The 72,089-nt window shown below is 36.8% G+C and overlaps 1 long non-coding RNA gene across 3 annotated transcripts; it reads left to right on the top strand.

Moving 5' to 3' along the window:
* Window positions 1-24,612: 24,612 nt before the first annotated feature.
* On the top strand, window positions 24,613-57,647 carry LOC103103614 (uncharacterized). Of its 3 annotated transcripts, XR_008917526.1 has the most exons (4): window positions 24,613-24,746; window positions 26,144-26,240; window positions 50,318-50,524; window positions 54,452-55,878. It is a non-coding gene; the product is annotated as an uncharacterized LOC103103614 (long non-coding RNA). The 3 variants fall into 3 exon arrangements; XR_001629135.2 differs by lacking the exons at window positions 50,318-50,524; window positions 54,452-55,878 and adding an exon at window positions 57,328-57,647; XR_465340.3 differs by lacking the exon at window positions 50,318-50,524.
* The last annotated feature ends 14,442 nt before the right edge of the window (window positions 57,648-72,089 follow it).

The raw sequence follows: 72,089 nt of genomic DNA, 5'->3' as shown, positions 1-72,089 counted from the left end.
TTCTAATTCCAAGTCTGATGATCTTTTTACTCTTTCCCATGATCCAGTCATGAAAATGGCTAAAATTATCAAAGAAACCACTCCATTTATCAATACTATTAATTATCCAGCATTTAACCTACTCAAAAAGGTCATCTATTCTTTCATTGAGTTTTTATTAAGTTTTTGCTGAGTGCCAAGTACTGTGTTAGGCACAAGTGATGCAAAGTCAAAAACTATTTAACACCAACATGTGTTAAAATCAATACAAAGTACTCACCAAATAATTGGGGTCAGGGAGAGGACAGAGCATTAACAGCTGGGAATATCAAGATAGTTTTCATGTTGAAGACATCATTTGAACTGAGACTTCATTGGCATTCCAAGAGGCAGAAGTGAGGAGAGAAAGAGGTGCTGGAGTAAGACCATGACAAAGGCTACAGGGAACAGAGAAAAATGTCAGAGGATGAAGTGAAAATTAATAGTCCCAAGAATGGAAAAAGAACAAAACTCTAGAAATCTCCCAAATAGTGTTGATTCTAGAAAAAGCAAGAATATTGCTCTGTAAACATAGCTGAATTTTAGCATGTAGTTGAGGTCCTGGAATACCTTTTGGTTCAGACAGCCTCGGGTGAATGGGATGGACCAGTTTTATAGGAATGTCCTCATTATATCTAGACATGGCCTCAATCAACAGGAACTAATAAAATGGATCAAGTGGTCTAATGATAGTGATCAGGGTCGATCTTTCCATCCAGGAAGCATCAAAGCACACCCACAATAAAACTTCATTGATTCTGACTGAGACGAGAGGTGGGGCAGGAATGAGGTCTGAATGAATAAGTACAAATTACTAAATACTTTTGAAGAAATTCAGCTTGATTATTTTCAAGTACAGACTAGATGGAAACAAGAGACTAAAAGTCCTGAATGATATGTTTGAAGCATCACCAATCCTTAAATTTTGGCAATCCAAATTCATAAAATTTTGCTATAATTTTGAAAGAAAGTATTTTATGGAAAGAAAAATCAAAAGACAATAGCTGTCCTTAAGATAGACATTTTGAAATGAGTAAAGTAATATACCACTACAACCAAAGATATCAACTCCTCTCTCTTTTTTCTTACAACGGTCAATTGATGTTTCCTAGGCAAAGCTACTTTGCTAAGAAATTTCTTGGTATTTTTCTTAATTTATCAGATTTGCAAAGCATTAAAAATGCACCTCTTTAAAACATCCAACACTGAAAACTTTGATTCTATATTTATTCAACAACCTTCTGTAGTCTAATAGAGTCCATGAATGGATGTATACACCAAGAAGATCTTTGAAACCAGACTCTTACTGCCTGAAATACAAATTAAAAATCATCTTATTCATCCTCTTCCTTTTGCAGATGGGAAAAACTAGGGTTCTGAGAGAAGTAAATTCTCCAATATTGCCAAGTACAAGCAAAGTCCAAACCACCCCTCTACTACTAATTGACAACTCCCAAGCACTTTCCATTATGTTGAATGTTCCTCTTGAGGCAGTCCTCAATTTGCATATCCATTTGTAAATTAATAAATAATAAATCTGAGTTTGAACTAAGCCTAATCATTCTAGGAAGAACTGATCTGGAAACCTTATGAGTCTGGACTCGCAGAACTGAGGCCAGACACTACATTCAAATTGATCCTGCCAAAGTGCAGCAACTCTTGGGTTCAACCAAATCAGTCTTGTACTGTATATGGGGGATAAAGTGCCCAATTTAATTAGTGAATAAAGTAAATCAATTAATACTCACAGTAGTGTAATTAATATCTGACAAAGGTATGCTTATATTTTAATAAATACAATAAGAAAGAAACCACAGTAATGAAAAAGAATTTATCTCTTGTGCACTTTCATAGCTTGCCTATGGGGCTTTCTTGAAAAGATGCTTTTAGAGTTCTTAACGAATTATCAACATGTTTTATGCCTTATAGTCACAGGACAGCTTTTGATCACATAAGTGGGTCAAATGAAAAATACTGTACAGGGATCTCAACAAAGTTGCTTTATAGAACAGACTAACAGTTTAGGTCAAAATAGCTTTTTCCCTCCTTTGATTTTTGCTCTAAATAAAGCAATGTTTATTAACTTTTGCAAGAGTGAGTTGTGGTACTACAGGAAAGTTGGCATTCCATGTGGGCATTCTATGCCGCAGCATATTTGTGGTCTCCATGGACTTATGGTATGATGTGATAAGTCAAATAAGGATTGGAACCCCACACACATTTGCTCACTTAATAAAATTGTTAACTATGGAGCTAGAAGGGACCTAATAAGCCATTTAGTCACAGAATTGCAGGGACTATCTTGTCCATTCTTGAAAGGCATTCCTATGAATGGCATCCCTTTTCTTTAAACAGACAATATTCTAACTAGGTAATAGAGACATAATTACAAAATAAGAATAACATTAAGAAACAGCATTTAAAAACACAAAATAAGTTGTTTTTATTATATTTATTAATTATTTGTATGTTTAAATATTATTTATTTATTATATGTTTATATATAATTATTAAATACAACATAGACATGGGACCTGGCATCAGGCTTTTAAGGAGATTTTATTGTATCTTTATCCCTAGTGCCAAGCATAGTGCCTGACACTTAGTAGGGACTTAATGTTATTGACAGGTTTAGAATTAAAAGAAAACTTAGAGATTATCTGGTCTAGCCCCTTCATTTTACATGTGAGGAAACTGAGGCTGAGGGAAGTGAAGGGATTTGCCCATGGTCATGTAGGTCACAAGTAGCAGCATTAGCATATGAGTTTAGCTTCTCTGATTCTAAATCCAGCTCTCTTTACCCCAAATCATGCAACTTTAGAGATGATATAACTTCTCAGTTTTGTCATCTGCGAAGTAGACATAATTATAGCCGAAAAACCTACCACATAGGATTACTAAAAATCAAATGAGATAATGTATGGTAATTGTTCTGCAAACCTAAAAGTGTTTTTTACTACTGATTAAGAGCATATATTTAAACTGAGAAATAAAATCTAATCTCATGTCTTCTTTCTGAAGACAATAAAAAAAAAACTAAGGACTTAGAGTAGTATTAACAACTTTGGGGACATAATTCCAAAGTGCCTGACAAGATCCTGGGATCGAGATGCAGAATGAGTCATAAATTTTTATATGGACAATGTGTGAATTTATTTTGCTTGACTGTGCATATTTATTCAACCATAACTACTCCCTCCCTGCACCCAACAAAAAAATGAAAGTAAGGAGAACAAAATAATTACTTAGGGGAAAAAATTTTTTTAAGAGGAAGAAAAGAAACTGAGGCCCAAAGTGTCTATATGACTTGCTCACAGTCTGACAACTAGTATGTTTTGGAGCCAGAATACAAAAGCCAAATTTATCCCTCCTTTCAGAGCACCACACTGCCTCCGAGTATCATCCTTGATAATAGTTTATATCTGTAGCCTAATAAAGCAATTTCCTCACATCTGCCCTGGGATATATTATATGTGCAATTTTTATTATCCCCATTTTGCATATGGGGAAATTGAAGTGAGAAAAATATATAGATGAGATTTTCACATCATACAGCTAGTAAGAGTCAAAGTCTGAACTCAGAGTAGTATTCTGGCCCCATGTCCCTCCTACTCTTACATCTAATTCAAGGAATCATATATTCCAAGTAGGAAAGAACTTGAAAGGTCAACTTGCCCAAATCCCCCAAATCTTAAGAAGTTCAGAGAGGCAAAGGAAGTTGTCCATAGTCCCAATGGTAGAAATGGGGTGAAACTTGAACATGTACCATCAATCTCCAAATCCATTGCACCATACTGCCTCTCAATTAAAATTAATTCAATTTAAGTATTCATCAACTATCATGTACCACAATTGTGCTAGTTGCTAGAGCTACAAAGAAATTCTCTGCCCTCAAGGAGTATACCTTCTACGGGGAAGCATTATCCCACTACCTACCTTACCACACTGCCTCTCAAACTAAATGGTACCAACAAATTGATTGATTCATTTCTTGGAACACCTAGACCCATAAAGTACTCACTAAAAAAGAAATCCTGATACAATATCTGTGACATTATTTTTGTCCTTCTGTTAAGGACCTTCCACTGTCAAAACAATGCCAAAAAATAAAATAAAATAAAAAATAGATTCCCTCCACAGCACAAAGAATTCATTTCCACTCAGCTCAGCAAAGGCAGCAGCTTGGACCTTGGAGTCGCCAACATCAAGGAGAGAGCCCAGCTAGTGGCCGCCTGCCAGCTCTTGGCCAATCAGTCCTCACCAAGAAGATTGCGTCAGAGGCTCCCAGTTGGCTGGAAGCTGGGCTGCCTGCTCTGCAGGCCTCGACCACCCAAGCAGGAATGGTGCTAGGGAGAGATGAGGTTGAACAATGGAGAGCAGCTTGGACCCAAGTTTTCCAAAGACCTCTTCCCAATCTACTTTTACCTTGGACTTTGGGAACGCCAATGGAGCTGTTCCATTCCTCATGGCCCAAGTCTCTGAGTGAAGTATAAAAGTAGAAAGTGCTAAATGCCTGTACTGTTAAAATATTGTCACAGGTCTGAAGTATAACACCCAGATAGCAAAAATATTATTCTAGTGGAAAATCACCAGTCGCAGTATTTATGGATTGGCCTTTCAACTGGTCCCGGGCTCCCACCCAGCATAATTAATTTCTTACCTGTGGGTGGCTGGTGGGATTGCTTTACACCTCTCTCATCATACCTGCACCTAATACTTCCTGAGATGCTTTGTACAAACAAACAGTGAGTGATGTTTCTGAAGATATCCCATTCGGTCATGCTTCTCTGCTAGCTCCTCTGCTTGGCTTTCAGCAAATTTATTTTATTTATTTAAATGTATGAAAACAGGTACCCGTCACTCAAAGCCTTGCTCAAACACTAGCAAATGCCAGATAGCTATAATTACATTGAGCTACAATACCAGACTTGGGGAAAAGCCTAATTAAAGAGTTGGTCTCAAATAGAGAATAAAAGGCTAGGTTTATAGAATTTTTTCAGGTTGAAATAGAAACTGAGATCTGACTATATACAATATTATTATTTTAAATATTATATTCTGTATTGTATATATGTCATTACTTTTAATATAATATATCTTTATATAATTATATATTAATAGAATTTTTATTATAAGTAACTGCATCAAATATCAAATAAACTGAAGGAGGGAGTCCTTTTCTCTGGAACTTGAGCTCAAACAAGATAACATTTTAAAACTGAATCCTAAGTCAGTCATATCATCCAAATGTGTTTGCCTTCCTTTATATCTCTAGCACTTAACAGAGTGCCTGGAATATAGTAAGTACTTAGTACTTAATAAAATGCTTGTTGACTTCACTAATGTAAAGGAGTGATAAAGAGTAAGCCTGTGCAACTTAACAAATTTAAAAGACATAGCTAAAAATAAAAATAAAATAAATAATAAAATAAAAGACAAAGCTATTCCCGAGGACTTTAATCATTCAATTCTATCAAATTCAAAAAGCCTTATAAGTCAATGTCCTATGAGTCAAATTTTGAAGTTCATTTTTAGAGATCAAGTATAGATAACTGGTCTAAAAAGTCTGTGCCACAGAATGACCCCAGTGCTAGGTAGTTAACCAGTTGGAAGGTGGGAAGATGGATCACATGCTCCCTGGTTGCCAATCACAAAGCTTGTCTCCAATGCACTATTCCCATTATATCCCTTTCTACCACGATGCCACTCCTGAATTTGGGATCAATCCCTCAAAGTAGTTTTAGCCCAGTATTTAACCCTCACTCAGGTGCTCACATCAACAGCTGCAACAGCTATGCAGATACCATTGGAAAATTCCCCTGTGCTAAATTGCTACATACTTACAGTGAAGAAAAAAATAGTTACCAATAGTGATATGAAATTTTAAAAGGATGGAGACCACAATGTTGGAGTATCATTCAGACAAGTCATTTAACCTCTTTCTACTTCCATTTCCTTATCAACAAAATGGCAATAATAATGGCACCTCTCTCACAGGACTAAGGTTCAAATGTGATCATTTAAGTAATGCATTTTACAAACCTTAAAGTACCATATCCAATTGAGCTATTATTACTTTTATTATTATCATTGTTATATATTCACACACACACACACACACACACACACACACATATATATAGTACAATTAGGCAGATTTATACATGCTTGAATTGCCAGACACCCAAAAAGTAAACATTTATTGGTCTGCTGTCAACTTGGCCATTAGTGGAGTTCTCCTGGAGAATCTCTGCTTGGCCCTGGCTATTTGACATTTTGGCCAATGACTTGGCTAACAGCATAGATGGTCATCTCTCCAAATATGCAGATGACACAAACCTGAGAGTAATAGCTAATACACTAAATGATCAATAGCCAAAGGAATCAACAGACTGTCAGTTTCTTATAACTATTTCCACATCAATCTGCACAAATTTTATGGAACTCAAGATAATCACAAAATATAGTAGGTCATTATTGATATTCAATTCATTTTCAGCCTTGTCCAACTTTTCATGACCCCATTTGGGGTTTTCTTGAAGTGGTTTGTTATTTTCTTCTCTAGTTCATTTTACCAATGAGGAAACTGAGGCAAAGTTAAGTGATTTGCCCAAGGTGACAGAGCTAGTAAATGTCTCAGACCAAATTTGAACTCAGGGAGACTCATCTTTCTGACTCCAGGTCTGGCATTCTATCCCCTGTACTAGCTGATAGCAGATCATAGGATCAAATATTTAGAAATATCAGGATCTTATGGATCATGGAATCCAGCCACCTCATTTCATATGTGAGAAAACTTGAGTCCATAGAAATTAAGAGACTTGTCCAACATCATACAAGGAATAAATGATGGAGATGGATTCCTTCAAGGCTCAACTCAGCCCTCTAGGAAGCCTGTTTCTCACTCACTTCTCAAATTTTGTCTACTTTATATTTTATCTCCTTGTAGAATATAAGCTCTCTGGTGGTATAGACCATTTTTATTACTGCCTTTGCATCCTCAACTATAGTACAGTACCTGGCAGTATCTTGAAGAAATGTTAGTAGGTTTAATTTCCTCTCAACAAAATTGTTTCTCCTTATGTCTTCAGAATTTTATTTCTGAGAGTTTCCTATACCTCCTGGATTGACTTTCCCTGTAAATTTTAGCTCAAGGAGTCCTTACTATCTTTTTTTTTTCTAAACCCTTTAAAATGTGTTCTCAAAAAAATATAGGATGCATGTCAGAGAAGGCATGGCATTCCTCTCTTGCTGTCATAAACTCTTAGATGAAATGGTTTCTTCTCCCCAGTGGTCCCATTATTTTTACCTTCACAACCATTTCCTTTTTTATTTATTTGGTGAGAGCCAAGATAAAAGCATCCTTTCCTCCCTAATTGTATCCTCCAGCTTTTGGGGACAAAATCATTATCAAGGTAAAGCCAATACATTTGTAGAAACCCTGGGCACCAAAAAAGTTCCAGTAAAAAAAATAATGTATGATGATCAACTATGAATGACTTAGCTGTTATCAACAAGGCAAGGATCCAAGACAAATATAAGAGACTCATGATGAAAAAAGCTATCCACCAACATATAGCCTGAAACATACCATTCTCCTCTTTGTTTCCCCTATGAACTTTTCTCTTGTTTAAGCAATGTGTCTTGTTTCACAACATGACAAACAGGAAAATATGCATTATATGATAATATATGTACAACCTTTATTACCTGCCTTCTTCAGGAGGAAAAAGGAATGGGAGGGAAGGGGGAAAAAAGAATGCAACATAGATTGTTGGACATAATTAATGTGAGAATTTTTTCTCTTGGATAAACATTTATTATAATTTATTGCATATTTATTACAACTTATATATTACATTGTTATATTACATATTATATCATTACATATTAAAAATAAATTGTGCCTTGATTATTGAAAGTCCTCATCATTATTATGCTACTGCAGGCTTACAATGAATCCCAATCTCCTTGTTTATTTCCTCTTTCTGTCCTTGAAACTTGTAGTATATTCTGCGATTTCTCTCTTTCCCCTGCTGTTGATCATCACCAAAAGTTCTTACCTCCCTTTATTAAATAATTCTGATTTTTCCCTACATTTCACTTGTTTGCTATATAGTTATTTGCATCTTGATTACTGCTTAGACTATGAGCTCTTTCAGAACCAACTATCCTATTATATTTTCTTTGTATATCCAGCACTAAGCACATAGTAGGTGCTTAATAAAACTTTCTTTCCCTGGTTCCTGTATTTCTTTTTTTTTATGTATTAAAACCCTTACCATTCGTCTTAGAATCAATACTGTGTATTGGTTCCAAGACAGAAGAGTGGTAAGGGCTAGGCAATGGGGATTAAGTGAACTTACCCAGAGTTACACAGCTGGGAAGTAGCTGAGGTCAGATTTGAACCTAGGACCTCCCAACTCTAAGCCTGGCTCACAATCCACTGAACTACCCAGCTGCCCCCAGTTCCTGTGTTTCTTGATGAGAGTATCTTTTTAACTTTTAGTACTACTCCATTTACCTTACCTAACCACCTGTTTGCCTATCCCATTCCTTCTAAATAAAGTAAATATTTCCATCATGATTCCAGTATGAGTTCCATTCTACCATGCCTCAGTGATATTCATGGGGTTGAATTTACCTCCTTACTCTTTGATCTTTAATTCACCTTGATTATTACCTACATAAATCATAAACTAATAAGGCTCATTGATTTAAAGCTGGAAAGAATCTTAGAGGCCATATAAAATGCCCCCCTCATTTTATAGATTAGGAAATTGAAGAATGGAGAGGTCAAGTGACTTGCTCAGATTCATATAGTTAGCAAATATTTTATATAAGATTTAAAATCAGATTTTCTTAAGTCTGTATTGCATGGTCCTTTCTTGAATTAAGTCTGTGATTATAGGTGTCTCTACTGTTGTTTTTTTTTTTCATTTTAAATATTCCTTCTCACCTAGCTTCATAAATATATGTAGGCAGTTTTATCCCTCTCCTTCTGATTCAGTTTAAAAACTTTAAAATTAGATTTATTTAAGTACAAGCAAATGTATTTTTATCAAGCCTTATTAGATGCATTTCATCTATAATCAAGAGACCATCATTACTATATTTTTAAATGGCTCAGAATTCAGACATTTATTATGAGTCAAGTAAGTTGATGTAATGCATAGAGCACTTGATTTGGAGTCAGGAACTCTGAGTTCAAAACCTGTTGCTCTATGACCCCAGGTAGGTTCATAATAAGTTTTAGCTATTATTAGTATTTTTATCATTATCCATATTCCTTCTCCCACACATACCTTCTTTCACCATCTCAACACCTAGCCAAAAAAAAATACTTTAAGGAAAGGAGGTCATGGATAGGTAGAAGTTAGTAAAGTGATAAAAAAGCCAAATGGAGAAGGGAAGAACAGGTGGAGAGTCAGACACAGAAGTGTACTGTAGCTGATTCAAACTAAATAATGAGAGTCATTTGTTATATTTCTGATGTAAAACATTACCTCTCAGAAGTAGCAAATGCCAACAATAAGATCTTGATTTTTTAAAATTATCTCTATTTAAGAAAGGGGTTAATAATGCAGATTAAACCAAAAAGGGATGCTACAATTCATTTATTTAAGAGACCATTGTTTCTGAATCTCTTTGAATCCTTACTTCCTTGTTTAGATCCCTCCTCACCAGAATACTTCAATTGTTGCTCTTTATATAGTGGCTATAGGTTCTGTCAATCAACGTTTATTTGGCCAACATGTGCTAATAAATATTTAAGAAACAGCAACTAGCTTTCCTTCCTTTACATCTTTTTTTCATAGCCATGCCATTATTGTTTCCTAAGATGATCAGGGGAGTGCTTGTTTCAGCAGCACATATTCTAAAATTGGAACTAAGATGATCAGGGGAAAAGGAAAAGAACCTATATGTTCTAAAATAGTTATAGCAACTCTCTTTGTGGTGGCAAAGAACAGGAAAATGAAGGGAGGCCTATCAATTGGGGAATCAATTGATAGAATATTACCTCACTGTAAGGAGTGATGAGTAGATTCATTTTTTTAGAAAACATGGAAATAGTCATAAAATTGGGAAGAGTGAGAACAAGCAAAGCAAGAGATCATTATATACAGCAACAGAAATATTGTTTGAAGAAGAAATTGTGTATGCTCAACTCCATAGAAAGAATTGATAAATAGAAAACAAGCAAGACACAGTTTTATATATACACATATATCTCTGTGTTTATATATACATATCTTTATATATATATATATATATATATATATATAAATTCTTTCTTAGTAACGACTCTAAGACAGAAGGAGAAAGGGCTAGGTAAATGAGCTCAAATAACTTGTAGATCATGAAGCTGGGAAATGTCTGAAGCCATCTTTGAACCCAGGTCCTCCCAACTCCAGGTCTGGTATTCTATCCACTGTGCCACATAGCTGCCCCTTATACAGATATCTTTTTGTAAAATAATGTTTTTCTCTTGTGCAGGGAGGAGAGGAATGGAGGGAGATAACTGGGAATTTTAATATAACATACATTTTAAAAGATAATAATAAAATTTGAAAACAATAGCGGCTAAGTGATGTAGTAGATTGAGCCCTGGTCCTGGAGTAAAAAAGATCTCAGTTGAAATCCAATCTCATATACTTACTAGCTTTGTGACCCTGAACAAGTCATTTAATTTCTGTTAGCTTCAGTTTCCTCAACTGTAAAATGGGGATCATCACAGTGTTGTCAAGATGGGTACCCTTTGCAAGAATTCCAGACTTCATAACTTAGCCTAAAAATAAAAAGAGAAATTTATTAATTTAGAATTCATGTTGAATTTGGCTGGGAAGATAGCATTGATGGAAAGCCTCCTCAAGGAGGTCAGTTTTGGGGTTTTTATACTCTTTTCAGTAGGTGATATGTGAATTGATGAGGATATGAACTCAGGCACAATGAGGTTGGGGGGGGGGGGGGACACCTGGCCAGGGTCCGAGCTGTGTCTTACATCCTAAAGAATATCTTAGGTACAACCCAGTGGTATCAAAGCATAGCCTGGTGGTGTATCTCTGTGTCCATCTTGAAACCTGGGGGAAAGTCCAAGGAGGATAATTCTTTCAAGGGTCTTTCTTATCATTAGCCTTTGAAGTTCCAGGGTTACCCTCTCTTTAGCCTGAACAAGAATGCAAGGAAGCAAAGGAATTTCCCTGCTTAAAGTCTGACCTGAAGTCAAACCTAGAGTCCCAGAGCAACAGCACTGATCTCACCCAATGAGAGAATGCTTGTAAAGCATTTAGCACAAAACCTGGCACAGAGTAAGTGTTTATAAACGCTTATTCCCTTCCTTCTCTCCTCCAAAAAAATTTAATGTTAATTTTAAACTGCATTGCTAACATTTCATCCATCACTTTCTTAGATCTAAAAAATCAGTAAAAAATCAAATATTGATTTGTAGAATTTGCCAATTTCCAAAATATTTCACAATTGATTCTTAAGAGAACCAATTACAGCTAGATCCAGTTCACCCCTGCCTCAGTTCTTATTAATATGACTTTCTGGTCACCTCAGGGCATTCACCTGCCCACATGTAGTTGTGGCTCTTCATATTTAACAAATATCCCAAGATCCTTCATTCCCTATCTATCTAATCTAGGGCTATTGTATCTTTGTACAATATCCATTCCATATTTCTACTAGGTAAACCTCTTTTAGTAACTTTTGAATGAACTACAGGTTCCTCATTTTGTTCTTACTCTTAAGCTAAATAAATAGGAGAGAGTCACACTTGCCCAAAGGATAATTCTGCCATTCCTAGGAAATGGATTTGCTCATAACCAAAGCTATTAAAGTAGATCCCAAAGTATCTAAAATCATCTTACTACTTTATAGAATCTTGGAAGTGAAAGTGACTTTAATCTAGTCCACACACAGACAGAAATTTATTCTATAATATACACAAGTGGTAAATTTTGTCTCTTCTTGGTATCTCCAGTAATGAGGAACTCACTGTCTATTGAGGCAGTTTATTCCACCTGGCAATAACTAATCTTTATGAAGGTATTTCCTTAAATTGAACTAAAATATACTCCTCATTCCTTCCAGTTTTTTAACTAAAGCATTCATTGAGAACCTACTATGTGTAAGAAGAGAGGCACTGTGGAAAAGTGGGTATAGAACTGGCCTTGGAATCAGGAAAATTAGGCTTCAGATCTGACACATACTGTGACCTTTCAAAAGTCACATAATTTCTTGATGCTCCAGATTCTAGGAAACTCTAAGACAATAAGGCACAGAAAAGGTGTCACATTCACTGGTAAATTGAGTTTCACCCTTGGCTTTTCCCTATAACAATCCCTAGCTAAGTCTACTAGGAATGTTATCACAATCTTCCCACTCTAGGTCCTTCCTCAGACCCCCTCGCAGAGTTAATTGTACAATTCTTTCTTCTCCTATTAGAAAAACAAAAAAACAGAAACCAAACAATCCTACCTCTCATTGGTCCCCCCTCCCAGGTTATACATGTATTATCATGCAAAACATATTTCCATATTATTAATTTTTATGAGTCATCTTATAAGTCCCAAACACCAAAATATAAACCCAAATAAACAATTAAAAAATCATGTTAAGCTTACCTTCTTGCAATACCAATAAATTTCACATTCAGTGGCATCAAAGGCAACCTGACTTCTTAAATAGTCAACCATGAAACCAGTGACTCTTATTAATTAGGGGATAAAAGGTAGGAACTACCCAAATTGGCACTTGACTGGCATAGTGAAATCCTGGGTAAGAAAATTCCCTTTAACAAAATATGTTGGCATCTTCTTTGCCACTTATTGTCTTAGAGAGTTGTCAAAGGCAGAAAGAATTTAAGTGACTTGCCCAGGGTCACACAGTCAAGAATAGAACCTAGATCTTCCTGGCTTTGAAACCTACTCTCTATCCAATATATTATCCCTCAATGCCTTTCTAACCCAAGTTAATCAGACATTGCCAGTCATCCAAAATGTACATAACTTCTATTTCAAACTTAATGGTCCTTCTTAATCTACTTGAAAAGATGGAAGAGAGGTATGTGGAAAGAGTTAAAATACTTTTTCCTTCCTACTTCTGTCCTCAATTATTTTCCAGTGATGTCAGATCTAGTGTAATGATTAGAATGGATGGTTGCCAAAAAATTGTAATCAACCCTTAATTCACAAGACTGTTAATAGTTAGATTTATTCATATGAAAAAGAAGATGAGAGAAATATAATCCAGAGCCTAACAACTCAGTGTCTGTCTCTCTGAATCTCAGCCTCAGAAAAATAACCCCTTCAACTTCCTGCTGGGTCTCATCTTATAAATCCTTACTACACCCACTAGCTCTCTTACATCACTCCCCAGGAACCAATCGCAGTTCCACAATTAGCCTGGCACCACCCAGGGGGGCAGTGCCTGTGGGATCAATTTCATGGTTGCTGATTGATCCAAATTCAAAACAAATGGAAAGGAAGTTTAAATCTCTGATTGATCAAATCAAAATACAAATTCCCTTCTCACAATAGCAAAGAACTAAATGAAGGAGAGAATGGAAAGAATGGAAAATAACAGTTTACTGAGTGCAGGAGGAACAAAAAAGGATGAAATCCTGAGAGGTCAGGGAAAAGAGAAGAAAAAAAAACACCTTTCTTGTCTGGTTCCATCACTTCTAAGAATCAAGTGGTCTTCCTCCTAACCACCCTGAATCATAGTATTTTTAGTAAGACAGTATTTCTCCATTGGACTACTCTGAGAATCTTGGAAATATTAGGAAAATTAGAGATTATCTGGCTCAACCACTGCTTTAAAAATGTGAAAAGAGAGACCAAAGGAACAGCTTTGAGATTTGCTCATGTTAGTACTAGTAGCTGCAATGTGGAGAGTAGAACCCCTGTCTCTTAGCTTCATACCTGGTGCTCTTTTCACCACACCATTAGTCCTTTCAATGTTAGGTCTAAAGTCATACTGATAGGATCCTTTGAGGGTCTACTAGCTCTACCTTAAAGATTGTGAAGAACTTTTCAAGATCAACTATGGCAATATAATAATTTCTCTCCCCTACTAAAAAGAGAACAAAGCCCAAAAAATGCCTAAGGAAGAACTCCCACAAGGAACTTCTACTAGGAGGCATGAGAGACAACATAATAAAGTAGAAATAGTTCTGAACTTTGAATCACAAGACCTGAGTTCCAATCTTTGATTTTTTTTCATTATGTGTGACCTTGAACAATTCAACCCCTCTTGGCCTCAGCTTTCTCATCTGTACCATGAGGAGATGGTACATTATGCTCATTAGCATCAAACTCAGAAACAAGGGCTCTAAACTGTACATAAGGATCTCTTGGGGCCACATATTGACTTAGTTTTAACATGTAATAAGTACTCTATTGTATTGTAATTTATCATGGTAAATATTTCTCTATTACATTTTAATCTGCTTTGGGCCACACTCAAGGATATTATGGGCAATGTGTTGGATACTTCTGAACTAGATAAACTCTATGGCCCCTTTCAACTCTAAATCCTCAAGACAATGAGTCTATTATCATCAAATATCTGAAAAATTCTCATGTGAAAGAGAAATTAAGTTTGTTTTGCTGTGTAGTCCTAGAGCAAGTGTTCTTAACCTTCTCTGTGTCATGGATCTCTTTGAAAATCTGGCAAAACCCTCAGATCCCTCCCAGAATATAGTTTTAAAATTTATGATTAAAGGAAATGTTCAATCTCAGTTGCTGTTCATTCCTTTCAAATATGTCTGATTCTATGTGACCTCAAGGACTTTGTTTGTGGGGTTTTCTTAGCAAAGATACTATAATGGTTTGCCATTTCCTTCTCCAAAATGTTCACATTTGACAGATGAAGAACTGAGGCAAATAGGTGTCAAGTGATTTGCAGAGGGTCACACAGCTAGTACATATTTGAGACTGGACATGAAATCAGATCCTCCTAACTCCAATGTACCATCTAGCTGCCCTCAAACTCAACAGCCAACAAAAATGAATATATAATTTTTTTCCTATCCAAGTTCATGGACCTCCCTGAAATCTATTCACAGATCCTTTGGGAGTCGGTGAACCTTAAATTAAAAGCTCTTGTTTTAGAATGAGGCAGATTTTAGGATAAGATAGGGAAAAAATTAGAGCTGTCCAAAAGCAAAGTAGTGAGTTTCCCATAATTGAAGATGTTAGAGTTAATTCTGGAAATCCATTTGTAAAGCATAGTGTTGAGTATATAGTAGATACTTAAATATTCATTCCCTTCCTTCTGTTCTGCAAAGGAGTTTCTTGCTTCAGACTGAAAGTAGAACCAAATAATCTCAGACCAAGTTTTCAGTCCAAATATTGTAGATGAGCATGACTCTGTAAGCTGTAAAGAATGAACTGAATTATCATCATCGTTGTCCTATAAGATAGCCATTCCTTTTAGATTTAGTTGGTAAATTAGTTAGGAGGGTTTTTAGTGAATGGCTTAAAGTGTGTTTATGTTTGCTCCTATTAGACTGCTAGGCTAGAAAGAATGATATTTTTTTAAATAGTCAAATAAGTTGCCTCCCTCTATAAATTGATATTTATTGCTGGGTTCACTGTGCTAATTTTTATTTTCTCTCCACTGATTTTTAGAGCAATTAAAACCCAATGAAAAAAAAGTACTAATTTTTATCTTAGACTCTTTAGTCTTATGCAGTATACTAATTTAAATCCTGGTAGACTTATTATTACTGAGCCATTATAATATATATATATACATATATATTACTTTCTCTCATGAGAGAGCATCTAGAATATTATGTTCACTTCTGAACACCAGAATACTGAAAATTCGAAGTCCCTTCAGAGAAGGAATGATGAGAGAAACCAAAACATACTCTTCAAAGACAATTTCTATAAGTACTGAAAAATTTACACCAGAACTTCTTGTGATTACAAAAAACTATAATGAAAAATCTGTGGTATATAAATGTAATGGGGTAGTATTGTGTAGTAAGAAATAACAAATAAGAGTAACAGTGAAACTTGGGAAGAATTGTATGAGCTGAGGCAGGGTGAAATAGCAGATCCAAGAGAATAATAGATACAATGACCACAATCATAAATGAAAAGAATACCAAAAGGAAGCAAAGCTCTCAGTAATTACAATAAATAATACTGGTCTCAGAGAACAGATAATGAAAAATTCCTCTCTCCTTTCTGTGGACAAAATGGAAAGGGGAATCATTGAGGGGAAATATGGGAAATACTGTCAGAAATTATCATGAATCAGATTTTGTTTTTGCTTAGCTAATTTTCCTGTTTATGAGAGGGTTGAATGCTCAGCAAGATAAAAGGGCAGAAGCAATGTATGGAAATAATTGCAATATAAAAACAAAAGACATGAGTAAAAATGTATTTTAAGGGTATATCAAAGTAACTAAGGACTTACAACCTTCAGAAGAGAAGCTGTATTGCAGAGATGCTCTTTGTCTTCAAATATTTGCAGGATTACCATGTGGATTTATTAGACTTATTCTGACAAGTCACAAAAGACAAAATCAGTAGGTGAAAGTCAATGAAAGGCAGATTTCAATTTCCTATCTGAAGGAATTTCTCACAATTCTAATTATGGAACCAGAATGGAAGCCTCAAGAGTTAGTGGGATGCCCCTTGCCACAGGTCTTCAACAAAAGACTAGATGTTCAGTTTGGGGGGATGTAATAGAAGGAATTCATGCTACTGATAAATTGCTGGGCTAGTGCTCTTTGAGGTCCCTTTCAACTTCCTCGATACTCTAAAATAAAATGATTCAAAGATATTATCAGTCATATCAGTCATAGAGAACTAAGCTTTCTCTATTGGCAGGTTGTCCTGATGAGTTCTTTATGAGACTCACAGATATTTCTTGGGCCCAGATAGCAAATGCAAATTAAATCAACTCAGCAGCTCAAAGCTTAAAACTCCCCATAAAAAGAGCTCCCACTGACTTCAAAGGTAGATTTGGGCCAAAGGGTGGAAAAGCAGAATGCTTATGTGATTTGCCCTGAAGCCTCCCATTGAATCAATGGCAGATGAGAATTCATACTCAGGATCTGAGATCTGGTAGCTCCCTGACCTGCACTGAGTCTTCTTTCCTCCACGGAGACAAAGTTTATAGCCAATTCCTGGTAAATCCTTCATTTTCAAAACTACGAATTCCTTCAAAATGAACATTTTTCACTGGAGTCATTAGTTATTCCTGCTTTGTCTGGGTCCTGGATTCTGAGTGAATTAAGACAAAGCAAGCCACCCCATCACACACTTGCCTTGCCTTTTGGTGGAGAAGTCTATAGCTTCTTAGTGATAAAAACAAGACCTCTCTCTAAAGGGGACACCATCAAGAAGAGGGCAGCATGCCATCCATCTCAACATGGAATTCTACTGAGCAGAAATTCTTCAGGGATTGACTGTACAAGGCAGTTAAGGATAAAACTGTTTGGGCCTCCCGAATTGAAAGCAAACTAGATGAATGGCAGATATGATGGATTAAAATTCACTAAGGAAAGACAGCCAGCCCCAAACTGCCTGAATAGGGGATGTAGGGATGAAAGGAAATTCACCCTCCAATTTCCAATCATGAGAAAGCTGGCAAAGCAGCCAAATTTCAGGCTCCCTCAGATTTACACTTTATCTGCTAATTAGCATGAACATGCCTGGTAGAGGTATCTCACCAGCTTGTGGTACAATAAAAACGGGAATGTGTTATCACCACAGAATGTCTAATTGCTTTAAGCCCTGGCTGAAAATTGCAGGGTACTGTGTTTCAGAATTTGTATATATTTATTGTTAGAGATAAACTTGTTGAAGTTGATCTAATCTAATTTCATGTTATAATTCCTGTTTAAGATAATTTTAGTGTCAGCAAGCCAAGGGCTGAAGTAAATACTGCAGTAAATTGTACTACATTAAAATACCAGAGCGATATAACCATTCAGCCATGCACGGCTGCGTTTATTGTTTAAGGACAAAAAAAAAAGGATTCTCTGATTACATCAAAACTGGAACTATATCCTGCAGGGTAGCACAGGCCATACAACATATCTGATGAAGGCTGTTAGCCTTGTAAGGAACTGAACTCCCCCTGTCAGCTCCTCGGAAATATGCATCATTAAAAAAAATCGGAGATTTCCGCTTTCCTTAGGTGGAATTTATTATTTTGTAAAATCTTTTTCAATTGCCCACTACCTCCCCACAAAGGAAATGCATTAGGACAGATTATTTGGCTTTAAATCATAACTAAATAAATATTTGTTTTAAGGTTGAATTAAGACCTGGTTTGAATTCCTCCTTAAATTGTTAAACAGGACCATTTTTTTTTTTGGCTAGGAAAAGGAAACGATTCCATGTTTTTTGGTAATATGATATCATGGCAGAGGCTACCAAATCATGCAAAAGCTATTTCTTATGTTCTTTCTAAATAGGGGATTACAGCTAGAACATTGCCTGAATACAGATTAACTTTTTTTTCCCCTTTAATGTCATTCTGTTGAACCTGAAAAACTTGGATGGTTTGAGTACTAACACTACTTGGTAGTCAGGGATCCTGTCTTTAATTTTTACTCTGTTCTATGACCTGGGACAACTTCTTTTACCTTCCTCCTGAACCTCCATTTGTCACTGGAGCATTGACTGAGTTAGAAGAGACCTTACAATTCAGCTAGCCCAAACCCTTCACCTTACAGAAGGTGAAACCGAGGACCAAAGAGGGTGTGTGGCTTGTCCAAAGCCACATGCCTACTAAGGAGGATTCAAACTCAGCACCTCTGACTCCAAATCCAAGGCACTTTGCTCTCCATCACAAAGCCTCTTGACCACTGGAGAAAACAGGAGTTAATGGATGTATAACCTCCCACAATATTGGTACCTTCATGCTTATTATATACTTCTTTTAAGAAATTTAAAACTCCTCTCCAAAGTTCTTTCATCAATAACCCCATCCATCCCTTTGAGGAAGCTACATGGCAGATATCATAATTGGTGTTCATCTATAGAATACAATCTGACTTATTATCACTCTTCTGAAAAGTGCCCTAGAATTTTAATGTCTCTCCCTGGTCTGTACTTGATTCTTCCTTCTCGTGTGAAAGACCTCATGGGCTAATGAGGCTCTGGATGGCTTAGACCCATCCCATAATGCTGATGTAGTGGTTCTTCCAGATCCTTCCTGCATGTTGCAATAATTAAATCATATAGATTAAAGTCCCAAAACTTTGAAATTCTCTACCCTGGGGGGGAACTACTTCACTGAGCACATTCAAAGCCCCACTCTATTCTCCCTTTTATTGCTCCCTTTTAACATGGAAATTGATATTTTATATATAATGATTCCTAATGATAGTTTTGCACACAGCTCTGCAAGGCCATGCATATTAAAGGTGCTACCAGTATAAAGAAAAAAGAGCATTTTGCCCTGCATTGTAACAGCAGAGAACAGAACTGAGGTCTCCCTGGAAGCACTGTGAGGACTTAGGAAGGGGCAGTGGAAACAATGATTCCTGTGGTTTTCTGAAATGGTCAAAAGTTTTGAATAGAGGTGTTAACCCTGAGATTCCTGCCAGCTCCCACTTAACTACAGATTTATGTGATACTGGGTCAGATTATTCTTGTGGCTCCAGAGAAGTGGAGAATTCCTCTGCTTCCTGCTTCCCATCCAATCTGTGATGAACTGGTTAAAAGCAGCTCTTCTGCTCTTCTTGTTTTATCCAAAAAGAAGCTGCTGCCCTTCAGAGTTGCCGATTCCTAAATCAGCCTGGCCAGGGCAGTCCATGCTTTTCATAGGTTTGGGAAGCATTTTGGAGTTCTGCTGAACAAACTTGAAGTAGTTGTTATATGTACAATCTGAAAACTAAGACTTCCCACGAGCCAAACTCCAGGAAGGAGAAATAATTTGGAAGAAATATTGTGTCTCTTCTGTACAAGACACCTGGCCTCAGAAACTTACTAGCTGTGTGACCCAGGACAAGTCACCCTTTTTGCCTTAGTTTCCTCATCTGTAAAATGAGCTGGAGAAAGAAATGGTAAACTACTCCAGTCTTTGCCAAGAAAACCCCAAACGGCATCACAAAGAGTTGGACTCAACTGAATAATAGCAACAACATGTACCAGAGACCCTTTGCTAGGCACTGGAAATGCAAATCAATCAGTAAGCCTTAATTAAATACCTGCTATGTGTCAAGTATCTTAATAGGACCTAAGGACACAAGAATAAGTCGCAGTCCTCAAAGAGAACATATAAATAAAAACAAATATACACCCAATAAACATGAAGTAATTAGGGAAAAGGTGCTAGCAGCTGGGGAAGAGAGAAAGAATGGGGACAGAAAAGGCCTCGTGGAGAAAGAAGATGCCACTGGAATAGAATCTTAAAGAAAATTAAAGATTCTAAGCAGTGTAGATGAGGAAGAGAGGCATGGGAGAGGAGACTGGCAAAGGCTCAGAGACCAAAGATGGACTAGGATAAAAATGGGAAAAAAAAAACTCAAATCAGTAATTTCTCCCAAGGAGCATTGATTCTGCTGAGATAACTGTGGCAGGGTAACACCCACACAGTGACTAGAATTATTTTAGTGCTACCTTTGGGGGGGGGGGTAATATTTTAATATATGCTTTTGGAGAAGTGTCCTAGCCATTCAAGGTAAGCACAGAGGCTCACCACAGTTCCCAGGAAGCATCTCTCCTCCCTAGAGACAAGGAAGAAATGAGGAAATAAATCAAATCAAGAAATATTCGTTAAGCATCAGATAGATGCAGAGCACTTTGCCAAGCCCACAGTAAAGAGGGAAAGATCAAAACCATGATTCCTACCCTCCTAAACTCTAGCAAAGGAACTTTTTTCTTCCTCCTCTTCCTCCTTTCCCTCTTCCTTCTTCCTTCATCATCAACAATAACAATCAATAGATCATAACTTCCTAGACCCCCTTTATTTTCTTTCAACCAAGATTAGCACTATTCCCCCCCTCTTCTTTAAGGGTGCCATCATGATAATTCTCTAGCACTCTGATTTGGCAAGATTATTTAAAATTCTTCATGTCCTTGCACTTCTTAACAAGCTTTTAAGGCAGCTCAATAGTGTTGAAAACTGAGGCTCGGTGGTTTATCCAAAGTCATTTAGAGATAGAGTGGCGTAGCTTAAAAGAAAAGCAGCAACTCTTGGGCTACTGGCTTCTTTCTGGCTACAACTAGTAAATATCTGACTGCCTTGTCCCATATTTTATCAATGAAGCTGGGGATGGAGGGGCACTCTACCTTTAGGTACAATCAGGTTTGTTTTTAAGCTTAAGTCTTGATAACCCCTACCTGCTGCCTTTCATTTGTTATAACTTTCATAAATTTAGAAGTTAATTGTATTTCTTAATTTCTGTGAAAGAGTTCTAGTACCCCAATGGAAACACTAGCCAAGCCTTTTATCCAAGCATCTAGATAGGGTAAAAAAATCTTTTTTTTAAATTAAGAAGTAATTTTTCAAAAAAGATTTCTTACTTATTTCCCAGTAGTCCATATTTTGCTTTTGTCTTGTGGAAGGCATATTAAAAGGAAGTTCACATAGTCTACTTTCTAGTAAATAGGACTATTCTCTGTCTCCTCATCCTTGCCTTCTCCTTGTCTTTGTGCCTTTGTTAAAGCTCAGCCTCATTCCTGAAATGAAGTTACTTTTTTCCTTGCACCTTCCCAAATATTCACTTTCAATTGAAGACTTTCCCTTCCTTCAAAGTCCCAAGCCACTACCTCCAGAAAGTCTTCTCTGATTCTCTTCCCCCCCCCCAGGGCGAGTGAAAGTGTTCTTGCCTCCTCTTAATGTTTTAGCACTTAGCCCGAACTTTTCCTGCAGACTCTACTGAATCTTAAAATTAGAACTGGAGAACATCTTAGATATCATTTAGTCCAAAACTTTCCCAATGAAACTTGGACCCAAAGCCCAAAGTACTTGCCTAGGGATCTCATTCCTCCTTCCCAACTCTCCTCCTCCATCTCCCTGCCTTTGCAACTCTGTTCCACCACTGTCTCTCTCTTCAACTTCACTTCTTGGTTTTCCTTGTTTCTTTCAACTTTCAACTCAAATCCCACCTTCCATAAAAGGTCTTTCCCAGTCTCTTCCCCACCCCATCTCCCCACACACACCGCAACATCAAATGCTTACTAGTTGTATGATCTGCCACAAATTGTTTAACCTCTATCTGCCTCAATTTCCTCTCCTGTAAATGGGAATAATGGTAGCACCTACCTCACAAAAGTTATTAGGAGGATCAAATGAAATAACATTTATAAAGTGCTTACCTCGATGCCTAGCACATAGTAGGCACTTAATAAATGCTTGATTCTCTTCCCTGTAATCATCCCTTCTCCTCTGACATCATCTCCTGTCTACTTTGTATATATCTCATAAATACTAAGCTATTTACATGTTATTGCTTCTATTAAAGTGTATGATACTTAAGAGGCAATGAATATTTTTGCCTTTCTTTGTATCGACAAGGCTTGGCACATAATAAGCTGACTCATTATGACCTGTTGACTTGGGACCTCTGACTTTAAATCCGTTTTGTACCAAACCACACCTCCTTATATAATTACTCACTTTCCCTGAGGATATATTTATTTATCTGCTTATCCTGCTCTCCATTAGATTATATGTTTCTTGAGAGCAGAATGGCCAGCGTGATGCTCACCTTTATGGCCGTATTAGACCCTTAATAAAATATTTTTAATTTATTGTTGAATACTAAGTTTAGCATCTTTGTACTAAAAGACATCACTAAACCTACATATGACCAGAAAAGGAAATGGGAATGGTATGTATCAAGAACAAAAAATAACTGAGATAGCCTAAATATTGTTATAGTATCTACAAGATAATAACAAGAACTGAAGGAAATCCTCCACCATATGTAATAGATCCTCTTTGAAGGATTTGTTGGAGGTCATTGTCAAGAGTAGTACAAGATGAATGAGTTGTCATCTGTGCTCATGAAAGGAGTGCCCATCATGATGAGATCATTGCTTCATCAAAGCATCAAAGAAGCAAGTCTGAAATCTAGCTACAGGTTACCTTGGAGGCTGGCACTTAAAAGACATCCTGTTTTGGTTCTTTTCTCTTGAGACAACTCCATTTGGAGAGCTCTTTGCCAAAGACCTTCTTTTCAGTCTTTGAGTACCTTATCTAATTCCCTTTTGGGCTCTACTCTTCCTCCTTAGAGTCTGAGTGGTTGTGGGCTGCTGAAAGGAACCTAGATCATTCAGAAAATTGAAATTATTGAAAAATAACAAGTAACTAGTGAATATGCTTGACCAAAAAAAAAATAAAAATCAAGTACAGGAAACTGACCTGAAAGAAATGAGTAAAAATAGATTTCCAGGGACCTGGAACCCTAGATACCTCTAAGAGACTGCTGAAAAGGGCAAAAGTAAAATTCACTTAAAGACCAAGTAAGATTTTGGGGAGCCAAATAGGGATGTGCCATTTTCACTTATAAACTAGGGACCATTTTAGGTCTTATTGAGTACAAGCCTGAAGCATAATTAAAATGCAAAACATCCCAGAGACCTGGGAGAATGAAGATGAAGAGAAAGATGCAACAGAGATAAAACTAAGAAGCACATTCTGAGATATATTAAGGATCCCAGAAGGCCTGGCAACCGTGCCAACCAAAATCTACCTTTGGCTAGAAGTCTGAGTTGGTCTTGCTTTCCACATTCTCACCCTAGACTGGGCTGAAAGTAGGAAAAAGGAAACAAGACTGTGTATCCCATTAGCCACAGCAACCCAACCAATCCATGGCTAAATTTAAGTGAGGATAAAAACTCTATGCTTTGTAAATTCATCCGTTTCTATGCTTGAATATTTGTTTTCTTTTCCGTAGTTTCCTAGCTAAAGTCCCATTTGAAAAATTCCTCACGTCTTGGCTGAACTAAAGGAAAAAGGGATTTTTCCACACCTCAGTTAGGATGGATAGGAAAGCCATATGCTCCTGGAGTCCTAATTTACTTGTGGTAGTAATTGTGGGAGATCAGAATCATAAAAAAGAAACCAGGAAACTTAAGGCACACAAATGGGTTAAAAATCACAGAAAAGAGCTCAGAGACAAACAAGAAGGATGAACCCTTCTTACAACCTTTTCTAATACCTGCCCTCATGGATATAAATTGGTCAACACTAAAAATGCCTCCAATACCCTGTGGAAAAAAATAATCCCAAAGTGGTACTCATTTCATGGGGTCAATATTTCCAATCCTCAGCCTTCTCTTTGTGGATTCTGTTTCACCAATTGGTCCTTTAAAAGTTAGTCCATAAAATGGCTAATTGCTCTGTAATTAGAAGCCTGGTGTCCCAATGACAACATTCAGGAGCCTCCACCCCTTCCCTCAAATCTACTGTCTCTACAGAATCCTCTCTCACCACATCTCTTCCGCCATGTCTTCCTCCACACTCTGACTGAATCTTATTCCCCCATTTTCATGTCTCCCTCCTCTTCCCCTCTCCCCGCAGTCTACCCTTCTACGAAGAAGCCCCGTCTATGGCTTCTGTGACTCACTTCTGCCACGCTCCTTCCTGTTCCTGCTCCCTCCGCCATCTGCCCGCTCAGAGCAGTGGCTGGGCTGTTTTCCCTCCCTGGGGCCCAGGACGGAGGCCAGGCAGCTGTGGGCAGGCCTCTTCTCCGGCTTCTGGGCCTAAATGAAGCTATCATCGGCAAGCTTCAAATTGTGGTGAGCCTTGTGTATTGCTCAGAGCAGCTTCTGACTTTACCACAATTCTAGGCTTCAACGTTGTAATGCCAGGCTGATAGCAGAAATACCAGGTTCTCTCTGTGCCTCATGACTCGAGCATAACCCAATTTGTTTACCATAATGGAACCCAGCCATTAACCATTGGGCCTCGCTAGATAGCGTGGAATGAACTTCTGAAAGTGTATCACCATCCAGAAGAAGAACACATGTGTAAGACATTACTGGGGGAAAAAATTAAAGATATGCTGGGGTTGGGGTTTGTTCCTATTCCTATCATCTGTGCTAAGAGTGAACAACAGCAATAAGGTTTTATAGAGTGCTTTCGGGTTTACTGGGCATTTTACAAAACCATTCTTCCATCCGACCTCACAAAAGTACCATGAGGGAGGAGCTATTTTTATTTCCATTTCAGAGATGAGAAAACCAAGATTCAGTGAGGTTAAGTGACTTCATCAAAGTGAAATTCTAAATACTCTGAACTTCAAACATAATATTATTCTCATCATAAGCCTTATTAGTAATGCCATTATTAATTACATATTATATATTGTATTATTTATATGTTATATAATATAAATAATTTATATATAATTATGAGATAATTCTATGTATAATTTCTATATACATTTATTCATATCTTTTATTATTCTTTATTCTTTTATATTATATAATTTTATTGTGTTATATATACTATGAATTATATATAATTTAGATAATATTGTATTATATAATTAATTTATGTAATATTATTAATCATATAATCACTTTCTGTAATATTATACAATATAATTAATTTATGTAATATTACTTACCACATAATTAATTTATATAATATTATATAATTAATTTATGTAATATTATTAATCATATAATCACTTTCTATAATATTATACAATATAATTAATTTATGTAATATTATTTACCACATAATTAATTTATATAATATTATATAATTAATTTATGTAATATTATTAATCATATAACTAATTTATATAATATTACATAATTAGTTTATGTAATATTGTTAATCATTTAATTAATTTATATATTATTTTATTTTATAATTAATTATATATTTAATTTATATTGCATATGTTATATTATTATTTACATAATATATTCTTTTTTTTTTTAACCCTTACCTTCCATCTTGGAATCAATATTGATTCCAAGGCAGAAGAGTGGTAAGGACTAGGCAATGGGGGTTAAGTGACTTACCCAGGGTCACACAGCTGGGAAGTGTCTGAGGCCAGATTTGAACCTAGGATCTCCCATCTCTAGGCCTGGCTCTCAATCCACTTAGCTACCCAGCTGCCCCCAACATAATATACTCTTAACATAAGCCTGCGACTAAAGTGATTTACTTTTTTTTTTAGGAGTCTACTGAGAAACTAACCAAGTATAAAGCCAGTCTTCGAAATGAAAAGAGGGAATAAGAATTTGGAGACAGGTCTGGACAGTCTGATTAAAAAGGTGAGTAAGAGTAGAATGGAGAGGACATTGTTAAAGTCCAGTTTTCCTCCACTCTGTTGTATTGTGGTTTAGTCATTTTTTTAGTCATGTCCAATTCTTTGTAACCCTATTTGGGGTTTTCTTGGCAAAGATACCAGAGTAATTTTCCATCTCCTTTTTGCCATTTGCCAATTTACAAAAGAGGTAACTGAGGCAAACATGGTTAAGTGACTCATCCAGGGTCACGTGGCTAGTAAATGTCTAAGGCAGGATTTGAACTCAGGAAGATAAGTCTTCCTAACTCAAGGCCTGGCACTCTGTCTGCTGTGCCACCTACCTCTATTGACTGGAGATATTATAGTTTATCTGTGTTCTCACCTGTGTGGGTGCTCCTTGCCAAGATGCAGAACACAACCTATCCATTCCTCCCCATCATTGTGCAACTTCATCCATGTCTTCCCATAAGTTTCCTACAGTAAGTTCGCCCACTAGGCTAGTATCCTTCCTTCTACTCAGCTAAAATCCCACCTCTGAGAAGCCTCTCCCAGTCCTGCCTTGTCTATGCCATTTTCTCTACTTAATCCTCTTTTTTATCTTGTTGGTACATAGCTATCTGCATGTTGTTTTCTCCTTTCAGTTGTAAACTCCTTGAATTCAGGGACTATTTTTACCTTTCTTTGTATTTGCAGAGCTCAGCAAAGTGTCTGTCACAGGAAGATGTTTTAGAAATGCTTGCTGACAAGTTGATTTTCCTTGAAATGGTGCAGGTCTGTCTTTTGGTTGTCCCTCAGTCACTTTATGTGACTAACTTGTTTCTGCTGTGTCTCTTCAAAGACCTGAGCATAGAAGCTATTCTTTCCTACCAATGGGATGTATCCAGCCCTGAACAAATCCTACCTGACTGTTCAAAAAGTGTTCATTCCTTGGGAAGGAGCACTTTATTCCCTTCAAGGGGCCATTTTTTCTCTCTTTCTATCTCTGTCTTTTTCTCTCTCTCTGCTTCTCTCTGTCACTCTATTTTCTATATCTCCCCATCTCTATCTGTCTCAGGGCCATGAAGAAAGGAAAGGGAAAAAAAATTACCCAACATTAGAGAAAAGATGAATCTCATTCCTAAGAGACACTAATCCATTTCCATGAGAAATCCAAACATTTTTTCTCTCTCCCTCTCTCTCTTCCTCTTTCTCTCTCTCTCTTCCTCTCTCTCTTTCTGTCTGTCCCTCTGTGCCTCTCTGTCTGTCTGTCTGTCTCTCTCTCTCTGCCTGTCTCTCTCTCTGTTTTCCTGTCTCTGTCTCTGTGTGTGGGTGTCTCTCTCTCCCTTGCTCTTTCTCTGTCTTGCTGACTCTCTCTCTGTCTCTCTGTCTCTCAGGGAAGTTGTGATAAATTTCACAACTTTTACTTTAAGGTAGAATTTATACCCAGGTCTTTCTGATCCACACCTAGTACCCTGCTCACTACTCTAGACTGTTGCAATATTCAAAAATAATAATAATAACAAGAAATGAGGTTTTCTTTTCACATTAGATCTTCCCAGTCACTGGATAACTCCATTTTTAAGTGTGAAATGGAAGCATCTTCTGATCTAATGACAAGGCTGAGATGGAAAAGAATTAAGTCAGTCTAAAGTTATTTATTGGTATGGGAGCTTTTGTCCCTAAAACAAAATTAATCATGAATAAAATCCTCAGTACTGCTTACTTTTCAGTTTAAATGAAAAAGAGACGTAATGACCAGATAAATGGAAGCTGTAGTCAAATAAATAAGGGCCCATATATTAAGTGGCAGTTTCTACAACCCCCACCAAAGTCACAGGAGTGATTCCCATGGATAACTAGCAACCTCCTAAAAAACCTCTTGCCAAGTTAATAAATCAGATTTTGACTGTGGGCTCCAATCCTTTAAACCACTGAATTGATGTGATCAGACTGGTTTGCTTATTTATATATTTATTCCCAGGGCCCTTTCATCTACGAGGTGTGAAACACATTCCAGAAGTTAAATAAACCCAGAAAGGCAAGTCACTGTTTTCATGTAGTTTTGTGTCAGAATAAATCTTCCCTGGCATTGCAATCCTACTCTTACATTGCATTATAACATTATGATTGCAGTTTACCAGAATCCAGTTTGAGGTTTTTGCTCATATATATATAGATATACACATATGTGTATCTATATACAGCTATGTAGACATTTATATAGAATGTCTGTGTGTATATGAAAATGAGACCTTTATTTGCCTCCATAAGGTGCCAGATGATTAAAATTTTTTAAAAACAGCCAAGTTTTTCAGAGTTTCTTTTGAAAATATCTCTAAATCCTACAAAGTTGATCTACTTTATTGAGAGACTAAAAAGGAAAGGGTGAGACCACTTGAGGTCCATAGAGTTTGATCTTTAAAAGTAGATGAAAAGAGGTACTCATGAAGGAAAAGAAAGGAAAGAAGAACTAATTAACACAATATTAGAGAATAATGAATCTCTTTCCTAACAGACACCAATCCTCTTCCATGAGAAATCCAGATGTTTAGTTCTATTCAATAAGATTTGTAGGGATCTCACATTGTACCAGTCATTGAAGGGAATACAAAGAAAAGAAGACTGTGATCTCTACTCTCAAGGAGCTTACATTCTAGTAGACTGAGATTAAACAGATAACTAGAATAAAACAAAGATTATTAGAAATGTATGAGAGAAATTATTGTGATTGAGAGAGCTCAAAACCATTTAAAAAAGAAAACTCAGTCCCATTGAAGCTCAAATGCTTTAACTCCATAAGGAATGCAAAGGTATTAAAGAAGGAAGAAAAAAGAACATAGGCCATGAATTGAAAAGAAAGGAAGACAATGAAGAGGACAAAGCAAAAAACAAAAACAAAACAAAATCTAAAAGCTCAGAAAAAACTAGAAGAATAGGGATTTTAAATTAACCACCAAATAGAAATATGGGGAAGAAGAAGAGAAAAGCTAAAGAAATAAATAACTAAAAATTAAAAAAAAGAAACCCGTAATTTAAGAAAACTTGAGAATTAAGGAAAGAAATGATGAAAGGAGTAATAGAAAAACAGCCTATAGGAATAAGGCTGCATCAAAGTAGTTTGAGGCACACTAAACATAAGGACGAAATATCAATTTAAAAATGGGGTAAATTTTATTTTTAATCTTTTTAAAGTATAAGAGACATATGGATAAAAACAAAAATTTAACTCTTGTAACTTTAAATGTGAATAGATTAAAAAGCAAGCCAATAAAATGAAAGAATAACAAACTAGATTGGAAAACAAAACCCCACAATGTGTTGCTTATAAGAAGTACATCTAAAAAAACAAAGCTATAAATATAATCAAAATTAGAGGAAGGAATAAAATTTGCAATTTATCAAGTTTAATCCAAAAAATCAGGCATTCCTATCATGATATCAAACAAAGCAAAAATGGAAATTTATACTATCAATAGGAGATAAATGAACAATTTGTCCCTGATTATCCTTAGTTAATTAATAACAATTAATTATCCTTAAAAGAACTATTAAATGATAAGCCAATAATAATATTAAAATATACACCAAATAACATACCTTCTAAATTCATGAAAGAACAATTGAATTCTAAAAAAGCAGAGTGTTAAAATAACAAGTTAACAAAATACTTTCATATTATTCTTGGAAAAGATACAACTAATCAAACTGTTGAGGAATTTATAGCTAGAGGATTCTAACATTCCAAATGAGAATAATAAAAATATACTTTTTTTACATTCACATGTACACATGAATATACTCTGCACCAGGTGACGTTTTTACAAAAATCAAACAGGTTCCATATAGAGAAACTATAAATGAATATGAAGTAACTGAGCACAAGCAAAAGAAAAAGGTCTAAATGAGGATTTAGTAATAAATCTTAAGAACAATTAATAAGAGCTTGTAAAATACAAGGAAATAAGTAGAAAACATCACAATTTCTGATGTGAAGGTAAAACTTACCTAAGGGAAAAAAAATAATACTTCTAAAAATATACATTAGTAAAACAGGAAGAGATCAATAAACAAAATAATAACTAAACAAATTGGAAATTTAACAACTAAACAAAGCTCAAATAAGAACAGAACAGGAAATCTTAAAAACTAGATGAGAAATAGATTGGGAAACAAAAAGACTATAGAACTGATTTATTTTTAAGTACTCAAACCTGGTTATCCAAAAAGATTTTTTAAAAATAATCCTTTAAGTCAATCTGATTAAAAGTACAAAGAAGAAAAGTCAGGTACATAAAATAAAGCATGGCCAAGGTGAAATCACACATCCAGAAGAAATGAAAAGAACTTGTCAGAACCTAATATATAATCCAAAAGATATAGAAAAATTATAGAATTATACTGAAATGAATAGAAAACCAAAAAGACATTTTAAAAAATAATGCAATTTCAAACAACAAATTGAGCTACATGTAGAGGAACTAACAAAAGAAAAAAAATTCCTAGTTCAGATGGATTTGTAAGAAAGTCCCATAAAAATTTTAAAGAATAATTAATACTCATATTATACAAATTATTCTCAAAACTCATAAAGGAACCACTTTACTTAGCTTCTCTTGTGAGATAAAAAGTCCTACTATCTAAACTTGGGAATGATTTTTTAAAAAAGAGAATATAAACCAATATCATTAATGAATATTTATTCCAAATTTTTTAAATAAAACTTTGGCCAAAAGCCTACAATAATGTATTCCAAAAATGACTCACCATGACTAAGTTGGATTTATATCATGAAAAACAAGGAAGATTCAACATTAGAAAAATAACATAATTAATTACATTTTATTTTTTAAAACATTCAAACTCATGTACTTATAACACTTGGGGGGGAGGGGTTGGAGAACTACAAAGTAGACAAAGAATTATGTCTTTTTAGTACAATAAAAGGTTATCTGCCTAAAACTAAAAGCAATGAGGAAAAACTAGAAAGTTTCCCAATAAATATAAGAGTAGAGTAAAGATGCTCTCTGTGCTACCTGACACAGTTCTAAGAATGCTAGCAATAACAATGAGAAAACAGAAAGAAATTAAAAATCATAAAGATAAGCAAAGAGGAGACAAAGCTATCTTTATTTGCTGATCATAAGATGACTTACTTGAAACATCCTGGAAGAGAAGGGGAAGGGGGAGAAGAGAGAGAGGGAGTAAGACAGAGAGAAGTGGGTAGAAACAAGTAGGAAGAGAGAGAGGGAGGAAGAGAGAGAGAGGAAGAGAAAAAGAGAAGGAAAGGGGAGAGAGAGAGAAGGATGAAGAAAAAGAGAGGAAGAGAAACCAAGAGTGAGATTAAATATTAGTGAAGTAGTAGTTTCCAAAATAAATATATGAAAATCAAGTTTTTGATAAGCATTTATTAAATACTTACTATGCGCCAGGGACTGGGAAATAAAAGGAGAGGAAAAAGCAATACTTTCCCTCAAGGAACTCATGTTCTAATGTAAGAGATAGAATGCAGAAAACTACAAATGAGAAAAAGCATATATTGGAGATAATCATTTAGGGAAGGCACAAATAACACTAAATCAATACAAACTGTCAAGGAAATAACTGTTAAGCTCTATATAAACAAAGCTAGTTAAAATAATAATATAATTCATTTACAGGAACAAAATATGTTGAAGATCAAAGAAAATTATGGGAAAAGGAAAGAATTCAATGGGCATAGCACTGTAGGATTTTAAGTTATATCATAAAGTTATAATCATCAAAAATCTTGGGTATTAAAGCATAGAAAAGGAGAAAGAGCAAATTAAGTGGAAAAGAATCAGAAATAACTGATCTTGACATACAAGTGTTCAATAAACTTAGAAAAAGACAAAGAAAACTAAGAAAGAACTCCTTTTATAAGAAAATTTACTTAGTAAAGATTTATTCACCAAAAAGATAATCAAAGATGAAAAAAATACAGGAACCCACAATGTTGGAGGGACTATATGATCTTATTATTGCATTATTAGTGGAGTTGTGAATTGGTCTACTCATTCTAGAAAATATTTTGAATCTATAAAATTCTTTAATGTCTCAATCATTTGACTGAGATATTCCCCTACAAAACATATATTTTCAATAGAATAAACATTTATTAAGTTCTTACTATGCACCAGACAGAATGATAAGAATTGGAGATATAAACAAGAAAAAGAGGCACTCTCTGCTGTCAAGGAGCTTATAATCTAATAGAGGAAGACCAAAAGAAAGTTGAAAAGCACATGGACATAGGAGGGTCCATCAGGAGGTCCTCAGTAGGGCATGGTAGTCTGTGGAATCAAAGTTAAGCAGAGCTACTGAAGGGAAAACATTGTGAGTCCTCCATAAAGGAAAGCTCTGGGAAGAGTTTAATATTCCACTCTCCAATTCTCCAATCAGAGGGGAGAGGCCACTGAGATGAGTTGAGTATCAAAAATCTGCATTAATCTGCATTATGATGAGATTTCAGGGGCCAAGCAAAGCTGCTGATGGAAAATGATGATAAAGAATATCCTGAAAGGTCAATAACAACAAGAAAGGTTCCATATACACCAAAATATTTTTTTGGCAGTACTTTATTTCCATAGCAAAGAACCAGAAAAAGCTATATGCCCAGAAAATGGTATACACAAACATAGCAGAATATAGTACTGTACTACAAAAAAAAAAATAAATATAATGAATAATTAAAAGAGTAGAGAGATGTTTATAAACCAATACAAAGTAAAACAAATAAAACCAGGAAAAACTAACCATGTAAATGGAAAGAACAATAATACAATTAAAAATAAATGCTAAAAATTATAATGACCAAGCTTAGTGAGAAAAAAGATACATGAGAAATCACCTACTCTCACTTCTTTGCAGAAGATCAGGGATATGGAATTCTGTACAAAGCATTAAACTTCTTTAATATGTTGGCTAGTTCCATTGAATGTTTTTTTTTTCTTATTATAAGGCATAGATCTCTGGGAAAGAGTGAAAGGGGGTGATGCAAAAACATGTAACCATGTGACCTCTAAGGTCCCATCTAGCTCTCATTCCAAGATCCTGTGAAAGGTAGTCTTGAATTTCAAATTAAAATAGTTTTACTGCAAAAAAAAAGACTTTAGATGTCCTCTAGTGAAATATTCTCCTCTTAGAGGTGAAGAAATTGAGATCCAAAGATGTTAATGACTCACCATTGTTGCACAGCTTTTATTATTTATATATTTATTATTTTTTATGAATGGTAAAGATCCTCATGATTCCCACTAGATACTCATCCGACCATTGGCACTTTGAATTTGGACCTTGTTCTATAGATAATGGGAACATCTGCTTCCCAACTTCTTGAATGAGTGTCCTCCACCCATTCCTGGAAATGTACCAGTTGACTGATGACTCCTTATTCATTTATAAGCTACAATTATATATATATATATATATATATATATGCACATATATTTATATAAAAATTTGTCTTTTCACACTTATTATGTAAAGTGCAAGGAGATATAATAATTATATTTGGGTATACAGTGGCACCAACTCAACCCATTCCTTTATTCAACTCTCTAAAGAAAACCTGGGAGGATCCTCTTGCTTTTTTGAGAGTAATGGCAATATCAAGGAAGTTCATTTTCTTCACTATTACATCAGTGCTTTGACCAGCAAAGAAAAGTTTCATTGTTTTATGATAATCCACAATTAGATTAAATTAATGCTTAGGGGGGGTCTAAAAAGTTTGTGATATTTAACACCCTCTGTCTACTTTTCCAACATTTTGCTACTGTCATGAAAGAAGCAAAAGGAAGAGCCATTCTGTGTTCTTATCTGGTTCATGAATTTCCATCTCAAAAAAACAAAAACAAAAAAACTCAGGGATACTGGCTGAATACTGACTTTTCAGTATTTAACTAGACTGGTCATGGGACAGAAGATAGTCTGCTGCCACGATGATACTTGAAGTCTTTCCATCTTAATAGAACTTGTCAGCTACATGATGTAGTAGATAAAGTGTTGGGCCTGAAGTAAAAAAGATTTGAGTTTAAATCTGGCCTCCAAAGCTCAGCAGCTGTGTGATCCTGGGCAAGTCACTTAACACATTTGCCTCAATTTCTCCGTCTATAAAACTGAGATAATAATATCCTTTTATTATAGGATAGGAAAACCTACCCCTCAGTGTTATTGTGAAGATCGTCAGAAACTAATTGTAAAACACTTATATAATGCATTGTCTGACACATGGTAATCCTTATATAAATATTAGTTGATATTATTGTTGTTCTTATTCAGGCCTTCAGGAATCCAGAGTCATTTCTGAGCTGCAATGAAGCAGCAAAATAAGACTTCTGAAGAACTGACTGTATCCTAATAAATATGAAACAATTGGGCACCAGTGTGTAAGACATTTGAGGATCAGATGTCTATTTAGAATAATTTATAACAAAGGTTAAATTAAATAATAATTAGAAAATTTTTTTCTTTTTTTAGATTAGAAAAATTATAATTAGAAATTATTAGACAATTAGATTAGAAATTAGAATTAGAAAATTAGATAATTAGATAATTAGAAAAAAGATAAATTCAACAAAAACATATTAAATGCTTCCTATGTGCCTGGCACTATGGTAGGTCCTAGGAGTACAAAAATAAACAAAATAAGACAATCAAAACTCTTAAGGACCTTACATTCTTCCAGGACAATTCAATGTATACATAAATATTTTAAAAAATAAACTTATATTTGTAGATACAATTATAAGATAATTATAATTGTAAATACAAAAATATTGGGGATAATCAAGGAAGACTCCCCTCAACTGCTAGACTGGCCTGTTGGGGGTTGAGGATGAATATACATGGTGGTGGTGATGGCCTCTGGGATCACCCCAGGCAACGTCCCTGGGGATGATGGCGTACCATGGGACACTTCCAGTAACTTCAGGTTTTCTGACTCTTTTCAAAAGAACATGGATGGGGGGGGGGGGGCTGAGTGACTCAGTGGATTGAGAACCATGACTAGAGATTGGAAGTCCTATGTTCAAATCTGGCCTCAGACACTTTCCAGCTGTGTGACCTTAGGCAAGTCACTTAACCCCCATTGCTAGCTCTTACCACTCTTCTGCCATTGGTTCTAACACAGAAGGTAAGGGTTTTTTTTTTTTTTAAGAACATGGATAACCAAAAGCATTTGCTTGGTTTCATTGTCCCCATAATGGAGAAATGGTGGGAGGAGAGGGTGGACCAAAGCGGAAAGAAATAGGCACTCAGTAGGTTTAAAAGTTGAATCTGAAGTCTATCCCTCCTCTCTCTTCTCTTATTGAGCATATCAATTTAATCTTTATTTTTATATTAAATTTATTTATTATATTAAAATACTCCATGTAACGCCCTTCCTCCTTACCTCCAATTAGAAAAGACATTACCTGACAAAAAGATACATGAATCTATGAAACTATCCTGCTTATTTATAGTTAGAAGTTCTTTCTCTGTAGATGGACATACATAAGTCATTCTTCAAATGATATTTCTGTTGCTCTGTATAATGTTATCTTGGTTCTACTCATTTCACTCTTCATATCTTCATTGGTATTTCCATTTTTAAAAATTAACCCATTCATTATTTCTTATGGCACAGTAGTATTCTATCCCAATCATATGCTACAACCTATTTAACCATTCCCCAATTGATGGGTAATTCTTCAGTTTCCAGTTCTTTGCCACCACAAAGTGAGATGCTATAAATATTTTAGAGGATATGGGCTCTTTTCCTTTTTCCCTGATCACTTTAGGAAATAAACCTGATAGTGGTATTTCTGGGCCAAAAATGTATATAGTTTTATTACTCTTTGGGCATTATTCTAGATTGGTCTCCAAAACGGTGTGGAAGAGGCATGAAGAACGAGAGGATTTTCAGGACAAGCCAGGCATGCAGTCCAAGCTGGGGACCTGATCTGCATGCCTGGCTTGTCCTGCAAATCCTCTCTTTCTTCATCCCTCTTCCACAATGGTCAGGTCAGTGCACAGTTTCACAGCAGTATATTAGTGTCCCTGTTTTTCCGCATCACATCCAACATTGGTCATTTTGTCCTTTTATCGTTTTAGCCCATTTGATTCTTTTCTAACTTTCTCTCTGACTTCCTGAGTGGCAGAGAGAATTTTTTTCTCCCCTTCCCTACCTTAGAAGTAAACATACAAGTTATATGAATGTGACAGTAAATACCTGGGCTTACCTAGAGGAGCTTGAGTCTGAATATCATATTCTTCGATTCCTTTTCTGCTTTATATTTCTTTCCTGTGCATATGTGCCTCAGACGTGATCCTGAGATAGATATTTCCAGCTTAGTAGCTATCTCATAAGTTCTGAAGGTCAAGAACCTCTAATTTCTGACTGGCATTTGGAGATGCTTCCAACCACTCTACTTTCTCAGAGTAGAAGATATACAATCACTAGGATGATAATCCCTGCATACCCAGCCAGAATATTTTACCAACTGAGTTGCAGCTCGTGTCTAAGGTTTCCACAAAAGGGAATAGCAAGAATTTCTAGCTATGTGGCCAGCTCTGAGCAAGGCACTTATCTCCAGTCACCAAACTCTTCCAATCTTCTATCTTGGAATTGATACAAAGACAGAAATTAATTTAAAGCTAAAGTAGGGGTTTCAAAAAAGAATTGGGAAGGAATAACAAGGTCTCTTCTAAAAAGATACATACAAGGTAGTACTATCTGGCATTGGACATCTTTTGTTCCCTTTTTCACAAAACACACACACACAAAATAATTGATATTAGAATACACCTTCTTGGGAAACTGATACTTGAAATGGGAATCACTTTGTGGGATACATAATTAAGAGGTAATTCACCCTTTCAGAAAAGTGTAGCTAATGCAAAACAGTCACTAAAAAAGTCAAGAAATAGCACAGAGATTTGTCCTTAGAGTAGGAAAGATCTGTATTCAGGTAGTGCCTTTAATTTGGTCTTTGTAATCTTTGATAAGTCTCTTAACCTCTCAGTTCGCCAAGCAATTAATTCTCAAAGACAATTAGTTGTAAAGCAGGTGTCAATCTGCATTGGTAGAGGGAGTTCTTCCCTGGGACCTCCCTACCTTAATGAAAAGTCTGCTTCAAAAAGGAAAAAAAAAAGCAGTCACCACAACGAGGAGACAAAAGGAGTCCAGAAAGCACCTCAGTCAGCAATACTTGAAGTTCTTGCCAAATAGAAAGAGTTGGCTAATGAGTACTAGCTAATGCCAAATATCACAGAGAAAGATGATGGAAGATTACAAGCAGGATCACCTCACAAAATAGCAAAAAGGAGTGGTGGGAACAATGAGCTTGCAGAAAACTTGGTGTGCGGCCCAATTAAGTAAGATCATTTGTAGAGGAAACTGGAAGGAGGACAACAAGGAGTCATGAAATGGACTAAATATGTCAGCATTCCTATAATGATCTATTCACATCATTAATGACCAACTAGGCTGCTCTAGCTAGACTCTAACACCATAGTACCCAGGGCTCTCTGTAAGAACACAGAAAAAAAGTTTGAAGGCAAAGTTGGGAAGGACATCTGGACCTTAGCAAATACAGAATAATAAATCCACGATGAAGCTGACAATTATAGAGCAAGTCAGAGATCATTTTCCGAGCTCTTTAACCCAGATAAAGAATGGAAAGGAATGGAAAAGACCAGATAACATCAAAATCAAGAAAGATTGACCAAGAAGTTATTTGGAATTACCAACCATTATGCCTACTTTCTCATCTCTATAAAAATCCTTATAAAACTGACTTGAGTATATACAAAATAAGAATTTGAAAATATGAGAAGAGGCAGTTTTTTTGCAGATAATTTTTTTCTACAGGAGACTATATTTGCAGTCACACAATTGATGTGCAGAGGATATAAGTTCCTACCATGTTTGTCAGTTATGAAAAAGCATCAAGCTTAAAATGGCAAAATAGAGTTTTAAAAGCAAATTGTCTCTCATCAGCATATGATGGGATTATACAAGATCCTCTGATAGGATGATTTCATTTAATAATTTTCTGGTTATCAATATCAAACAAAGAGATATAATCTTGCTGGGCCAGTGTCACTCAGAATGTCCTACACAGAGCCCAAATAGAAGTATATTTTTATTAATGGTGAAATTCTTTAGATTCTACTGTTTTCTGATGCCATAATGCATAATAAAGACCCAACATTCTACAAGGCTCCACAGCCCTTCAAAAACGAGATTGGCCAGACAATCCACATTAAAAAAAAAAGGAAATTAAGAATAAAATTTACCCAGATTATGAAGTCCCTACTTTTCATAGTTTTCAGTGTTTCCAGTCTAATCCTTACAAATGTCATTCACTGAAATTTCATCTTCAGAGAGACATCAGTAAATAGCTACAGAAAACAGTTTTTTAAAATCCTATCTGTTCTCCTCGATAGCCAAGAAAATGCCATCCTGGCACTCCAAAAGGAGGTGGTCTCTTCATTCATGTTGCCACAGAGAGGAGAAAAGATGGCAACCACATCATGGTATAGCAACAGCAAACACTCATCTGCTTCACTTTGGCCCTTATTACTGTCCCACCCTCAAACCCCCACAGTCATTTATTGCTTCATAGATTCTCTGACCAACAACATTATCCTTTAATTATCCTTTCTCAGACAGTCCTGATGACTGATGGTGGACAAAGGACCGAAATATAAAGATTCATTTGAAAATATTGTATGCTATGAACCATTATACTTCAGGATATTAAATGTCATCAACATTTTGAGTAGCTGCCCATTTTGTCTTTTATTTTTGTAACTATGACATTGAATGAACAGCATGCATAAAAATTCCCTATTAAATGCTGTATAAATCTTATCAGGATTTTTTCCCCACAACTCACTTATGGAAGTATTGCCCTCGTATTTACCTCTGGTTCTCTGGCACTGAGGCACGTGACATATATACTGCAAAGTTTTATATTCCTTTTAGGTAATAGGCATTTCAATATTGTATTATACTCTTCTGCGTAGATCACCTACTAGATCTGACAATAACAATCAGGATTTCTCAAGTATCTACTAAGTGCCAATAACTATGTCCTCAAAGGACCTTACATTCTACCAGGGGAAAATGACATCTTCACAGATAAACAAATACTAAATAGATGAAAAAATAAATACAAAAGGGCAACCAGATGGCTCAGTGGATAGAAAGCCAGGACTGGAAGACGGGAGGTCCTGAGTGTGCCTAGCCTCAGATATTTCCCAGCTGTGTGACCCTGGGCAAGTCACTTGACCCCCATTGCCTAGCCCTTACCACTCTTCTGCCTTGGAGCCAATACACAGTATTGACTCCAAGACTGAAGGTAAGGGTTTAAAAAAAAAACATAAATAAATAAAGGGAAGGTGAAATGAGGACTACCAAAAACTAGACAAATAAAATCATAGGAGGCCCCTGAATTGAGCCCTAAATGGAATTAGGGATTTCAAGAGGCAGAGGCCATGATGGAGAGGATTTAAGCCATGAGAGAGAACTGGTGAGAGAGGATGTACAGAAGAGCAAATGGACCAATTTGCCTGGAATAGAGTATATAGGTCTCCCAAGCCCTGCAAGAACGAGGACTTCATTTTAAGCCTGTTTGTTTCTAGCAGGATGTCTCTGAACTAAATAAGTGCTTAAACCTTATTGAATAGGAATGATTAGGTGGATCAATCCTTTGCCACTTCTTTGTCTTCCTTCAAACAGTCTTTTGTTCCTAGAATGGGCTTCCTGCACATCCTTTCATTATTGATTCTAAAATTGCTACTTACTAGTAAAATTAAAATTCTTAAATTTAAGAAGACAGGGCTTTCAGGGGATGAGGCCTTCAGAAAGCATGCCTAATAATATAACAATTATAGCCAACATTTATGTGGTGCTTACTATGTGCCAGGGACTGTGCTCAGAACTTAGCAACCATTATTTCATTTCATCTTCACAAAACCTCCCAGGAGACAGACATGATTATTTCCATTTTACAGACAGATAAACTGAAGCAGATAGATGTTAAGTGACTTACCCAGGGTCCTACAGACCACATTTGAGCTCAGATCTTCCTGACTTCAGTCCTGACATTCTGTGTGCTATGGTACTCCTTCACTGCCAACTAGTTCTGCCACCAGAGGAGAAACGTTTTCCATCTTTCAATGTCTAGCTGATAGGCTGCATTCTCCTGAATCCTTTCTAGATCAAATTAATCTCTCTCAAAGCACATCTTTTAAAATACTTTTCACCCCCTGCAATGCATTTATCATATTCTAATTTGTATGAAGCAGGTAGTTATCTCACCTCTAGTCCCAGGAAAGGCAAGAGCTTTTTTCCTTTTTTACAGCATATATCTTGTATGTTTGGTGACTTGCATGTTGTCTCCCCCATTGGAATGTGAGTTCCTTGAGAACAAGAGACTGTGTTTTCTTTGTATCTCCAGAGTTTAGCACAGGTCTTGATCCAGTAAACACTAAATAAAAACTTGTTTACTGACTATTTCTGTATTCGGAGAAATTGAGTTTTTTGACAACATATATTTTGCATCTTATTCACATATGAACCCTTCAATCCCTGCATGATACTTTGCACATAGCAGTTGCTTAATAAATTATTTTTAAAACTGAAAGAGATGGAATTTCACTGGATTGAATTGAACCCCTAGATTGTGAAAGCACTGTGGTTAGAAAAAAAATCCTTTTGTTATTATTGGTGATGTTCAGTCATTTTACAGTTGTATCTGATTCTTCATTTGGATTTTCTTGGCAGAGACACTTGGAATGGTTTTCCATTTCCTTCTCCAGTTCATTTTACAGATGAGGGAACTGAGGCAAACATGGTGAAGTGACTTGCCCAGGGTCACACAACAAATAAGTGACAGGCCAGATTGGAACTCGGGAAGATTGGTCTTCCTCACTTCCAGGCCTGGCTCTTTGTCCTCTTTGCCAAGTAGCTGACTAAATTCTCTTAGGCTGAATCAAATCCCCAAGAGTCCAGGAAACTTTCTCCATCCTCCTCATGGGCACTTGAGACCAGTATTTCCCAAAAGCCAGTCTGTAGCGAATTTTTACTGGTCCAAAAAACTTTTACAACCACGGTTCTTGCATTTAAAAACCTACAAATTTTAAAAATGGATGACTCCTCTTCCCTGAATCTTATGCCTCACTCCCCCCATTACTTCTTTCTCCCTATTCACTGCCTGTATATTGAACTGAGACCATAGGAAGGCAGAATGACCCATGGCAGAGAATATATGTATGTCATCAGTCTGCAGTACGGTTTGGTTTGGAAAAGACTGACTTAGACTGAAGCAGGTCTATGCATGATGCGATGTAGGGAATGCCAAACACCTGGCTCACTTTTATTCCAGCATTTTCCAGAGTAGAAATTTCTAAAAACGTTTAAGGGCTCCAATGGGAATTCTAAAATATCCCAATGCCCTTGACAGTCATCCTTAAGCTAAAGCAGTGCTTCCCCAAAGAGAGTTCATTTAATATTCCCTCTAAAGAACTCTGCTTCTCTGACTTTCTCAGTGGAATCCAAGCCTTCTGACTACAAGACCATTGTTCTTCCTGATATACCACACTGTCTCATTATAAGGTTATACAGCCTGCAGGCATGACTACTTTGAAGGAAAAACCTCCTACAGAGGTGTCATTTCTGCTATATTTATGGAATATATCAGTCACATGACATCCTATCTAGCCATCTGTCCATGCTACCATTTTGCCATACATCTTGCCATTATCACACTTTGTATAATTGGAAATATTGTGCCTTTGAACTACATTTCCCAGGAGTCCACTGACTTCCTGTCTTTACGAGCTGCCGTAGACAAGGGGATAAATTGGGTGGGGTTCCTGGTCTCAGTCTTTTTGCTTCCTGTCATGACTGAAGTTTTTGAACAGGTAGATTAGTCATGGACATGGGCACTTTTGTTTACTTCTAATGATCATTAATAAATCTTAAAAATATATTTGAAATTATTATAGATTAATTTTAATTTTTACAACTTCTTCCACATAGAATGGCAGCCTCAACTCCTGATGTTTAGAAAGCATATTTTGATTAATGACACATGTTAAACCCAGTGGAATTGTACATCAGATATGGGAAGGGGGAGGGGGGAGGAGAGGGAGAGAACATGAGTCTTGTAACCATGGAAAAATATTCTAAATCATCTAATTAAATAAAATTTAAAAAAAAATTTTTAAGAAATAAAAAGAAAACATGTTTTCAGTCTTCAGAGAAGTTAGGTCATTGAACTTTAGAGCTATCTAAGGCTGTCCTGAATAATGAGGGAATGGGTACAAATTAGCCATCCCACTATAACTAGGAGGTCCCAAAACAGACTATACTTCACATGACAACATCTCCTCCCCTTACCCACCCAAATAACTTTCTGCCTCTGTTTGGTCATGGTAATCAAAGAAGATGACTGTTGCTTCTAGAAAGGATGTGTCAATAGACTGCTTTGTGAGTCAATTTACCATAACTGCTACTTACCAGGTCAAAATTCCTTTCCCTGGTCACTAATCTATAGATTCTCCCATTGGAATATGAGCTTGTTAAGGGCAAAAAATGTCTACATTTGTATTTGTAGCATCAGAGATTAAAATATAGAAATAGGGACCGGACCTGTAATTTCACTGTCGTGGGAAAGTGCCTGGTCAGGAAATTATGCCTACTCTCACAATGTTAGTGCTTTCTCTGCAATTTATAGTCTTAGAGAGTTGATATAGCATTGAGAGTTTAAAGAACTTGCCCAAGATCGCAAAGCCAATATGAGTCAGAGATGAGACCTGATTCTCACAATAAATATGAACTTTTTCATTCATTCATGCCATAAGTGAAATTTAAGAATACACATGGAGATAGGAAGGCATCTTAGCCAGATCCAAAATCTATTCTGTTAATAATAGGTAATAGCAGGACAGCTAGGTGGCACAGTGGATAAAGTGCCAGGCCTGGAGACGGGAGAACCAGTTCAAAGCTAACTTTAGACACTTCCTAGCTGTGTAACCCTGAGCAAGTCACTTAACCTTGTTTGTCTAGCCCTTGTCCTAATAGGGCTTCTACTAAGATAGAAAGTAGGAGTTTAAAAAATTATAATAATAGGTGATATTCTATAAAGTATTTTATTTATGTTCATTTATTTGATCCTCACAACAATCCTGTAAGGTAAGTGCTATTATTAGTCCCATTTTACAGATGAAGAAACTGAGGCACAGAAAAGTTAAATGACTTGACCAGGATCACACAGGGAAGAACAAATGGCTAAGGTAGGATTTAAACTGGTCTTCCTAATTCCAAGTCCCAAACTCTATCCACTTTATCACCTAGATGTCTGTTCTGACAAAGCATTCAATGTCTTAAACAAATGATTGGTTTATCTAGTATAGTAGTAGTAGTCTCTCGGTAACCGAGGATGACAATTGTTTTTGTGCGTTTTTGTGCACAAAGACACTTGTGCATGAAGATTTAAGTGGAAAAGTCGATGCACAGAGACAGTCCCACTCTCTCGGCGTTGGAAGCCTGGATTCAGTGGCACGAAAAGTCGTTACACCTGGAGACTTCCTCAGCTACATTGGATGGCCGTGTTGTCCTTTGTGCTCCAACACGCCCTAAGCACTCCACAGTGCTTTGCTGCATCGCCCTCTCAGCCGTTGAACCTTCTTATTGGTTTCTTCCATCTGTTCTGCCAAAGCAGTCTTCACATGCTGGGTGAGCAAGGCCCTGGTTCACCAGGGGTCAATGACCCGATGGCTACCCTCACAAGGTTTGGCCAGCCTGTCGAAGCTGTTGCCCAGGGTGTGGCCGCTGCCGCATGCTAGCAGCTACTGGGAGCCACAAGTGAGAGCTGGGTGTCAGGTGAGGGTCAGAGGCTGGAGAGCTGCCCTAGGAGGGCATGACAAGCCCTCCATACCAGAGATATTACTCCTCCCTGAGGACCCCATATATATATACATATATTTAGATGAGGATAAAATTAAATCAAATAATCAACTACTCTAACTCCCTTAAAGTAATTACCCTAATTAGGCAAGAATGCTTCTATTGATTCAATTATTTAAAGGTTTAAAACAGTGCAAAAAAGAACTTTAAATTTGGAAGGAGTAGAAGCTAACTAAAATAGATAAAAGGACATGCAGGAAGTATATGGGGACTGATTAAGAGGTCCAATTATATTTTATCAGACATATAAAATAAAAAGCTGTTTCGGAACCCAAATATTCAAGTGACAGACTAAGCCATGTAGAAAATACAATTCAGCTCCTTTTCCCTTATTATTATTTTCCCCTACTATCCTTCTGACTTTGTGAACTTTAAGAAGGTGAAAAATGTTGTATTTCCCATAGGAGACCTAGCAGTGTTCCTAGAACATTTGACAGTAGTGTCTCTTGATAGAGAGGAAAGGTATTTTTAGGACTTGATGAAGAGCCCAGAAAAAAGTGAAATATCATAAGGATAAGAGAAACTTCCAGCAGCTGGGAATTTTAGTGAATTATCCACTTTGTTAAATGTGCTAAGTTTGGTCCCACTTTCCTTGGCCTTTCTAGAATTGATGGGAGAATGTGACCCTGGTTTGGGGAGGATGTTGCTGTACCAACTGTTCTTACATGAATAAGTATTCACATGACTTTCTAAACATTCATTTCTAAAAGCTATCTAATTTACTAATTGATATCAATCAATAATTAGTAAGGGATATACACTAGTGGGGGCTTGTGAATTAGAAATCATTCTCTGATCCCTATTACCCTCTAACTATGAGGGTACCTCTTTCCTCTGGGCTACCCAAACTGCCAATTAAGGAGTTTTGACATATAGGAACTCAGATCCTATACTCTATACATAGACACAGTGACATGAACATGTGTATTTATATATGAATATAAATATATATAACACACATATCCCTATAGTGTTAGGCATACAGAGTTATACTCTGACCAAAACTTAACCAATTCATCAGTTCAGTTAATTGAATGAAAAAGTAAAAAAGTAAAAAAAAAAGATTGCCTATCAAAAAGTGAATAAAGTAACCAGGTCATTTGATAGGTGTTTTAGCATAACATGGAGATAATCTCACATTCACAAGAATAAATGACCCTTTCCCAGGGTTTGGAGAGTGTGATTGTCATCAATATTTCCAGTGGGTAACCATAGCAGATGGAAAGAAACACAGAACACTGTCACTGACACGGGATTTTCTCATTGGTGATTATAAAATATCTGATGTTACATTCCAACCACTCCCCCCCATAAAAATGAATATTACCACTGCCCTCGCACCACTTCATTATGCCTGAGGAGTACAGACAGACACACCCAATCTAAAACAAAACTATGATTGTAGGGATTGGGTTTCCCTGCCTCAACCATTCCCTCTGATAGCAGTAGGTTATTGCCCTCTTCTCCCACTTAGGATCTCACCACTCTATGAGTGAGCCAAATAAGTACCACATTATGAAGTGCTTTAAATATTTTTTTCCTTAACTTATCTTGTAGGCTTTTCATTTCCCCCATAATAACAGTTTTTCCAAATAGCTTTAAAGTCTTTTACATATATGTTGACTCTTGCTCTGCACAATCACCCTCTGAGATAGGTACTTTATTTACTATCCTCATTTTAAAATGGTGTAGAAACCCTTTGATGGAAGGCACATTCCTGTTTTTGTATCCTACATGCCTAGTATATAGCAATTGCTCCAAAAAAAATTTAGATTATTTTTAATCAAATCAATGTTATAAATGATTGCTAGGATCTCAATAAAAATGTCCAGTTTTCTTCATTGAAATTTGAACATTTCTTTCAAAACTTATCTTTAGAACTCTAAATATACCTGTCTGTATCAGTATAGGTTTATATTATGTTATATATTATATTACATTACATTACATTATATTATATTACATTATATCATATTATATTATGTTATGTTATATTGTATCATAGTATAGTATAGTATAGTATAGTATATTACATTACATTATATCATATCATATATTATATTATTTTGTTATACTATACTATACTACGCTATACTATGCTATACTATGCTATACTATACTATACTATACTATACTATACTATACTATACTATACTATACTATACTATACTATACTATACTATACTATACTATACTATACTATACTATTGTGGGTTTTTAAGTGTTGTGGCGAGAGGGAACTGCATCCCCCAGCATGCCCCAGGGGTCCCTCCCCCTTCCTTCCTGGTGTGGGATTGGTCTTGAATGGACCAATCTCTTGCTGGGGGAGTGACCACATCCCCTACTTCCAGACACAGAATTGGTCAGACCTATCCAGTGCCTAGGAGGGAACTTTGAATCTAAAGGGATTCAAGGTTTAGGGAGTTCGTTCATTTCAGCCTAGGGAAACTCTGGTTTTTCTTACTTTATTAAAGTTAATAATATAAAAAAGAGTTTTTCCTATTTTAACCATTTTACTATATTATGTTATGTTCTATTATATCATATCTTATATTATATTAGTAAAATATTGATAATAATTAGTATTCCCATAATTCCTTGAGATTTGCAAAACACCTTATATATGTGAGATAGTTTTATCCTCATTTTATAGTAGAGTACAAACCCCCTGAGGGCAGGCACTGTCTTCTTTTTTGTCTCCGTATGGCCTAACACATAGTGAATGTTCACTAAACGTCTGTTCAATTTACATGGAATCAAGTCTGTGTTCTCAAAATAATCAGACTAAATCTAGTTTGACCACATTGTTTAATTTATTTTTGTGACTGTGGTCTAGGAAGCTGACTGACACACAATCGTTTACATCAGGGTCAAAACCAAGAATGGATCCCAAGTTGTACTAATGTGCTCTGTTGGCTCTTCTTACTAGAAAATGAGATTATCTATCCCAAGAGAGTACCTTAAAAACAACCCCTGTGCAAGAATAACCCTAGAATATCAAACCTATAACAGTTCAGATTCACTTCAGTCATCAGTCTTTGGCACTGGTGGCTGAGCCCCAGAGGACAAGCAGGGGCTGAAATAATATGAGCTCTCAGGCTGCAGCGGTGCAGGTCTATGTTAATGCTACTCCGGCTGAATGCTGAGATCTTACTGCTCTCCAAGGAAGAAGGAGATGGAAGATTGTGGAAACCTGAGAAAAACTGTTTTAAATGCTTCCTGAAGGCAAGCCTGAACGTGCTGCTCTTCTAATTGAGAGCTGTGGCTGGCACCTGATAAAGCAGTGGATGGATTTTCCTTCCCTCGATGCCTGCCCACACAGGAGGCCCTGCGTGGTTTTGCTTCCCCATGATCTTACCCCATCTGATCCATCATCACCCATAGACTTGCTCAGGCCAGGCTTCTCCAAGCAGGCCCTTTGCCTGCACTCAGAGATGCTGCCAATTAAACTTAGGGTAACTCAGGGGTTCTTCATCTGGAGTCCATTCAGGGGGGTCCATGAATATAAAGAGGAAAAACAATTACATCTTAATTTTTACGAAACTCTAAATGAAATGTTGCATTTCCTTCCGTTATGAATGTAGGCTATAAATCCTTATGCTGAGTCTAGAGAGGACTGTGGCATCATAAAATGATAAGAAACATCACACTAGATTCAACTATAGCATTTTCAAAGATTACACTATGGAAGTCGGCTGACCTCTCCACAGAAGTATTTCTGTTGCCCTACATCCTGTCCTCTATACTTTTGTCTATCGCTTGTCTCTCTTTCTCTCGCCATGAGCCAAGACCATGTCGATGTCAGACCCGACCCACTAATCCTTTAATCCTACTCCCTGACTATTGGGCTTCTAAGCCTTCTCAAGGATGCTCTATGTGGTGGGGAGGGAGGAGGAGAGAGCTGGTGTGGAGAGAAAAAATGAGAAAGAAAGGAAAGAGATAAATGATCTCAGAAGATGTGAGTCAACGTTCAAGCCTCTGCTGACCACAAACACAAAGTCATCCCAGATCATATCCATGTGGTGCAATACATGCCCAGACCTAGGGTAGCCTAGAAGCATGGCCAAATGCATGAGACCCATCTGTAGGGGAAAACTCACAGGAGAAACAAAACACACCAAGAGAAAGAGGGAAAGGCTCTCAAGAAGACCTGACCACCCGGGTTTGGTGCTGTATCAAAGTCCCACCTCTGTCCTCTCCTTCCTTCCCAACTACCATATGGCTCAGGAAGTAAAGGATTAATGGGCTAATTTCCAAACACAGTCTGGTGCTACCTGAGGTCCCACCCACATGGATCTGCTTCCAACGGCAAAGACGTACCCTGGGAATCCACTAATTTCTGCCTTGATGCAACTGAGGAACTATATTGCAGGGCTGTGCATTCATTTATTTTGTTCTTTGATGTTTATCTGTTGCTGCAAAGCATTCAGCTAGAGAAGGAGAGAGGAAAGACTTCTTTCCTTGAATTTTCCCAGTGTACTAGGCACAACCAAAGGCAACTCCAGTAGTTGCTACTACTGGGATCCTCTCTTTCTTTTTCCTCCAAGTAACATATGGCTCTGCCAAGGAAGCCTTAATGGGCTAGTTTCCAAACACAAGCAATTGAAACTCTACCACAGTCTTCTTTTTATGGACTCGCTAACAGCAACCAAATCAAGGAGGGAAACAAGAGTACATTGACCACAGAAGCTACCTTCTTGCCCCCAAAGCTCAGCTGCATTGCTTCCCCTATTGCATTAAGAGGATGAGTCCTAATTTCATCTTCCCTCTTCATTACCTTCTTATGTTGGTGAGACAACCAGAGGTGCATAAAAGAGAACAGAAACTCCAGACCAGGAGATATTATTGTGTGCTTTAAATCACAGCCCAGATATGACTCCAGCTATACTTATATTAACTACCTCCTAAACACTGGCTACCAAGATTTGTTGCCCCATAATCTGATCTCCCAGGGCCCTTCCCTTCTTGACAAATTCTATGATGAAGAGGATTCTCCCCTAAAACCCCCAATTTCACCACTATGCTTCTGCCTTTATAATTCCTTGGATTCCTCCCAAATTCTCAGGACCTACATCCAACCCATCTGTCCTGGATTCTGGCTCCAGAAGAACACTGTCTTTAGCATGAGAATAGTGAGTACCCATTTAGTGCCAAGATGATTTTCCTGAGATGATTTAAGGAGGCTTTTTAGTTACTGATAGCTGCAGGCTGCTTGTCTCTTGTTAGTGGCTTCTTGCATTACTGGGTCACGGGCACTAGGGTGCCTCCTAGAAAGTAGAGTCCATCTGAAGGCCAGCACAGGAATACTGTCTTACAACTAATTCATATTTGCATAGAATCAAAATTATCCTCCTGTCCCATCTCTGAGCCTATTTTATCTTCTTGTCCTATGGATCATTTTTCAATTGAATTAACTATTCAAGATGAAGTCACATTGCATCTTTGAAACCACCATTTCCTTTGAACATGTTCATTAACCATATTTTCAATAATACATCCTAGAATTTTACCGGGAATTAAAGTCAAGCTTATATGTGTATATATATATATATATATATATATATATATATATATATATATATATATATGTTGAGTACTAATGTGACCCCCATTTTACAGAGAAGGGAATTTTATATATATATATATATATATATATATATATATATATGTTGAGTACTAATGTGACCCCCATTTTACAGAGAAGGGAATTGAGGCAGACAGAGGTTAAGTGGCTTACCCAGGGTCATACAGCTAGTGAGTGTTTGAAGCTAGATTTGAATTCAACTCTTCCTGACTCTACTTCAAACTCTCTGCCTACTCTAAAGCACAATCTCCCCCACCACTTTTTAAATTTTGGTTTATAAAGCATAATTTTAATAGATACCCCTTTCCCCCTCATTTAAAAAAAAAGAAAAAGAAAAAAATGTAAGGGCCTTGAAGGTAGGTATTATTTTGTTGGTCTGTGATCTGATCTGCTTTTGTCTTTGCATCATCATACTTAACATTATCTTATAGAGATTAAATGCTTAATTGTGTCTATTGAATTAAATCAAATCAAATCAAACTGGTCCACCAAGTCTTACAAATGATCTAGAAAATTCAAATTGTTGATAATTTCCTGACAGTGTGTTTCTTTCTTCCATCAGAAGAATTACCCAATACAAAGAACTCTCTTCTACTAAGCTTTCCAATATTGTAAGCTGTCTAAAGCTGATTTGTCATGTAGTCTCAAGTGTGAGTTTTAAATATGAACTCACACTGGGACAGAAAAGTCAGCATCTTATCCTGCTGCCCACGGAACATTAGTAAGAAGACGAAGATGGGTTCAGTCTGAGGCAGTGTCAGCGAAAGGGGTGAGAGTAACTATTCAGTGGATGGGTCTTGGCCCCCATGCTAGTAGTAAGGATGACCCCTTGCAATTCCTGAAAGTGCTTCTTGAGTCTTTGCACAATTTGTACCAACCTTTTCATGCTTATGGAGTAATCCGCTTCCATGCTACTAGTCAGAGCCTTTCACCACCGGTTTTCTGATCCTTCTTAGTCATATCCTGTATGAGTGAGTGAAGTCTTTAGAAGGTATAAATCAAGCCTGCATCTTTGGTTGATCTTGCAGCATGAACTCACCAAAGACCATTCTCGATGGCACAACACATGCTTAGATCTGGGGCAACTCACAGCACAGTCAGACATGTGAGACTCTCTTGGGAATCTCTTATAGAAGAGTGAGTAATAATCATAGAAGGAAAGGCTTATAAGAATGCCTAACACCCCTCCCCACGCAGCCACTGCACTACTGCATAAAACTAATACCTGTTTCCATCACTCCCTCCAAGAACTTTATGGTTCTGTAAGATTGGTTTTTCCCTTCTTTAAAATGTATGGTCTGAAGGCAGCTTCTGAATTGAAATAAAAAAGATATGGTGTGGTGTGTTTTGTTTTGGGACACCATAGATAAGTTTGCAGCTCCACAGATCACTTGCATTATTATTTTCCCCTGTACTAACACTGCAGCATTAATTAGATACTCACCACTGCCCTGATTTCTGCCTCTGCATTTCCTTTAGTGGGTCCTACTTTTCTGCAAAGCAATCCAAGAGGATCATAAGTAATATGTGATTATGAACCTCGTTGACTGGATTTTCATCACCCAAGTTTTGATAGCATATATATCATAATGGGGCATGGAGAATATTAATTTTACTTAGCATATATTGTCTTGTGTTGCCATTTTATTGATTCAAAGGTCTATCATGACTGGACTCTATAAACTCTTCAAAAGTAACACAAAAAGCATAATGTGTTTTAGATTCATAACCATAATTAGGTTCATAATAGGTCATCATTCTCCTTATCTCCAAAGAGGAGAAAACCTATTCCAATTTACAGTTCTAGCAGATTGCTTTGCTATTAATGATGAGGGCATAGTATGAAACATAAAGTGAAACTTTAAGTGATTCTACTTTTAGAATATTGGATACTCTACAATTATTTCTATTAAAAATTGTACCAATACTTTTAATCAATGAATTTGATAGAAAACACATGTTTTCTGTGGTTCCAATGGGCAAAATTAGGACTAATAGGTGGAAATTACAGGAATAGGAGGAAGGAGGGAAGAAATCTTGGCTTGATATCCAGAAAAATTCCTGACAATTATGCCTATAAAAAAATAGAATGAGGTGCCTTAGAAAGTAGAAAATTAACTGTGACTGGACATATCCAAATAGAAACTGTGTAACTATTTGTTAGGAGTATGGAGAGGAGGTTTCCCTATTCATTAGGGAGTTGAACTATTACTCATTCCATTTCTTAGCTTCTATGATTTTTTAAATGTATCAATTCTTAAAGAATCTGCAATTTTATGGGGGGGGATTATGCAGAAATGATGAGAAGGATGTCAGTGAAGAAATGCTTAACAAGATCAAGGGGTCACTAATGGACAGCTCATATGCTCCACTGGTATTCCTTCAATGAGGAAAGCACCAAGAAAATTTTTCTGTGAGACCTGTGTTCAAGAGTTATGAAGCATGGACAGGGACAGATAGGATTTGCCTCAAAATACCAAAATTGATGAGGTCAAAGATCCTTTGGAGTAGTGGGGATTCCCTCTACCACTAAAGCTCACAACCCCACTATAATTTATTAATTAATTTATTTATTTTAAATACCTTCTGTCTTAGAATCAATACTGAGTTTTGGGTTTCAAGACAGAAGAACAGTAAGAGTAAGACAACTGGGGATAAGTGACTTGTCCAGGGTCACATGGCAAGGAAGCATCTGAGGCCAAATCTGAACAAGCACTTCCTGTCTCCAAACCTAGCTCTCTATATACTAACCCACCTTGTTGCTCCAACCCCTCTATCATTTAGTAGATAGTCTTTGAGCATTACTGTGCTAAAAAAAAAAAAATCATTAGTCTATGGCCAGCCTGTTGTTGAGCATCCCTTTGGCCTGGGAAGATCGAGGGCACCTGGACTCAAAAAAATAAATAAATAAAAACAAAAACAAGAGACGACTATTCTGCAAATAGGCTTCATTAAATTTCCCAAAGGAGTTTTTGACAGAAAATCTCTGAGCTAGAAGAGAGAATTTGTGATCTGGCATAGTACCTTCCTCTCCCCAAGGCTTCCACAGACAGTAGGGAATAAAGCCCAAGCCTTGGTGTCTGAAGTGACCACAGATCCTGTTTAGACACTGTCCTTATCCCTCAGAATACTGTGGTTGGTGGGGTCAAGGAGCTGTCCAGATAAAGATCATTTATGGAAAACTGGAGGACAAGACCAACTTGCTGTAGATGTCTATCCATAAAAATATTCATACCTTTGCAATATTCTAAGTATAGTAGGTTGTCTTCAGTACTTTCCTGAATGCAAAATCTCCTCCTTTTCCCAGTATTTGAATTTTCTTCTTCACTGTACAGTCATATCTTTTTGCCTGTCCCTAAAGGTGCTGAACAAGGGTACAAAGGTTATGATCAGGACCCTTTCTCCTGCCTTTGGCTTCTCTGCTTAGCAGCATAAACCCCTAGCAACTAAGCGCTAGTGTCCTGGCACTTCTTCCCCCTCCCTGGCATCATCCCTGTCAAAGAAGGACTCACAATGTGCCCTGGCAAACTCCTAACCAACTGTCTATTCTGCAAAGTCCTGCCCCTGGCTCAGCTCAGCTATGGAGCCATGAACAATATTTACAGTCAAGAAATAAAGGAATTCTAATGGCTTAGTCTAGAAGAAACTGAAAAGGTAAATGGAAGACTTTGTCATCTTTCCATATTGGAATTTAAGCCCCTGAAGGGCAAGGACTGTCTTATTTGTTTGTTTTCCATATTCCAAGCTAAGCACAGTACCTGGTGCAAAGCAAGCACTTATTAAGTGCTCTATCCTATCTGTCATCTATTCAAGTTTTGCTGAATTATAATACATATCATTTTCCCTAATTCTGGATTAGGGAAATCCTTTGTACCCCAGAGGATCTGTCCTGAGATCTCTTATCTCTCTAACTGGACTATAAACTTGGAGCTGTTTCATTCTTGTCTTTGTCTCTCTAACACCTAACACAGTCCTTAGCATACAGCAGGCAATTAATAAATGTTTGCTTGTTTAATTCATTGGTATGAAGGGTTATCATAATGAAAATAAGTGAACAGCTGAAAGCTAAACAAGAAAATTTAGACTTGTGTTTCCTCAGGAAGGAGTATGATTGCACTTTTTGGTAATCTTAACAGGAAGAATGATAAATCACAGATTTTTAGGAGTACAAGAGGCGTCCAAGTCCCACCCAGTTCTTATTATCTCCCCTCATACCCAAGGTCACATAGAAAGCAAATAAAAAGGATAATAGCAATAACTAGCATATAGAATCTTAAAGACTGCAAAATATTTTGATTCTTATAACAGACCTGTGAACTAGGGACTAACCAGCATGATTATCCCTATTTTACAAATGAGGAAACTGAAGCTTCAAGACATTCTGTGAGTTGACTATGGTCATGTTGGAGTTAAATGTCAAACACGAAATTTAGACCCAGGTCTTCTTTTCCCTTTATAGAACTCTAACTATTGTACCATACTACCTAAAGAAAAATAAATAAATAACAGCTGTCATTATCCAACATGTTAAGGTTTGCAAAGTGTTCCTGATCCTCACAACAGCCTTGAAAGACAGATTCTATTATCCCCATTTTAAAGATGAAGAAATTGAGGCTGAAAGTGAAATGATATATGTATAGTCATTTGCCAATCAGTGCTACAGGCAGATTTTGAAACCGATTCTTCCTAATTCCAGGTCCAGTACGTTATGCATTATGATACGCTGCCTCCTCCAGCAAGGGTAATAAGGACAAGACCTGGTGACCAAAGGAAATATTAGAACTCATCAAAACCAGAATCAACATTCCCAACAATGGAATCATTCAGGAAAAGAGCTTGCCATGATGACCTTGAGGGCAGAGGAAGAAGGAAAGGATATTCTCTCCCTATGATTCAATTATTTGATCCAACCGCAGTACTCTGTCACTGACTAAGGTTTGGTAGGGAGTGAAGATATGGAAGCCATTATGGTTCACATTATCCAGTAAATGAATGGAAGCATTTGTTCATCAAAAAGAAGGAGAACAAAGAATTTTACATTTTAAATTTATCTCAGGAGTTGGACAAAATGTGGTCGGCTTTTGTTATTGTTGCATAAAAGAAGAGGAAACTGGCAAGTGAACATTTAATAGGAAAAATATATAGCTTGCACAATTTAAAAATAAAATCTAACAGTTTGCATTTTTTAGCACCTTTCATGCAAGCATCTCAAAATGCTTTATAAAAATTAATTAAGCCTCCTCCTCTTTCCCCCCTCCAGCACCCACGAGGAGGCATTATTTTACATATGGAAGTGGGTGCTTCAGAAGGTCATGACAACATCTGGGGGCTCACTGACACAAGGAACTCAATCCCATCCTGGAGAGGAAATTCTGTCCAGTCTTCCCAAAAGGAGCTCACCTGTCTTCCTGTCACCCAAACCCAGCATACCCTTCAATTCAGAAGCTACTACCCTTAGAACTCTGGGGCCACCTACTGGGGGAAATCTTGCAACCAAGTGGACCATATTTGGATCAAATCCTAACACTACCCCTTGAATCACTGCCCTTTTCCTTTCTCCATAGCCTGCTTAGTCACCCCTTATTTCCCTTCCAATAACAGCATCAGGGAATAAGAAAAACACAAACTCCCATTACGTATATATGGTTTTTGTTAAAAAAAATTTTTTAATGTAGAAATTTTACAAATGTTAAGGAATAAAAGAAAAAAAGTCCTTCTCTGGGTGAGGGAATTCAATAAACCTAGATTCTAACTCCATTTCCACCATTAACTAGCTGTGTGATTTTGAGAAAATTTACCCAACCTCTCTGAAACTGTTTATGTATAAAAAGGAAAATAGATTAAACTAGATTTCCTATTCAGCTCTAAAATCTTCCAGACTCAGAATTCTCCAGTTCATCTTCTTTTTCCTTCCCAGCATTTTTTTCTGCAGTTTCTACCAAGATCCTGAAGATTATTCTACCTAGTAGCTGCCTGCCATCCCTGGGCAACCAGTTAATAAGGAAAATGCTTTATCTCAAAGTAACAAGTTGGCACCTGGTCACAATTTTAAGTCTCTGTTAAACAAAATAGAAATGGGGAGGGGGGCTAGAGGAGGGAAAATCCCAACCCAGCATCTTATTTACTCACTATTAATAAAAAAAAGTTAATGAGAAAAAGAAATGTGAATATTTTGTTCAGTATTATTAACTTACAGTCACCATAGAGACTAATGCTAGGAGAAAAGCAGTAATGATAAATGTCAGAAATACACTCAACATACAACTCTTTAGAATTATGTTGTGAAAAATATTCTTAGTAGGCATTATTAAGCATCTCGAAAACATATATATCATCTTAGGAAATGTCAAAGATATGACCAGTTTCATCTGCTAAAAACTCATTAATTTGTTATGCATGCAGCTCTTATGGGTTCCCATAAGTCAAACTCTCATGGTGAAGTTCTAGGAGGATACAGTGATGGAGAAGGGTTTCAATAAGATGGGCATGCATGGGGAGATTGTGAATTCAGGGATTTTCTGGTAAATATTTAACAACTGGGTCTCCAGAGATGAAAAAGTGTTTATATGACACTTTTCAATTTAATCTACATCATTAGCATTTTCCTAAATCTATTTAATCCACAAAACAATAAATCAAAATCTGCTTTGCATATTTGCTGATTTCCATGGCAAATGTTCATACTGAAATTTTAACAATCGGCTCTCCAGAGCTGAATTAAGCTGGCTCCAAAACACCTGCCATTTTTAGAAAACACCAGTGGTACCATCACATTAAGCTGCTAATAATTAGTTCCACGTGCACCTCCTATGGATCGACATAGGACATTGAATCAAATAACGTGGGCAGGTAAGGGTTAATTGTAGGGCAATTATTGGAAGGAACACCTATATCAGCAAGTCACAGACCCATGGGAATATTTGGAGCACCTTCTTTTTTTTTTTTTTAAACCCTTACCTTCCGTCTTGGAGTCAATACTGTGTATTGGCTCCAAGGCAGAAGAGTGGTAAGGGTAGGCAATGGGGGTCAAGTAACTTGCCCAGGGTCACACAGCTGGGAAGTGTCTGAGGTCAGATTTGAACCTAGGACCTCCCGTCTCTAGGGCTAGCTCTCAATTCACTGAGCTACCCAGCTGCCCCCTGGAGCACCTTCTATTTCAAAAGTCATAGGTTTGTCTTGGTCTGATCTTAAGACCAAAGTCTCACTGGGAAATTATAATGACAAAACATGATTCAAGAAAAGATATGAGAAGATACTTCCCCTTACCTTTTTCCCTTCCCTCCTCTTCTTGGGACAGGTAAGGGGCCAGGGGTGTAAAAATATGGAATATAAGACTTTTAATAAATTGTTTATTAAATGGTTTATTTTCTGAAATATTTTATTTCTCTTTTTTAATCCCTTATTAATGTAGTCTGACACACATGGAGATGGTATCCCTCTAATATTTTATGAGGTGGTTCTCTAGGAGAGGGTATGGAGTGAGAAATAAAAGGGAATGTAGATGATGCATTAAAAAAGATGATTTCAGTGAAATTTTATTTTTTGAATTATAACAGCTCTCTTATTCTACAGGAATGGAACCAACATGAATGGTCTTATTGCTGTTGCTCCTCAGGTTTGCAACAAGTAAAGAGAAAAATCTCCAGGGAAATCTTGCCTAGACTAGACTCCTTCTACAAAGAGATTTCCCTCGAGCCATCCAAGCCCAGAATGGCTGCAGCATCCAACAGACTTATAGCCCTGGATCCTTACATCTCAGAGGAACAGAAGAGAATTCTAAAAATGATGTTAAAATCTTATTTATTTTATGACTTCACTTGAGGAACTTTTAAAGTTTTTGCAAAAATAATCCAATACAACTAAAATCAGTAAGGAAACAATAAACTAGAGGGGGAAAATCTTGGTAGCAAGTTTTTCTTATAAAGGTCACATTTCCATGATATATAGGAATAGATCCAAATTTATAAGAACAAGAGCCATTTCCCTATTGATAGATGGTCTAAGGATATGAACAGGCAGTTCTCAAGGGGAGAAACTCAGGCAATGAATAATCATATTAAAAAAGGTCAAAATCAATAATGACTAGAAAAGTGCAAATTAAGCAATTCTGTGGATCCAACTCATATCCATTAGATTGGCAAAGATGACAAAAAATGAAAATGATGAATGTTGGAGGAGCTGTGGGGAAACAAGCACATTGATGCACTATTGGTAGAGCTGTGAACGGGTCAAACTGTTCTAGAAAACAATTTGGATTTATGAACAAAAAGACACATGAATAATAACACTATATGTCCATGACCCAGCTATACCTCTGCTAGGCTTATGCCACAAAGACATTAAAGAAAGAAGAAATGGTCCTGTATGTACAAAAATATTTGTGGCACCTCTTTTTGTGGTACTAAACCTAGAATCTATGGGATTGGTCATCAATTGGAAATTGGCTGAACAAATTGTGGCATATGAATGCAATGGAATACCATTGCACTGTAAGAAATGAAGAAAAAGATAGATACAAGGGGAAATGGAACAATTTGAATGAATTAATGCAGAATGAGATGAAGCAAACCAACTTATAGTATAATGATAATATTATTTTTTTTAGTTTATTTTTTTGTTTGTTTTTTTAAAACATTATTTTATTTGGTCATTTCCATGATAATATTATTTTTAAAGAATGAACTATTATGAAAGACTTAAGAACTTTGATCAACTAAATGATCAAACCATAATTCCACAGAACTGATAAAGAAGAATGCTGCCCACCTCATAAGAAATAAGGAACTGATGCCAAATAAGAAATTTGGTTTTGGATATGACCCACATGGGAATATGTTTTGCTTATATAATAGAGAGGGTTCTGTAGTTCTTTCTTTTCATTAGTGGAGAGAACCAAGGGGGAGAAAAACAAAGGAACACTTGATGATTTTTAAAATAAGATTAATGAAACAAAATAAAACAAAAGTAGAGAAGGCCCAAGCATAGAAACAGAATCCAAACTTTAAGGTACCCTCCCACACAGGAATCTTCAGACATTTCTGCTACTGGGAGACTCCAGGGTCCTATGAGGCCTTCAACTGCCTCCAGAAACTTTGTTATTGGCATCTGAAGTCAGAGATCCACAACAGCTACTTGGTCAACTACTGGCTGTCTTGACTAAGGACCTCCAGATCTGGCTACCATAGCATTGTCCTTGAGAAGGCTGGAGGATTCAGGTAGAAAACTTGATGAGCCTGAAAAGTAGAAAGAAAAAAGATTTGATATAATTTTTTAATGTTTAATTGCTTCTCTCTTTTTCTAACATCACTTTACTTTTTAATGACTCTCCCCATCTCTCCTCTAGCACCTTGAATCCAAATTATAACAAAGTACAGGTATTGGCCCTGTCTGGCAATGGATGCCTCCTTCCGCACCCATATCCTATATTTCTTTTCTTAAAACTAAATTTTTTAACAATAAATTATTTATAATGATCACGCATGGCCCATAAAAAGAGATATGAGGAGATATTTTCTCTCCTCACCACTGTGGTAACTACCAGCTCACCCTGACTCTAGGCTCTGGACTCTATCTTCTGAACTACTTACCTGCCCAATCACAGCTCTTATCTGTGGAAATTTTATAGGCCTTCCTCATTGTGCATTCTTTCAATGACCTTACCATCCACTCTGATGGGTTTTCCTATTTATATAGAGAGAGTATTCACAGATCTATATATCCAGTCCCAGTATTCTTCTCTAAATTACTGTCCTACATCACCAACTGCTTTTTTGAACATTTTCAACTAGATACCCCAGAAATAGCTCAAACTCAAAATGTCCAAAAGATAACCCATTATCTTCACCCAAAGTCTATGCCTCTTCTAAACTTTCCTATTTCTGTCAGAGGTACCATTCTCTCATCCTACATTCCCAGTCTCTTACCAACATTTGTCCTTTATATCTCCACAACATGTCTTACATCTAACCCCTTCTCTATCCTCATACATTCACCATCTTAGTTAGGCTGGACATTATTTTCTGATGGCCTCTTAAATGGTTTCACTGCCTTAAGTCATTTTCTTTATGTGCAGAATGAATTCATTCCCTTACACAATGGACTCCAATGGTTCCCAAATGGCTCTAGGGCCATATATAAATTCTGTTTGGTTTTTAAAACCCTTCACAACCAGACTCCACCTATCTTTCCAGTCTCATCAAAAGTTTCTCTCTCTCTCTCTCTCTCTCTCTCTCTCTCTCTCTCTCTCTCTCTCTCTCTCTCTCTCTCTCTCCCCCCCTATGAAACTGGCTTTCTCACTATTCTTCACACATGATATTTCATCTCCCATTTTCATACCTTTGAACCAGTCATGCACCATGTCTTAAATACACTCCCTCGTTGCCTCTGCTTCACAGAATCCTCCTCTTTCAAGCTTCACCTTCTACATGAAACTTTTCTTAATATCCCCAATTGCTGGTGCTCTACCACCCTAACTGCCACATTTTGCTATTTTCTATTTTTTGCTATTCATACTTAATCCATGTAGACATGTATGTATATAGCTATATGTATGTGTTTATATACAGGCATAAATACACATACACACATTGTCTCTCTTAATAGAAAAGATATTTGGTTCTTTATATTTGTATCACTGACATATAGCACATAGTTGGTTCATAGTAAATACTTTTCCATTGGTTGATCAATGCACCTAATTTATAAATAAGCAAACAAATTCAAATTGGGGGTATATACTCAAAAACTTATACCAATTTAAAAAATGTTTTGAGTAAGTCCCTTCACCTCTTTTAAGCTAAGAGAATGTCTGAGGTCCCTTTCAGGGAAATGGCCAGAATAAAAAAATAACCTCCAAAAAAGCCAGAAATTTCATGTCAGTTAATGAAGTAGTTTTCAAATGTGCTTGGGAGGGAGAAGTCTCCAAACCTTCCCCAAGGTCTCCACTACCTATTTATCCCCATGAAATAAAGTTCTCTAATAACACTGCTATGAAATGTGGCCTTTCTCTCCAGCTGGCATAAAGGTTGATTATAACCATTAAAAAATACAGGTGTGCTGACAATACACTTCTGGAAAAAAAAAAAGGCATTTGACACAAATTTTGGTAGATGGGATGGAGAAATTTACAGTAAGGCTTTCACAAAATCAAACCTTGTTCCTGACCAAATAAAACTCTTAATAAGCACAGATCTTTTAGCCAATGATCCTGCCTCCCTCCCTCATGAAACATTCTAATTGACCCCTGGAATAGGGACTTACTTAGAGCTGCCACACTAGGATATTGCAGAATTTCAACCTGGGAGTGATGAATGAGGAGAAATATTCTACATTCATGTATTTTGCCTTTCTAGCATTGCATGACCTGTAGTATTCAGTACTCAGTGTGCCTCTAGCAGTGAATTGGCTCCTCCTGATCTATGGATTAAGCTTGATTTCTAAGGTTCCAAATAAAATCATGCCCAAAATTCCGCCATAGTGAGGACCCAGACACACTTTGCCATGTTCCTGATCACTTTCCCTCTCATGGAGGCACCCAGAACTGCAAGGGTCAAGACTGATCTTGTCTAAGTTTCCAACAAGTAAATTCAGAAGTCATTGCATTTATTCATAGAAGAGGATCCAGGTGATGACAAAAATTCACAGATTCTTACCCTGTTTAAGAAGATGCATCATGCATAGCTTCTTAGTTTGATAGCATTATATCAATCATACAGCTAGCGTTGGAGGAGACCTAGGAGTTCATTCAATCTAATTCTTTCATTCTACAGATGAGGAAACTGAGGAATAGGGAGAATAAATGCTCTGTCTAAGGTCACACAGGTGTCAGAGGTAGAATATGGATCCAGACACTCTATAATCTAGATTCTTTCCACTATAGCATGCAGATAGCAAACTAAATTGAATATCTCAATGCTATTCAAACTTCCCATTAATTTAAAGAAGAATTTTCAATGAATCACTCAAGGAGTAAATGAACTCAAGGAGAAAGAATGGTTGAATCTAAATGCACAATTTCTAGCTTCCTGAACTATGCTCTGACCCTATCAAAAGTGACTACACTGACATTACTCAACAAAGTAATCGGAAATACTTGATTTGTTTTTTTCTCATCATTTTTCACTTCAATAATTCAAATCTATTTCCTTCACAAAAATCCTATCGTGCTGGCTCATCATCATGGTTTAGAGGCAACCTAGACTTATCAGAAGTAATGCCAGGAGAGCATAGACTCTAACTGCATAATCCAGAAAATAAATTTCTTTCTCTATTTCTTTTTTTTTCTTTTTTTTTTGGACAGAGGAGACGGTGGTACAGAAGGCAGGGAAGAAGATGCAGGAAATCATAAAACCATCCACAAAGATGGGGGTGAGGAATTATGATCTCCTTCAGTGGACAGAGGGGTCATGATCTTTGGGAAACCTATGCCTGTGGATTTTGTATAGCTTTTAAAATGTATTGCCAAAAAAAAAAAAGCTCCCTCAACTGGAAGTCACAGGAAATAGGTTCTGGTCTCGACTTCTTCGACTAAAGCTATGAATGAAGGCAAATTATCTTGTCTCTCCAGGACTCGTTTTTATCTCAAATTTATGTCTGATGAAGAAATGTTCATAAAATGTTTAGCCTAGAGCCTGGCACATAGTAGCTAATTAGTAAATTATTGTCCCCTTTCCTTCCCTACTTCCATTTTTCCCATCAGTAAAATTAAGAATTTAGGCAAGTTAGTCATTAAGGCACCTTTCAGTTGTAACATTTCATTGTTCTATATTAGGAAAGAGAATTGTATAAATGAATGGATGAATTAATGGATGAATGTATGTATGTATGTATGTATGTATGGATGGATGGATGGATGGATGGATGGATGGACAGATGGATGGATGGATGGATGAATATGCTAGTAAAGCCAATAACAAGTTTTATAAATTGAGTAATTCAATCTTTCATCAAATATTCACTAGGCACCTTCTGTATACAAGGCACATTACTAGGGTCCCAACAATATAGTGAGCATGATTTGATAAATAGGCTCTTACATCAGCACCCTATGGAATGCTGTCTTGCCAACCCATGTCTGAAAAAAGTTCAGCCAGCCCTGATCTCCATGGCAACCCAATGAAGTCAATTCCCAGAGCAAATCTTCCAGGGTCAGTTTTCCCATGGGGCCAACTTATTCATCTAATCATATTTACTAAGGGCCTATTATGAGAAACTTGCCAGGATTGCCCTGGGAGCAAGTTCAATGTTTGTGTCATTTAGTTCCGTTGAAAGGATCAGAAAGTATACAGAGAAGCATTAAACAAAAGTGAACCTATCCAGTTACCCAGATAGCCAGGTTGCATAGTGGTTAGAATAGCAGTCAGGAAAACCTATATTTGAATCCCACCTCTGATGCTTACTAGCTGTGTAATATTAGGCAAGTAACTAAGCCTCTCAGCCTCAGTTTTCTCATCCATGAAATGGGAATAATAAGCATCTATCCTATGGGGATCTTGAGAGAATCAAGTGATATAAGAAATGTTTAATGCTTTACACACCTTAAAGTTCTATAGAAACATTAGCTTTTTTCAATTCAGTCATTTTCATTCATGTCCAATTAGGATGTGAAGGTATGGAGGTTGGTAAAAAATACTGGAGTGGTTTGCCATTTTCCTTCTCCAGTTCACATTCTAAATAAAGAAACTGAGGAAATGAAAATAAGTGACTTACCCAGGGTCACAGAGCTAGTAAGTATCTAAGGCCATATTTGAACTAAGGAAGGTTAGTCTTCCTGACTCCAACCAGGGTACTCTTGCTTTTTTTTTTTCACCATGAGTAATTATGACAAACAATTGGGTTCCAGAAAGAATAATGGATTTGGAATCAAAAGACTGTGGTTCATACCTCAGCTCTGCTGTTTACTGACTGTGAGACCTCAGACAAGCTCTCTGAGCCTGAAATAAGTTATTAAATCTGAATAATGGGGATAATAATATTTGCAATTTCTCTTACTGTTGTGGTAAGGATCTGTTGACATAGAATGTCTCAAGTTCTTTGTAATCATAAACAGCTATACAATGTCACCTATTATTATTAATTGAAACCCTCCAGTTTGAGTGGGAAAATAAGCGGTAGTATCAGTCAGAGTTGTTTGGATGTCCAAATGCCCATTCTTTACCTTTCCAAATATTTTTGGCTATTGTGTGAAACCAGCCTTCATCAATTTGAAACAATCTGTTGACCTGAGTTCTCCCCCCTTGATCTATTGCACCTTAGCAGATGAAAAGGAGTGTCCACAACTGCCAATCCAATTTAATTCATTTAGACAAACATTTATCAAATACCAACTATGTACAAACATTAATCTAAATGTTGGTGTTCTTGGCATACAATCTTAGTCTCAAAATCAAAAAAGCTGACATAATCTTAGAGGAACTGAACCACATCCAAATTGACTTTCTTACTACAAATAAGACCAGAAAACATGGAAGAGTAGCCATCAAATAGCTCAAAGGTCCTCCTTGGAGAGCTAAAGACAGAAGTCTTGAGTGTTAATGTATTGTGGACTGAGTAGGAACAAAGGAAAAGGAAAGGTGGGAGAAGAAAAATTACTAGATGAAGAGTCAGAGGATCTGGGGTAAAGCCCAGCTCTGCTCCCTAGCTTCTCTCAGACAAATCATTTTAACTTCCCTGAGCCTCAGCTTGCTCACCTATAAAACAAGGGAGTTGGGATGAATGACCTCTTCCTTTTCTGTCAGCCTATGAGTTAGTGCCTTTGATTTCAATATATGCCCATGTACCCAAAGGCAACAGAAAATATCACCTCATAGGACTGTTGGTCATCTCATTTAGCAAGGAACAGGATGAAAAGCAAACAGATCCTCATGGAAGAACACAGCAGTTTTTGTGTCAGCATCTGTTGCCAGAGAATGAAGAAGCAGAAAAATTCTATGAAGAATTTAACAAGATTCACTAAACAATATTGACCTCTAATGCTATCTGCTATATATACCTTGAAACTCGCTGACTGTTTAATGAAAATGAACACAAAGTAAAGGATGACAAAAACTATACTGAAAAATATAGTTCATGGCTCAAGAAATAAGGAATACAAAGATTCATTCTCAGAAGCCTTGAATCTGTCCAATGAGAATATTTCAAGAAGAGTGAGAAGTTGTTGGGACTTTAGAGTATAATAACTCTCTCCCCACCCCAGTCCATCCCCCATTCAGCTGTCAAACTTCTCTTCCTAAAGCATAAATCTGACCACATCACTTTCCAATCCAAATGATTCCACTGGTTTTCTGGAGGATCCAGGGTCAAATATGAAATTTCTGTTTGGCTTTGAAAACCTCTAAAATTTAATCCCTTCCTACACCTTACACCATCATGAAATGCACAGTCTAAGAGGGGAGATAGCATGCAAACAGCTATGTACAAAGAGGACAAATGCCAGGATAACTTAGAAATAATGTCAGAGGAAAAATGCTAAGATTAGAGAGACCCGGGAAAGCTTTTTGTGGAATGTGGAAATTTACTTGAGACTCGAAGGAAATCAAAGAAGCCAGGAGGCAAAGAGAAGGGAAGGGGTTTCAGGTATAGAAGTCCACCAGTGAAAATGTCAGAGTTAAGAGATGGCTGTTTGGAGATGGAGGAAGAGCAAAGAGGCCAGTGTCATTGGATAGCAGCATATGTGGGAGTGAATAATCTATAAGAAGAGTGGAATGGTATGAGAGGGCAGGGTCATGAAGGGTCTTCTTCCTCTTTCATGAGAGTAGGAACTGGCTTCTGCCTTTCTTTGTAAGCCCAGCATTTAGTACCATGCCTGGAACATATTAGGTCCTTAATAACTGGTAGTTAACAAGAAGATATCATAAGAAAATAAAATTGACTATCCCATACCAGATTGAAAAGGACAGAGTATCAATGTGAGAACCATCTTAGTCAAATGCCTATGGTAGTCAGATAACTGACTTGTGAGAGTAAATACTAAGTTAAAAAGAAAGGCACAGTGACTGTCATATAGTAGTTGCTTGGTAAATGGTTATTGATTAATTAATACCAATGATATACTGTGTGCAACTATACTAACTCCTTCTAAAACAAACTGCCCACTTTGGAGGGGGGAAATGGAAGATGGACAGAAGTAAAGACACTGATGTGAGCTGTCAACATTTCCTTAGAAAAGTTTAAGTGATACAAAAGTTATCTGAAGAAGGAAGAAACCATAAGCCACCCCAAATGGCAAATTCTAGTTCTCCTTGTTAAGTAAATAGAAATGCTGACAATAGCAACACCAATTTAGGTATGCAAAAAATACACAACAAAGGATGGAAGTGGCAACATGTGTGCAAGAAAGCTGGTTATAGAGGGATGAATTCCAGTTTGGGAATAAGAGGCCTAGATTTGAATCTATGTTCTGCTACTTATTCCCTGTATGACTTTGAACAAGATACTTCATCTTTCTTGGCCAGTTTCCTCAGGTACAAGGCAAGAGGGTTTGATTAATTGATTTCAAAGGTTCCATTCAACTCTAAAAGCTACCTTGCTAGGAGACAAAGAGTTTGGATACATCTGCATCTGGATGCTATGACTTCATACCTGATACACTGTTAGAAAAAGTAGAGCTAGCCCTCTAGAAGTTGAAGTCGAGGAAAAAAATGACTAAACTTAATCCAAAGATTCAGAAAACCTATTTTCCAACGGTCTGACAGAGAGAGCATTTCTAAAAGAATGGAAAAGATGGAACATTTACCAAAAATGGGCAATACAGATGGTATCATCAGCTACCAAGCAAAGACTTGGTTTCCCCTCTCTCTAATTTTTATGAATATGATCTATTATGATTATACTAAAGAGAAATCTAGGGAACAAAAGTAAGAGTTTCCCATCTAATTCTCTACAACAAATTGCGCTCTTATAATTATAAATGACTGAAAGGTGGAGAGATTTATAATCTTACTCTATTTTTATCATTCTTATTATTGTTGAAAATATATTTAGTGAAACGAGAGGAAGATTGAAAGTTCTTCTCAAACAAGGTTTCTCCCACATGCGGGAAAGATGGGAGGGCTGGGAACAGGTTGTGAGAGGTAAAAATTATTGATAAGACAAAAATGAAGCAACTATATCAACTATGCCATGAGCTCTTCTTGCTAAAACTTCTTTGGATTCTGTTCTTCCTGCCCTGTCCATTTTGCATTAGCATTACTCCAATTTCCCATCACAACAAACTATATTCATACCCACTCTACTCCTTCCTTTCTCGTTTTCCTAGACCTTGCCTCCAGCTACTTGAAATCCCTGCTCTCTCCATTCACCTCCTTACCAATATGACAAGTCCTATCCTTTACTTCCAATTCCTTCTTTGCTGTGATCTTCAATCTCCTGCCCCATACAATAAATCCTGTTTCATACTCTGTTTCTTTCTCACCCAGACTTACCTTTAAAATGAGCCTTACTGATTGGACTAGAAACACCTGTCCAAGTATTTGAATACAAGAGTTTGATGTTGATTAATGGATGATTGATGGGCTTGTCAATGAAAAGTAGATGGGAATGAATGGAGGAGCATTATTTTTAAAATCAGAACTCTCTATTCTTGGTCTCACCTGATTATCAAATTCCTGTGACAATGCAGTTCCCCAAATGTACTGCAAGTAATTTATACCCCACAAAATTGTAAAGGAGGTTAGAGCCAAGAGGACTTCCAAGTTCCTAGGTTCTCACATACACTCCTAGAGGGAAAATTAAGATCTCAGGTTAATCTTCTTTAACAAGATGATAGATAAGAGGATAGGTGGATAGATAGATAACTGAAAGGTGGGTAAATGTTCACTGTGTGTGTGTGTGTGTGTGTGTGTGTGTGTGTGTGTGTGTGTGTAAGAGTGAGAGAGAGAGAGATGGCTACATATAAAATAAAGCATCAGAGACTATGCTAAGTGCTGGAAATAAAAATATAGGCAACCAAATAGTTCCTGCCTTCAAGAAGCTTACATTCTAATGAGGGGTAATAATACATAAAAGAGGATGGGTGATGAGATGGTCAAGTTGGATGGGGAAAGAAGATGGAGGTAAAGATGATGGTAAGAATTACTAAAGAAGAACTCTCTTCTTTAAGAATTGTCAATCAATCACTCAACAAAAAGCTTTTATTAAGGAATTATTCTCTGTAGAGCATTGTGTTAGACATTGGGATTAAAAAGATAAAATTCAACAATCCCTGCTTTCAAGGAACTTGTATTATATCAGGAGAGACATAAAAGCATATACAAACTTAAAATGAAGGATTTGCAAGAGGAGGACACTAGCAACTGGAAAGATCATGAAAGGGCTCATGGATGAATTGGCATCTAAGCTGAGCTGTGAAGGCCACTGGGAATTCTAAGAGGTATAAGTGAAAAAGGAGTGCATTTCAGACATAGAGAATGGCATGTCCAAAGTCACAGAGACAAGAAATTAAATGTCTTGCTGAAAACCATGAAGAAGACCATAGAATGTGTGAAGAGGAATAATAAAGTCAGAAAATAAACTTTTATTAAGCAGCTACTTTATTAAGCCAGGCACTATACTAAGTACTGAGGATACAAAGAGCCAAAAGACAGTCCTTGCTTTCAAGGAGCTTATAGTCTAATGGGAGAGAAATAAATCCTTCAAATACATACAAATAAGATATACACAGGACAAATGGGAACTTGTTGACAGAAGGAAGGCATTGGAATTAAGAGAGGCTAGAATTTTAGGGGAGACTTCAAGAAAGTCAGGAAAGCCAGTAGGCAGAGATGAGAAAGAAGAGCATTCCAAGCATAAAGGACAGCCAGAGAAAATGTCTGAAGGGGAAAGAGAGAGAGTGTCTTGTTTGTGGAGCAGCTAGGAAGCTAATATCTCTAGACCAAAGAGTAAATGGAGGAGATTAAGGGGTAAAATAGGAAGAAGCTAGATTATGAAGAGCTTTGAATGCCAAACAGAATATTTTGTATTTGATCCTGGAGATAATAATCTGCCACTGGAGTTTATTTAGCTTGAGGTTGGTGAAATGTCAGATTTGTGCTTAAAGAAAATCACTTTTTTGATTGAATGAAGGATGGGTTAGAGTAGGGAGAGACTTGAAGAAGGCAGACCTGTCAGAAAGTTATTGCAACAGTTCAGTTATGAGGTGATGAGGATCTGAAACAGAGTGGTGGCAAGATCAGTGGAGAGAGGGGGACATATTGGAGAGATATTGCAAAGGTGAAATTTACAGGCATCGGCAATAGATTAAATAGGGAGCTTCAAAAATATGGGTTATGGAGTCAAGGATAACCCAAGCTGGGTGTCTCTGGGACTGAGAGGAATGGTGTAGTCTTCTATAGTAATGAGGGAAGAAAGAGGCAGAAAGGATTAAGGAGGAAAGAAAATGAGTTCTTCTTTGGAAATATTTAGTTTAAAGATGTCTAATGAACATTTAGTCCAAGATGTCTGAAACACAGTTGGAGATGCAAGATTAGAGGTTGGCAGAGAGGTTAAAGCAGTCTGGGTTAATATGAGAATCATCTGCATAGAGATGGTCATTTAAATCCCCGGGAACTGATGAGATCACCGAGTGAAGCATTATAGAAGGAGAAGAGAAGAGAAATCAAGAGAGAATCGTGAGAGATACCTGTGGTTCGAGAACGTGATCTGGATGAGAATCTAGCAAAGAAAATGGACAAGGAACAGTCAGATAAGTAGGAGAAGCAGAAGAAAGTAGAATCCCAAAAAATCTAAATTAAGAATAAGAATAAGAATAATGGTATGAATAATATATAACAAGCTTGGGAAAGTAAGTTAGGATTAGATTGTGAATGATGTTATATGCCAAAACTAGGAATTTGTAGATGCAGCTGTGATTAAGACCATTGAGTATGGAGTCGGGAAGACCTGAGTTCAAATCAAGACTCAGACACTTTTTAAATGTATGACCTTAGGCAAGTCACATAACCTCTCTATATGTCTGGAAGGCAGCTAGGTAGCTCAGTGGATAGAGTGCTGGGACTGGAGTTAGGAAGACCTGAATTCAAATTAGATCTTAAGCTAGATGGGTGACTCTGGGCAAGTCACTTAACCTCTGATTATCTGACAAAAGGATTCACTGGAGAAGGAAATGACAAACCACTCAAGAAAATCCCATGGTCCATAAGTTCATGAAGAGTCAAATGTGACAATGTCTCAACAACAAGACTTTCTATTCGATTCTAAAAGAAGCAGAGAGCCACAGATGTTTATCATTCAGGGAATGATATGGTCAAACCTTTACTTTAGGAATATTAATCTGACAACAGTTTGGAGGATGGAGTGGTCATCTCTGCAAGCCAAAATGACCTTGCCATACCAGGTAGCTATTCCTCCACTTTTGCAGTTTCTTTCAATTCCCCTAGTTATAAGGCTCATTCTAAAGTCCCTTCAATTCTACCCAACTATTGTTATGATATACTGAATGTAAAATCTCAAAGTTTAGAAATTTCTAGAAGCCTTAAAGTTTAAATGTTTATTTTTTTCTGAAGGGAAATGAGAAATTCTTTCTGATTTGAAAAAAAACTGAGTGTTAGAAAACCACCTGCTAAATATGTAACTGGTCATATGTCCCAGAATTTAATACTGTGCTATAAAAATGTGCTGGAAAGTTATAATTACTTATTGACAGTGAACCTGGGTGGGCAAAATATTCTCAAAGGGCAAAGAGATTTTCCACATGAAGTACAGGGCTTAAAAACTCTTGGTCTTAAACCTCTTAGAGATTATGTAATGAAAATGTCATTGGATTCCTTATCACACAACCACTGGGCCCTGCTAGAGTATTTCCAATGAACCTCCCTGTAGCCAGGCACTGTGCAACTAATGCAAAACATCCCTATTTCACGCTCAGTGGGGTATTCCACTTTTGCTTGTTTGCCCCAGAAAGTTAGGCATTTAAGAGATTGCATGGCCCCAACTGAGAGGAGAACATGGGCTTTTAAGGGCATAGTTTTCATTCTCATGTTTTACAGGGACAATTGGAAAACTTGGGAAGAAAGGCTCTCTTTTGGGATGGATTTGTCAGGCAACCAAAGTTCAAAGCTGTAGTTATCTCGTCTTGTAAAATGTTCTGTTGTTCTGCACGGACAAATTTTCCGTTTCTGATAAGGCTCCCATCCAATCCAAATTACAAGTCAGGGAAGCCTTTGAAAAATTATGTTTTATTCATTAATTATTTTTCCACACAATGTCTCCAAAAGAAATCAGAGGAAGAAAGATGTTACGAATCAAAGTCCGAATTCACTCTACCAGAAGTTTAAAAAAATTAAGAATCAATAATACTTTTTTCTTTCTTCATCCTACCAAAACATCCTTTATCTCAAAGGAAATTGAATCCAAACTAAAGATACGACCTCTCAAAGCAGTGTTTTTTTTTTCTGAGAGTTGCCCTTATTTATCTAATATAAATATCATCTGGGTAGCCTTTTATTTTTTAGCCCAGGAATCGTTTCAGAGCCGGTTTTAAAACAATTTGCCCTTTACATATGTTTTCACTAGACGGAAAGTCAAAAGCTCCATAGCTTTTGCCATTCCAACTACAAACAAAAGACAGAGTCACATATCTGCTGGGTTTTGTTCAGTGCCCAGCACTGGAGCGAGATAGAGCATTGTGCCTCGAAAAGTGATACGTTTTCCATGGTGAAGGGTTAAAAGAGGACACCACACCATCTTCTGGAAGTCATTAAGTTACAAAGCCCCAAGAAGATAAAAGTTTCCATTTTCTAAAATGTAAATCAAAAACATATTCATTAGTATTGCAAAACAAACATGCAAATCTTCACCACTTGAAAAGCTCAGCTAAATATGTACAAGGGCTAAACCCAAAAATACATCTGGTCCTCGGTTACAAAACTGGCTTTTTGGGTTTTATCTAAAGAGTTTGTCTGTCTTCCATGGTTGGCTTCTTGGATTATTGCAATTCATAATAAGCCTTTTAGCTAAGGATGAAATAAACAAAGATAAAGTCGATGTCCTAGTTTTAAATGGTCCAGATGGGATGATTTTTCCATATGTTTAACACACCAAATGTTTATTAATCACTACTCGCAGAGCTCAGAGGATTACAGCAGTTTATTGGCCTGGGCAGGGGGATGAAATTTACAGTTTGTATAATCACCGCACACCTTTTTAATATTCTATTCTTCTAGGCTTTTCCCTTTGTACTCGGCTCAGGTTTGGGTGCGTGCACACGCTTGTGCGAGTGTGTGTGGTGTATGGGAAGGCCAACAGCCAACTGATCGAGAGGAGGCTTTTGTGCCCAAATTTGGAGACAATATCAGTGGTGAGGAATGTGTTACATCATAACAATGACAATGCGGGCAGGG

The sequence above is a fragment of the Monodelphis domestica genome, chromosome 3, assembly GCF_027887165.1.
Source record: "Monodelphis domestica isolate mMonDom1 chromosome 3, mMonDom1.pri, whole genome shotgun sequence".
In the NCBI taxonomy this organism is placed as follows: domain Eukaryota; kingdom Metazoa; phylum Chordata; class Mammalia; order Didelphimorphia; family Didelphidae; genus Monodelphis; species Monodelphis domestica.
This window is presented reverse-complemented; position numbering and strand designations above follow the sequence as displayed.